Here is a 72,089-nt window from a genome sequence, read left to right as displayed (position 1 = left end):
ACCATACTATGGACTCCTCGCCCAATAGTAGTTGACGGGAACATCACAGTTCCTTGCCCATCGTGCGCCCGACACATGCAATCACCATACTAAGGACTCCTCGCCCATTAGTAGCCGACGGGAACTCAACCAGTTCCATGCCCATCATGTGTCCAACCACCGAGCACATCCCAAACCCCTAATGGATTTAATCCTTCAAGCCCACACACCACACACATGCATATACATACCTACCTTGGTATAAACATCCAAAACCCACTCACAAGCACATAAAAACACAATAATTCACATAAACTCGCTTAGGCTAGGGACCTCTCGCCCATGCTAAGCCCACTGCTTCGCTTAGGCTAGTTCGCCTCGCCTGGGCGAGCTTTAAACAACCACAATTTCACGTTATCTCGCTTAGGCGAGATTCCCTCGCCTGGGCGAGTTATACCATCGCTCAAAGTAACACCCTCCCCTCACCTAGACGAGGAACCACTTAACCATGTCATTTCACATCGCGACCTCGCTCAGGCGAATGTCTCTCGCCTAAGCGAGACAGAGTCGCTCAAAACACCAATAATTCTCGCCTGGGCGAGATATCGCGCTCAAAAGCGCTCAAGTTTCCTTGCGACCTCGCTTAGGTGAGCTTTTCCTCGCTTGAGCGAGACTGAGTCGCTCAACATCAAACCAAGGTCGCCTGGGCGAGCAGCGCGACCCCGCATCAGACCTGAGGTTCTGCAACTCTCGCCTAGACGAGATAGACTCGCTTGGGCGAGACTTGCAGAGTTCCCTCACTGTCACATACGAATTTTACCCAAAACAGTGTCAAACCATACCCAAAAACATACCACAAAACATGCAATTGATACCAATGTTATTGTAATGGCAATTAGCACCCAAAACCATACTTTCCACACAAAATTGGCAACCACACCCGAACATACAATCACCAACAACCTGAAAGGTCAAAACCCTCCTCCCACAACACATTACCCACACATGATCAGGCATCTAAACTCAAATACCCCAATTCCCAATCACAATACATCATATACGAATTTTTCCCAATCAAACAGGACCCAATTGGAAACTCAAAGTCATACCACATAACAGATTATTGACACACGCAAAGTACAGCTCCTCTAACCTGGAATTAGTGACCAAAAATCAAAAAAGTAGAAGCCTTGATTTGCAGTCCCTGCTTGGTCCAGCCCTTACACACTCACAACTCCACTCACTCTCTCTCAAATTCGTTCTCCTCTCTGTAGGCACAATAACCAATTGCAGAAACCCTATTCTCTCTTCAATTTAGCCTTTTATAAGTGGCTCATGGTAGGTTAATGCAAAAAAAAAAAAACGAATTAGACTTAAGTGTGGGCTTAATAGCTATTCAAGTCACTTAGTGGAAATATTTTTTCCAACACCTAATGGTTATCCTTCTGCTAGGTTTTCTTTACCCCTTCACATTCATACCACCACTAATAGTTAGCAAAAATAAAGCCTACTTTATGCCCAACAAGGTTTGAACCCGTGACCTTCCCCTCATAAGGCCAAAACACAACCACTATACCAAACCACATTTGGTGATACTCACAAATCAACAATATCTTATGATACTAATCACATACTCATACATATCCTTAAAAATCAATAACAAAAACAATCACATATAATTGGCATACATAGGACTCGAACCCAAGTCCTCTCACACAATCAAAGTACTCTCAACCACTTGAGCTAGTACTTTTCCACGTCACATTAATCAACAATTAATGCCATAAAGGCAGCTTCTACCCGTATTTATTAATTAATTAATTATTTAATTAATTAATTTTCCCGGGTCTTACACACCAACTTGAAATCATAACTCAAACCATCTCCTACTTCTCTTGCACAACTTTCTCTGAGTAACTCCATAATTCCAACTTTAAACGATCCCTGAACATCCTTAATTGATACTCATAAGAACAACACTTTTGCTGTTTAAAAAGAACTGGTTGTCGTAGTAATCCTCTAGGTCGTGACTAAAATAGTTCTTTTCACGCACCTCTTACCCTTCCTAATTATCACTTGTCATCATCCCGCTGCACTACTCTGATCAACACAAAAAGTCACTTATTTGTTTACTCAAAATGATGCTCCTTTCATGTTTACCGTGACAAGGAATCAATCATCGTTGAGAAACCTTCCTCCAAAACTTCTATGAAACTTGCAAAACTCTTTGGACTCCCTTGCTTATACCCTTAACATCCTATTTTCTCAGCATCGCATCCACCCTTTTTTTAAAACCATATGTCTTACTAGTTACTCCAACCTTTGTCAATACTCCTCTTGAACATTCTAAAGACTCTCTTCATATTTGGAAAACTCGCCGCTAAACCTTGATGATACTGCTAACCTGTTTGAAACTCCTTACCTTCATCATGTTCCCACCCTTTAAAACCATAGGCCAAAAAAAGTCTATCCTCCCACTACCTCTCCTTTAAGATTCACCAAACTTGCAGTCATCCTTGTGGTTATACTTAGTATAAGCCATTACTTCTCCAACCTCTCCCCCACTTCCGTATTTACTTCTAATTCTCAGTAGGAACCATCCAATTAGGAACTATTGGCACAAGTCTTCCTTCAGACACCAATGCAAAAGTGAACTCCACCACACCAAGGTTTAAATTCTAATACTTGCTTTAGAACATGTCTACAAACTCTTCTACTACCAAGATCCTTTGCGTTTATTATTCACTTTCCTTTGTGGGCCACTTTACTTCGAACATCCATTCTCCTCCTAACTTGGGTAACTGCTACCGCTGAGAAGACCCGACTACTCCTTACTGAATTGATCTGGTATATAACTCCTAATATACTTCCTTCTCCTATAACATCATTATACTTGGCTGATCTTCAAAGCTCTACCTCCCATAAGCTTCCAACTACACGTCTGCTTTCCCCATACACTTCATGGACTCTGTAAGACCCGTGAAATTTAATTAAATAATAAATCTAGGTCGTAGAAGCCTTTATGGCATTAAATGTTAACTCTCATGACGTGGAAAAGTGCTAGCTCAAGCGGTTGAGAGTACTTTAATTGTGTGAGAGGACTTGGGTTCGAGTCCTATGTATGCCAATTATGTGTTATTTATGTGATTTTATAGTTTAATATATATATATATATATATATATATATATATATAATCATTTTGGGGAATGATATAGTAATTAAATTATATTAGTTAGCATGAAACATGAATTGGCATGATGGTTTGGTATTGACTTGGCATTTCAGGGTTGTGGGTTCAAGCCTTAGGGAACCCAAATTGAGCTTCATTTTTGGCTATTTTGGCTTTGGATTAGAATTTGAAGGGTTAAAGGAAAACTCTAATGGACATGGCAGCCAAGAGTGGCTGAAAAACAGAAGTTAAATAGGATATTGAATGGTAATTAACTTAGGATTAATGCCATTTTCGTTTTCTCACATTAAACCCACTTTAAGACCACTTTAAAAGGGTATTTTGAGGTAGGAGAGAAGGTTTTGGTTGGGCTATAATTGGGGTTGCAGAAGAGAGCACGAAATTGTGAGTTTTTGGTGAGTGTTGCGTAAGGTTGGGGGCTGAGTTGGAAGAAGGGCAAGAAGGCTAGTGGCGATCAAGGAGGAAATAGAGAACTTATCAAATTAAGCAATGAATACATGTTAGGGGAGTTCTCACTGCTTGTTTTTATTCTGTTATCGATTGATTATATGATCTGAACCATAATGAAAGAGTAAAACCTGTGTATTCTCGTTTTCTTCGCGTTTCTGGATTTTTCCAGAAACCGCCTGGCGGCAGTTCATGCGCCGCCAGGCGACCCATGTGTGTAAGCCCTATTTCTCTGGGTTTCCTTGAACCGCCTGGCGGTTGTGCGTGGTCCGCCAGGTGACGCTTCCTGTTTTGGTCAGTTCTGGTTCGTGGTGAGTTTTGTGATATTTGTGATGTTGAAAATAATTATGTAAGCATGCGCAGATGCATTTAAGGGAGAAAACCCGCTTGTGAATTGAATGGTGTGTGTAAAATTGGTATGAATGGGAATTCCATGTGGGGTTGGGGTCTATGGGGTGAGAGATGATGAAATGTTGTGTTGAGTTTGATCTATTGGATTGCTTGTATGATAATGGTATGAACGTAAACTGACATAGACTCGGATGATGGAACCACTTATATTTTGACTAAAAATGCGGATTGGTTTTGGTAGTATAAATGGGGTGTGGGGAAGCCACGAAGAGTGCAAACAGACCTGGGAAAACCCAATTTTTCACGCACCGCCTGGCGGCGCTAAGGCTGCCGCCAGGCGCCCCATGAGACTAGCAGAAAGGTTGTTTTGGGTATGTTCGCATGATGGGAGTGGTTGAGTGGGGAATTAAATGCGTCGTGGTATGTGATAGATTGGAATTAGTAAGCATGATAAGATTAACTGGCTAAGTTGTAATGTGTAATGTGAAGTAGAAGGGCATTCATAGTTAATTAAATTGTATGTTAAGAACTGAGAAAATGATAGGTGCAAAGTGTGTAAAAATGCTTATCAGATTTATACTCACGAATGGACTATGGAGAGTAATGTTTCGAAGTGATGGAGATTATATGCATCCTTACTTGTGTATTCCAAAAGTACATGTATATTATTGACAATCTGGATGGCATGTTATATTTAATTGTTGGTTTGCATTGATAAAATTTTTGGAATATATTGAGTGGAATAGGATAAAGTTCAATTCAGTACATAAAAGAAATCATGGTGTGTATAAATGAGAATAATTGTCTTATTGACTTGATTAAGAGGTGTGCATTGTGATCGAGTCATTTTAGCATAAATGGATAATTGTACATGTGATGTGAGTTATGAAATGTGTGATTTGAGGTCCCTTAGGACCTGTTTAATATGCCAAGAAACCAGTAACATAGCGCTACTGGTATGGCGCCTAGCGGCGAGAGTGAGCTGCCAGGCGGACAGAACACAAATTAGTGGCAGTGGCCACTGTTGACGCTTGGCGCCTGGCGGTAGGGGGAGTTCTGCGAAGCGGTATTGTATAGCAAAGATTCTGAAGGAGCAGTGGCGCCTGGCGGCGCGAGACAGGTGCGCCAGGCGGTGGCGGCGAGTGGCGCCCGACGACGTGGTGGAGTCCGCCTAGCGGTGATGGTGCAGTGATGATGCTGCAGGCGCGTGGCGCCTGGCGGTGTGTGATGCCCGCCAGGCGGTCTGGACCCAGTGTTTGCCTGGCGATGTGAGATGCGCGCCAAGCAGTTTTGGTTCAGTGATGGTGCGCGAGGAAAGGTTTCTACACAACTTTAGGTGAGGTTCATGATGCGAGGCTTTGGCTAAGGGTCCAGTTACGAGTATAACCCGTATTGGAGTAACACGTGACCACTCTAGGTTGTAGCCTGGTGGTTTAGGAAGTCCAGTGGAGTGTGTGAGTTGTGGCTCGTACGGCGAGGTTCGGGTGATTGCCCTCTTCAGAGTATTCTGATAGAGTTTTGGTAGTCTAGAACAACTACAAACTTTATGTTTGTTTCGGGGAGCTCCACTCGGTGTCACGGTGAGATGTTGTGACAAGGTTATTCCCACGTGTGGACTATCAGGTGGTGGCCTGTAGTCGGAGGGGCGAGTAGACACTCGTGTAGCAAAGATCGATCATCGTTCTCACCTAAAGGGTATAAAAATGATAGACATCTAATGGAAGTAGAGAAGTACGAAAAAAGGGAGAATAATACTAACCCGGGTTTAAAATGTTTTGATGTTGTATTTAATATTTTATTGGTTGGTTTTATTTAAATGAGCTCACCCTATCTGTGTGTGTGGCGATGATCATGTAACTTGTTACATGGGAGCATATGTTGATGCAGGTGAGCGGACAGGTACATAGAGACAGAGTGGGGATCTCTTGGGGATTTTCTCACTAGTTTATTTTATTGGACTATGGAGTTATTGTAATAATTTTATAGACCATTTTAATTGTATTACAGTATTAATGCGAATTACTTTATCTGTTTTGGCGCATTGAACTTAAGGTTTTAAATATTTCACGCGTTTTGGGAAATGGTTGAATAATAAATGAGGTTGTTTTATTGAATTTTATTTTTGTTTTATTTTAATAAGTAATTTCCGGCTAGGACGTTACAGACTCCACCCTTAACCTTAAACCTCCCACACTGTTCCACTTTGAATCTTAGACATTGATGAAGGATTATCTTGTTCCTTTTTAAGATTATTGAATATGGTGTGAGTTGATTAAGAAAGCTAAGTGAAATCCCCACTGGACATTAAGATAGCAAGCTATCTAGATGTGAAGGTTCCTTTCACAAAGCCCAAGAGAAGAAGATGATGGATTAATTCAAAACAAAGAGGAAATGGAAAGTGTAAGACCCGTAGAATTTAATTAATTAAATAAATAATTAATTAATAAATACGGGAGGGGTAATAATTATGACATTAAATTATGGTTGGTATGACGTGGAAAAGTGCTAGCTCATATGGTTGAGAGCACTTTGATTGTGTGAGAGGACTTGGGTTCGAGTCCTATGCATGATACTTTTGTGTTATTATTATTATTTCAATCTATGAAAGCATGTTCTGTTATGATATGATGCTTGAATTGTGATGGTTAGCATGAAACATGATTGGTTGAAATGGTTATGCACTTGAGTGGTAACAAATGGGTCATGGGTTCAAACCTTTGAAATTCTAAATGGAAATTATGCTTGTTTTTATTTTGCTAATGGTGACTTTAGAGGGAAATGGGAAAGGTTAACAAAAACCATGGGAAGCCAAGGGAGGGCTGCATTCACCATTCATGATGAGAGATGGATGGTTATTAAAAAGTAAATGAACATAAATTCGTTTTAATGTTTTAAGTAACCTAAAGTACTAGTTTAAAAGGAAAAAGTTGGAGTTTAGGCAAGGTTTTGGCAAGGCTGAACTTAGACTTAGAAAAACAGAGGCAAGGGTGAGTGAGAGGGGTCTGACGTGAGGGAGTTGAAGGCAAAATTGAGAGAAACCAAGGTTGGCTATTGGTGATCATGGGAGAGCTTCATCAATTGTTCAAATTTAAGCTAAGGATCCAGGTTAGGGGAGCTGGTCTCTGATTTTATTATTCGTAATTATAATTGCGTGATTAGCATGATAATTGGATGTGTGATTCTGTTAAATTCTGCGTTTTCTGGTTTCTGGGAATTTTCCAGAAACCGCCTGGCGGACTACACATAGCCGCCAAGCGGCTCATGTTATATTAGAGGGTTTCTGGGTTACCACGAGGGACCGCCTGGCGGTGATGCCTTATACCGTCAGGCGACGCAAACTGATAATGATTTTTGGGTTTTTCCTGATGAACTGCCTGGCGGTGATGAATACCCGCCAGGCGACGCGAATGGAATGGGCTCGGTTTTGGTGTTCTCTGTGTTCTGGAGTAATTCTGATCGGGAGAAAATGTAGTTACAACAAAGGAACGAGGAATTGAGTCATTATATTGTAAGAATCCATAGGGTAGAATGCCAATATGATAAAGTGCTATGAAATCCTTGTTTGATCGAACACTGTGATATCCTGTGGTATGATGGAACGCAGAGTGTTATGAACTGTCGTAGAAACTGATGATTAATGGGACTAGATTTTGGTTACTCTGAATGTGGTTGGAACCTGAATGGAGAATGAAGAGAATTATCAAAGTAGGGTAATTGGCAGGGGCACGGGTTCTGGAAAAGAACCTGGAGTTGGCAGATGGAGTGTACCGCCTGGCGGCACGAACCTTGCCGCCAGGCGCTGACGCGGAAGTTTCCACACCGCGTTGACGAGAAGAATGCTGAGGGGTTGGAAAATTGGTCTGGGAAGAATTAGTTCATTAAGAGGAAATTGGGGTCGAGAAACTAAGAGGTCATGAGTTGTTTTATTATGTTGCGGTCAAGTATGTTTGGCTAGGTCATATGAATAATCGAACACAAGAGTTGTCAATAACCAGAAGAAAGCTTAAGTCGGGGTTAATCAGATGGTTTGATTATTGATAGGTGAGTGGATTGGGATAGCGAGTATAAGGATTTAAAATGTTAGGGGCATGGGAGGAAGCGTTGGATTAACATATAAGCAAGCCTTGAAGAAGGAACCGTGAGCAAGTTACTAAGTAGTACATTGTTAGGGCTTAGAGTATTGAACATAATACTTAAATTGGCATTAGTCACTCTGTTAAGTCTAAGGTTTCAGGCACGACTCATAATCACGTTTTAGAATAGGGATTGTTGGGATTGAGGACATAGATGGTTGGAGTACATTATTACTGACTGAGTTATTGAGACACAATATGGTAAGGTAATATGGTAAGTTTTACATTTAGTGCCTAAAACTCATTGGTATTGAGATAAATCTGAGATAGAGAACCTAAACCAGTAGAGGTCACTGTACTGATACAGCGCCTGGCGGGAGGTAGCGACTCCGCCAGGCGGTAGAGGAGAAATCAGAGAGAGTCTGATGGAACAGCGCTTAGCGGTCGAACCTGTGGCGCCAGGCGATAACGGTGCAACAGTGAGCCATGTTACATAGGCGCCGGGCGGTCAGAATAATACCGCCAGGCGGTACCTGCTGCGAGATGAATTTTGAGGCGCTGTGAGGCTGGCGGTACGCGACACCCACCAGGCGGTCTGGGAGCTGGCAGCGCCTGGCGGCACGTGTCCCCCGCCAGGCGACTTATATTGCTGCAGCTTTGAGTTTTAATTATGAATTCGTGATCTACAGTGCGTTTAGTGATGCTTTAAGGGTGAGATTGCTGGTGTTCCTGGAGTTGTGGCTCGGAACGTATCCCTTGAGTTGTGGCTCGGGATAGGGGTTAAGCACGTGGTATTCCTTGAGTAGTGGCTCGGAATAGCATCTCTAGAGTTGTGGCTCGGGATGGCGGATGAACACGAGAAACCCTTGAGTTGTGGCTCAGGTTGTCGAGTGTTGCCGGTGTGAGTGTGCTGGTTGTGGCCAGTACGGATGGGTCCGGATAGATTGCCCTCCTCAGTTGTTGGCTGACGAGTTTGGTAGTCTTGGGACGATACAGACTATGTTCGTATATGGGAACTCTACCTGGCGTTGCGGTGTATGATTCGTAGTATGTTTTCCCGCACGTGCTCTATCGGTTGTGGCCGATAGGTATGGCAGCAAGTCACCTTGAAGAAATCCTTAGACGTTGTAGAACACGAATAATCTGATTGGGGGTCAGATGGTAGAAATTAAAGAACTGGGTAATGTGATATGTTTATGTTATGTACGATATCTTGTGTTGATATGCTTATGTTTCTGCAACTTTATTCATGTGATTTAATTGTTAAGCTCACCCTATCTGCGTGTGTGTGGCGATGATCGTGTACGCGGTACACGGGAGCAGATTCTGTTAATGCAGGTGGCTCAGGTGCAGCTTGGTCGCGGAGAGGGGTTAGATGTGGGGAAAATGCTTATGTTTCTTTAATTGCCTTTGAAAACAGTTGTAAACCCTGATGGGTAATTTTATGACGTGTTGTTTTGGTATTCATAGACTTTATGTGATGTTTTAATAAAGTTTCTAAATTTTCCCGCCGTTTTGGGAAAATGAAGTATTATTAAAAGCACGTGGTTTTATTTATTTCAATTATTTATTTATAAATCAGTAATATCCTGGCGGGATGTTACATTTGATATCAGAGCAATGGTTTTCAAAATGATTTTTTGGGGTCTATGGGGAGTGAGCATACTGTGTTACGTTTGCTTGACTAATTGTCTGTGTTATTAGTTTATTTCTGGATATGAAATCCTCATATGGGCTGTGTGTGTGAACCAGCTGTAATATGTGGCGTGCACGAGCTATGGCTAATAGGAGGAGGAGGAACACCGCTGGAGCTGATGACATAGCCCAGGCGATCCATCGTATGGTGGACGCGATGCAGCCCATAGCGGTGCCACCCAGAGCTGTAGTGGCACCTACCCGGCCAGTAGCTATGGAAGATTTCATGAAACACCGGCCGGCCAAGTTCTCTGGCAAGGCCACTCCTGATTAGGCAGATGCTTGGATGCGGGAATGTGAGAAGACCTGTAGAGTGCTGGGATGCACAGATGAGCAGAGGCTGTTGTTTGTCACGTTTCTTCTGGTGGCAGACGCAGAGTATTGGTGGCAGGCGATGCAGTAGTTGATGCAGACCCGTGGGGAGCAGGTGACGTGGACTGCCTTCAGGATGAGGTTCCTGGAGAAGTACTTTCCCGACAGTGCGAGGCACGAACGGGAGGCTGAGTTCCTTACTCTTCAGTAGGGGACCATGACTGTGGCGGCCTACATAGAGAGGTTCGAATATATGGTGCGTTTCTACACTCCAGTAGTCACCGAGGAGTGGAGGTGTAGGAGGTTCGAGGGCGGATTAAAACATGAGATACGCCGCTTCATTGTGCCGCTTCGGATTAGAGAGTTTCCAATTTTGGTCGAGCAGGCCAAAACTGTGGAGTAGTTGGAGACCGGGTCGAGTAGTGGAGGGAAACAGCAGAGGACTACCCCAGATGTCAGACCTCAGAGGAAACCTTATAGCAGACCGCCGACTACCTGGGGAAGATTACGGTGTTATAACTGTGGCGGGGAACACTTGAGGAGGGATTGTACTAAACCTGCCAGCAGTACAGGTGGAGGCAGTAGTACTGGTAGGTGCTACGTATGCCAGCAGACAGGGCACTTTGCACGTCAGTGTCCTAACAAAAGACAAGCTGGTGGTGCGCCAGCTACGAGACCAGTAGGAGACCGACCCAGAGCACCGGGGCGTGTGTTCGCCTTGACGACTACAGAGGCGAAACAGTCAGGTAACCTTTTGTAGTTTCTATGTTTGTTGTGTGACCACGAGGTAGTAGTGTTGTTCGACTCAAGAGCCACTCATTCGTTTGTGTCTAATGAATGTGTGAGGAGGCTCAGGCTCACGATGCGAGAGCTGGGGTGCGAGCTTTTAGTTGCGACGCCAGCGTTTGGAGAGGTATCCACCACTTCTATGTGCGTGGGGTGTCCTATGGAGGTGGCAGGCCGTAGGTTCAGGCTGAATCTCATATGCTTGCCGATGCAGGGTTTAGATGTGATTCTGGGCATGGATTGGTTGTCGAGTAACCATGTCGTCATTGATTGCGGGCAACGCAAGATAGTGTTTCCTGATACGGTGGGGTTAGAACTTATCTCGTCTAATCAGGCGGTGAGGGAGATTGAGGCTGGAGCTACATGTTACATGATTGTGGCTCAGGCAGAGAAGATGAGCACGGCCGAGCAGATCAGTAGGATCCCGGTAGTGGATGAATATGCAGATGTATTTCCGGATGAGATTCCAGAACTATCGCCTAGTAGGGATGCAGATTTCTCCATTGATCTCATCCCTGGCGCTGGGCCAGTTTCTATGGCACCGTACAGAATGGCGCCTGCTGAGTTAGTTGAGCTAAAGAAACAGATTGAGGATCTGCTTGAGAAGAAGTTCATCTGACCGAGTGCATCACCGTGGGGAGCACCAGTTCTGTTAGTGAAAAAGAAAGATGGTAGCTCCCGGTTGTGTGTTGATTACCGGCAGCTGAATTAAGAAACCTTTTGTCTGTCACCCTTCCTTCCCCAAACCTTTTGAATTAAGAAAGGAAAAACAACCTTTGATCTAGTCATGAGTGTGCACCCCCATCACTTTATCAAGACGTTTTCTGTTCTTAAAACCTTTGGTTTCATTGACAAACTCGACTAGACTTGACAACTTACGCCCGCAAGGCATGACAAACCCACAACCTCAGGTCATCCTAAGGACGAACTACTCTGATACCATTAATGTAACACCCTATTTAATTAATAATGCTAATTAAAGGAATGCCATGCAGAATAGTATTAGAAACAAAGTTCTAAAGTATAGACACTACTCCTCAAAATTATCCAAGAGAAACTCAAATAGGAAAAGGGCACACCACGATGTCAATAACAAAGTAAAAAATAAATAAATTAACAGTATTTAGAATTAAAGCCTAAAGACAACGAGTACATGGGCCATAGCCCTAAGGAAAAGCCCAGCCAACAAAATCCAGCTCAGACAAGCTATGCAACGAAACCTCACATCTGCTCACATCAATAAATTGATGACATCACAAAAAGAGAAAACCACACATACAAAATATACAACAAACAACAGAAGGGTAAGCCAAAGCCGAAAAATAACTTATCATGCAGTTACATACAATTTCACATTCCAAAATAGTATGCGTCTACCGAACATGTTATGACTTTTCAAACAATACACTAAGACTCAGACTCGACTCATTCAGATACATATAATTAGTCGGATTCAGCGGATGCTTGCACTTGTGGTGGATTTCCCTGCTCACCCCCGAGCCAAGTGTTACAATGTCTCAATCCCCCACACACAAGGTTAGCCCTTAATGAGTTTCAGGCCTCATGCTACTCTCACCACAAGAGTCAGTCCGCTCTATGTGAGACTAACTGACTCCTTAGAGCGTCAGGATGCAACCTTACCTTGAATCCTTACTAAATTACATAGATGGGGCACCACCATGAACTCCCACTAATAGGGGTCATGGAATTACGTCCCGACCAACTAAGGCACCACCATAAAGTCTCACCTAGAGACCCATGGAATTACATCCTAACCACATACCAATCATATTCCACCAACCAAGTAATACTTCTCATGCATATAAATCTCATGCCAACCTTTTAACCAATCCTCATGCATATTCCATGTTAAAATTTGCACCAACTCATCATTCTCAAACCATGAAATATTGAATTGTATTTCATACCGATACCATCCCACTTTAATTACCAACCATCTCATTTGTTTTACATACTAAGATCACCCTAATACATCAATCCAATTCATAACCACAAATATTTCATGCATTTCACAAGCCTCATGCTTTAAATAGAGTAAATCAATCAATCAAACAATCAATCACAACCCAGTGAAGAATACAGCGTGGCCAACAGTGGATCTCGCTCAATCCAAGAGCCCTCGCTCAAGCGAGAGGGGTGCCCTCGCTTAAGCGGTAGACTCTCGCTTAGGCGAGGTCGCGACAGAGGGCCTAGGAAGTTTCGTGAATGCTCGCTTAGGCGAGGCCATCTCGCCTGAGCGAGATGGTCTTTCACTCAAAACACAACTCGCTCGCCTGAGCGAGTATTCGAGCAAAACTCCTAGGCGAGGTACTGCTACTCTCGCTTGGGCGAAAGTAACAGTTCCCTCCCACTATTCTACGCCTACCAACCAGAAAAACAGCCGAGCACTCCCATGCAAATCATTCATACACAAATACAATCACTTTCCATATTATTTTACACACGAAAACAGATGGAAACAAACCACATACTTCAAACACAAAAATGGTCTAGCTTCCCTTACCTGAAATTAAGCTAATAACAGATTGTGACCCTTAAGCCAATAAACCCAACAACTCCAAGAGCAGGTTTACGAACTGGAACATCGACATAGAGATAATAACATGGTTACTACTGTGAACCCTAATAGAAACCACGAAAACAAACTTAGAAAGGGGGGAGTGTGGTTCAAGGACCAACTTACGTGAGGCGAGGTGAGCTTTTGAGCTAGCACGAACAAGAGGGAACCAAACCCTAGCAAAGCTTCTATTGAGAGGGAAATGGGAGAGAGTAAGGTACTATTTTCGCAAGAATGGCAGAAATGAAAGGGGTTAGGCTGCCTTTGGGGCTTTGGATACCCTATGGGCCAGTCCTTAGGCCCAACAAATGAGGCTAGGCCCCTTTAAATTTTTAGGGCAGAAAATAGGGTTTTACAGGTCTCATTTAATCGAGGCATATAATATTTTATTCCTCGGCTTTCATTTAACCAAAGGCAATAAGCCTTCCAAGGGTTAAAAACCCAAATTGCGCCAGTCTTCAGCATCTTCATTTGGTTCGCGATGGTTGTTGCTGTTAGTGGTGATGCTTTGCAAGTTTGCAAGGGCCGCCACGGTGGGTTGCAACTGCGATATGTTTTTTGTAAGTCTGTAGTTGCAATATACGATATGTGTCTACTCTATGGTGGCTTGCGAATAGGAGCATTGTTGGCGTTCTCGACGTTGCTGGATTTGGAGCATCGTTGTCACTAATGCGATGGCAACATTGGTGACACTGATTTTTTTTTAAGTTGTCTTAGGCCTTGATTGACTTTGAAACCGAGGCAGTAAGAGCTAAATATGTCTCGGTTCATAACCGAGGCAAAATGGTCACCCCTTTTTTCCTTGACTAAATATGTCTCGGGCCTTAAATCGCGGCCAAATGGTCAAAATAACCGTGGTGGAAAACCTTGCATGAACTAGTGAGTGAATTTGAAGATGAATTTTGTGGAAGTTTGTTAATTATTTGAATGATATGATGAATAAAATAAAAAGTTATATGAAAATTACTATATTACCTTGATGATAAAAACAATATTGAATGACTTTTAGATCAATTAAAATATTAAATATGAATAAAATTTATTTAATAAATTTCAATTAAAAATAAAAAAAATAAATCAATGATGACAATTTAATTTTTATGTAAAGTATATAAATTTTTAAATCATTTTTAATTATTTTTATTTTTTTAAAATTAAATAATAATATATTCAAAATTAATAAAATTTAACTTAAGTATTTTTTTTATTTTATAAAGTATAATAATAAAGAATAAAATATAAAATTAAATATATATAAAGAAATAAAATTATTAAGATATTTTTTTTATTTTCTCTCTCATTGTCTTTTGAGTTTTTAATATGTTTATTCTTCTCTCATGCTTATTTATTTTCTTTTGTTACTAAAAAAAAATTAGACATAAACTTAGTATTTCTATCCTCGTTTTATTTCATATTTTCTCTTCCATTATTAAATATTCCTGCAGAGAACAAATAAGATATGTGAGACACAAGTATTACCTTACCCTGGTCCGCCATCTCCTTAGTAGGCTTCTTCCCGGTTGATATATATCGCTTATGGGTATCTCGGAGTGGTCGGTTTGGACCCGGGAGGGGTTACCTGCAGAAGGGACTCTGAAACTCAGGTCAGCGAAATCTCTCAAAAAGTCAAATCTGGTGATTAGGGAAGTAATGAATGCGTACCTTTAATTCATGGGGTCTATGCGTATTTATAGATTATTAATTATATCTGGCCACGTCATGGACTGGGCCCTGTTAGGGCTGTAGGTGGGCTTGGGCCCTAGCGCAGGCCCTTAGTTCGATTATTGTGGGCTGGTGAATCTTATTGAAACGTTCTATTTTTTGCCAAGTCCTTGGTTATTTTCGTGGAGTTGTCGGCCTAGGCCGGTTACCCTTTAACGGCTTAGGCTGCTATTGTTGTTTTGGCTTGTTTTATCAATGTCGCTTCTTAGTGGTTTAGTCTGGGTACCTTAGCAGGTGTATGGTAATTTCTATTATTCGGCTTAGGCCGACTAGGTGTGGTACATTAAATAAATAAATAAGGTAACTTTTTCTTATCTCGCTTAATAGTGAACTATTTATTTAACATTTAGCATTATTTTTTATCTCATGACCTTTTTGTATATTCATTTTTTATTAATATAGAAGAAGAAACAATGTACTATGTGATTTTTCATAGTTGATTTTTAATTGTAACTTGATTATCATAGTTTTTTTAGTAATTGTGTCTCTCAACTTTTGATTAGATTATGATAAATTATTTTTTAGTCTTAAACTTATTTTTTAAATAGGTATATTAATGAAAAATAAAAGAATAAATTTATTTGTTAAAATTGATAGAGAAACTACTGGTGAAGATGAAAACATGATAATATGGTTATTTATCGCATAACAATGAAATGAAAGCTTGTGAATATTTCTTGAATCAAATGCATGTCATAAAATGGAAGACGAATATTTTGCAGATAATATGATTATTTGCATCAAAAAAAGTTAACTAAAAAAATTTAATTATAATTCAATTACCATGAGTTCAAAAATATGAAGAAACGATAGACATTCCTTTAGATATGTGTAAGATAATTATAAATGTACTAGATTATGTATTCATTTTTATTGAATTAGTCACAATAATATTAAATATATAAATTTTGAGTATATTATTTTGGCTCCTCCAAAAATTTTGGTGAAGATCCGCCACTGTCTTTGACTGAAAGCAAAACAAAACAAATGAAAATATCAACGTCTGATGATAAGGTTATAAATGTCAAATTACCATGAATTCTTCCAAATATGTTCTCTTATGAGGAGATGAGATTTGAAATGTTCATAAATCCATCTTTGAGAATACGTGTACGTCCTCTAAAAAGAATACAATTTTTTGAACATCCATCTTAGTAATCCTTCTATATGAAGACACTCTTAATGATAAAGAACTTTGGTTTAATGGTTATATATATATATATATATATATATATATATATATATATATATATATATATATATATATATATATAGTCTTACAATCTACAATTATATAGAAATTTGGTTTTATTTTTACATTTGTTACTTTTATATCATACCGGTAAATAATGGCATTATTTTTCTGAGTGTCCAATTTTTCTTACGTTGTATTATTTGCTTTGTTTTATATTTTCTTTATTTGAAAAGTACTTTCAAATAATAAATGTTCTTAACTTTTCCATTTGTTGCAACTAATGATGTAAAAAAGATTCACAGATGAAACCCACAACGGTAGTGGTGGATTTTGATCATTAATCTTGGGAAGCAAAAATAACATACTAAAAAATTTATATATTTTATCATTATCGCTAATATAACAATTTGAATATGTAATTTAATGTGTATATATAAAATAAATCACAAACTACAAGATAATTCCTAAATAATGACAAATTTTAATGACTAAAAATAAGTAGTCATTGTAGTAATCAATTTAGATACTAATTTTAAAACTAAAAATTATTGGTAACTAAAATAATTTCTATTATGAATAAAAAGTTATAATTAATCTCTACATTGGTAACTAAATAGTTTTTATTATGAATTGGTCAATAACATTAGTTACTAAGGTTTTGGCTACCAAAGAAATTAGTCTCTAAATTGATCTTTACACATAATTTGTGTCATTAAAATTGTTGATTATTTAGGATAAAAATCTCTTTAAAAAGATTACCAAACTTTTAGCAACCAACTTGACTCTTTCTCTTGTTTGTCCTCATAATAACTGAGAAGTTGAGTGGTGACAAGCCATTCTTCGCGCGGAACTTCATTCACGGTCTCTGTGTATTTACCTGAAAATAAATTTCTACTAAAGCTATCATTATATCTACCCACAATGTCGACATCTCTATTTGGTTTTTGCAGTGGATTAAAGTGGTGAAATGATGCACATGGAGATGGTGAACATGCAAGCAATGGTACAAAGGGAGTTTCTTTGAAAGAAACATTATCAAGTCTAAAAAATTGTACTAACATTAAATCCAAACTTTTACTTTAATAAGTAAATTAAACCATAATCACCCATGGTATCTATAGTACATAAGTTCAAATATAAAAAAAATGGTAAAATGTTTCTAAAATTAAGATTCCTTTCAATATAGTATATTTGCATATGGCTTTTTTATATGTAGTTTACTAATAAGAACTAAATTAAAAATGTTGGGAATTATTGTCATCAAATGTTTTACTAAATATGTATTATTTTTATAGAAAAGTAATCTAAGCATAATTTGTTACATTTCAATTTATTTCATAAAGATTAGGCCTCAAAAGTTTATACTTCTCCACAACAAATGTTATGTTATGGAAAATCCATAAAAATTCAGTACAAGATTATCTTCAAACACAAATGTAATAATTGTAGAAAATGGGTAAAATTCAACAAGGGAGAGTTGAATAATCTTTTTAAAACTTTTTGTAAATATTTTGTGATGATACGTTGTCATATGATAGTCTTACACTTGACAGGTAATCTGTCATAGACTTTCAAATAACTTAGCTTGAAAAGATTTGTAATATAAACAAGACAAGGGAATAATGATTACTTATTATTTTATCCTAGTTTGTTTGTTAGGACATACTATATTTAGTTATTCACCAACTTGTCAAGTTTTACTAGGTAAATTATTGTTGCAAAGTACAAATGAGTATTCTTTCGAATTGTAGTTACTCGTTGCTAATTCAGATAAGTATTTTTTTTTTTTGACACTTAGCCACTTCTTGCTAAATTTTTTGAGTATTATTTCAAATAATGGTCACTCCTACCTAACCTCGTCAAATATTCTTTCAACCATAGGTCACTTTTGGCTTAATAGGAGTATTCTTTTGACAACAAGCCACTCTTGACTTAATACAACTATTTTTTAAACAAAAATCCACTTTTATCTTAAGATAGAGAAAATGTCTTTATGGTTAACATATCATAGGTTTCACTCACCAAAAAGGATTACATCTTTTTGACATTTTCAAGGTTAAGTTTTCTCTATTAATTTGCTAAAGTGAACACAAACAATGTTCTTTCCAAAACTTTTTAAGCACAAAAGCTTTTGGCAACATTTCAATACTTTTTCAAATCTTGCTTTCTTTTTCTTCTTCAAGAAATATGACTTTAGGTAGGCATGACGAATAAGAGTCATTGCAAATCTTTTTCCTGTCCATTGAGTCAACTTCATAATCACTTGAGAGTCTTCCTTGCTTTTAATGAGCTTTATAGTGAATATGCATTAAATGCACTTATCTTCTTCAAACAACATCCTAATAGCTAGTTGGACTTATTAAGTCTTAATTAAATAGCCTTTACTTGAAATTACGCAAAGGGAATATCTATATTAAACATATAGTCCTTTTCAACTTTAATAATATAAGCAATAAGGAGTTGAAGAAGCAAAGTAACTTTAACTTGAGTTCAAAGATATTATTGACGTGATAGAAGCTTTAAATGGACCCTCTTTCCCTATACATATAATAAAATAAAGGGTTAATTCTTAAACTATAACGTAAAATTGGATTTTGTGTCTGTTTCAAATTTTGATAGTGTTTGATCCCAAACTTTAAGAATGAATGAATACAATCCTTGTTACAAAATGACATTATGGATTTGTTAATGTGACTAATAATGTTGGCATGCGTAAGTCCACATGTTGACCATGTTAGCATGTGGATACATACGTGTCAACATCATTTGTCACATTAATAAATCTTGAACGTTGTTCGGTGACGAGAACTACAACTATTTCTTTATAAAGTTTTGACACCATACACTATTAAAACTTCACATAGTTTAAAAACTAGAAACACATTTAATCCTAAAATAAAACTGTTCCTGCGGAGAACAAACAAGATAAGTTAGGCACAAGCGTCACCTTACCCATGTAGTCCACTATCTCCTCAGTTGGTCTCTTCCCGGTTGGCATATGTCGGCTTGGACCCAGGAGGGGTTACCTACAGAAGGAACTCTGAAGCTCAAGTAAGTCAAAGCTCTCAGAAGGTCAAATCAGTGATTAATGGAGTAATGAATGCATACCTTTAATTATTGGGGTCCACGTCTATTTATAAAGCATTAATTATGTTTAGTCATTCTATGGGTCGGGCCTTGGCTTGGGTTTTGGCTGTAAGTGGGCCTGGGCCCTAGCCCAGGCCCTTATGACCTATTGAATGCTGGAGGGTTTTCATTATACTGAGTTTATTGGAGTAGTCGGCCCAGGCTTTAATCTTACCGGTTCTGCTGGAGTAGTCGGTCTAGACCGGCTACTTACCTTGACGACTCATGTTGGTTATCTGAGGTGCAGGTTGTTCTTCTAGATGTTTAGGTTAGAACTGGTAAAACTTAGGCTAACTCGGCCTAGGCTGAATACTTGACTGCCTTGGTGTATATATATTGTTTACTTATTTGGTCGAGTTTGGCTAGGTGTGGTACAAAAACAATTATCGCAAAAAATAAACACTCATTTTACCTGTTCAAAAACTTTGTAAAATTGTTTCCTCGAACCGATAATACAAGTAATACTCAAGGTAATATTAACTAAAGAAGTGAGAATTTTCTTTTATTACTTATATGTTTCAAGATTCTTCATCATTAAGATTCTTCATCATTAATATAGTACATCTTCCATAACAAAAAAAAGTACTTATCAAATATGAATGTATTGATATGGAAGAGTTATCTAATTTTTTGAAAAAATATCTAAAATAAAGAAATCTTAAGAAACATCTACAAAATCAAACCTATTCATCGATTATAAAATTCGTCAACCCTTTTCAATAATCCTTTAAAAAATTGGTAAAAAATATATGTTTAATGATTTAAAAAGAATTCACCAATCATGATTTTTTACAAAAGATATGTTAATTAAAAAAATGAGTGTTGACATGTAAAAGCACATATTATTACGTTAGTCAATTTTGTTTTATTCAAAATTAATATTTAAAGATTTTTTATTTCTTGACTAATTTGTTCTGGATCGTAAATAGTGTTTATTTAGTTTATAAAAAAAGGTTAAAACATGAGAGGAAAAGAAATATAACATATGTTAATATATTTTTTTAATTATCCATAAAGTCTTACTTGTCTCGAATAAAATTGTTTTTAGTAAAAGATATAGTTGTAGTGTAAATTAAAATGAAAATCTTACAACTAAATTAGTGGAAGCTTACTTAAAAGAATAGGAGTTTAATATCGATTTTAATAAAAACGGAAAAAGCTCCCGGCGAGGATCGAACTCGCGACCTTTCACTTACGAAGCGAACGCACTACCACTATGCTACGGAAGCTATTACTAAGATTATTAAATACTTTTGGTATTAATATTATTGATTATTAGAGTCAAAGAAGACTGAGTCAAAGCCCTACGTAAAACCACCCTCACTCCGTGCTGCTGCCAGAATAGAGAAGACATGTGTGGAATAGCATTGATAGTCTCAGGCATTCGTATTGACACCTCATGGTTGCCCTTCGATTCAACAAGTTCAACTCGGAAAACCGAGAAAGTAAGAGCAACTCTCATACTTTGAATCCAACGAAGAACTCTAAAGTAATTGGTTATAAGAATTCGTACCATTTCCTTTTATCTGCCACAGTTGTTGTTCTCTTTGGATGATCTCAAAGCAGCTCTGCGGAGAAGAGGTCCCGATAGCGTGTGCGCCAAGAAACTTCTTCTCCAATCCGAGGAAAACCTAATTTCATCTTTCACAGATGATGGCGTGTCATCTTCCGAACGCGACAACGCCGATGGCATCCACACCGCGAAGCTTCATTTCTTCGGTGCAACCTTGCAGCTCAGGGGAATTAATCCGCTTGTTCAGCCACTGGTGGATGCGTCAGGGAATTTTCTCGTGTATAACGGTATTCTGTGCTACTTTCTGACCCTCGGTTTTTTCTTCTTCTTCGAGTCATTCTAGGTTTTAATTTCTACTTTGCTTTTTAGGTGAGATTTTCGGTGGATTTGACCTGGAAAGTAATTGCAACGATACTGAGTTTCTCATGCGGACTCTAGGGGAATGTTGTTCCTGTGGTTCTTGTTCAGCTGGTCACTGTGTTGAATGTGGAAAAAGTTCCGTTGTGGGTGTTCTTTGCACAATTAAAGGGCCTTGGGCTATCATTTATTGGCAGGTAACACCCAGTGGTAAGTTTCTTTGTGTTTGAATCTTTTGCGACATGATTTTCGTGGACATTGTGTCAGAGGTGGTGCTTTCTTTGTTCGCTATAGGATAGCTCTAGGACTCTTTGGTTTGGTCGGGATGGGTTCGGTCGGCGGAGCCTTCTCGTTCACTGGCCCACGGAAGATGACTCAACCTTTCTGCTTTCTTCCGTTTCACCTGTTTCGCCAGTTCAGTTGGCCACTGGTAAGACTATCCGAAACAGTTATAGTTATCTTGCTTCTGAATAGTCTATTGTCGGTTAGTTAAGCATTGGCCACTTTTGTAATTTAGTGATGGTGGGAAGGTATGTAAACTACGCACTCAGTCTGGTCTTGTTATAATAGAGGGATGTGTCATCATGAAAGGCTTGCAGGAAAGAGTATGGCTGATTTTAGGAGATTTTGTGCTCTTTATTCCTTGTTCAGCACAATTAAATCTACTGGCCCGGTTTAGGTTTTGAAACTATTGCTAGTTATGTCAGTTCCTGAATTTGTAAACTGAATTTTGGAAGAATGAGTTTGTGACTTAAAATTATTTATTTGCTTCAGAGGATGAAACTCTAAATAGGATAGGATGTTTTGGTTACTGGGAAGAGCTACCATGTGGAATATATAGTTTGCATGTGGATGTTTCAAAATCAAGCGGCTATCTGGTTGCTCAAGTCAAAATGCATGAATATGCAAATTCAATGTTAACTGAACTTATCAAGTGGGATAGAATTTCTGTTGAACCAAGCTCTGAAGACCTGAAAACATGCTCTCATAAGTTATCCAAGGGCCAACTTTCTATGCATCTGGCTTCTTCAGAGTCAGTTCCAAATGAAACAGGTGATTAATGTATAATTATAATAGTGCGCGAAAGTTCTATTTATCTATTCAGTACTTTAATTTCTTTGTCATACATTCTAGTTTTTAACTTCCTTTAGCATTGTTTGGGAACTCTGCTCTAGCATCTTTGTCTTACTAGTTTTAGGCACATGTCTTCATTATGAAGGTTCAGTTCAATCTTCAATTCCGGGTCCGGCTCATATTTTGCTTGATGCTTTAAAGGAATCTGTGTTACGACGTACTTCGTTGTATACTGTTTATCAGGTATGTAACCTAACTTGAACTGGTAGTGAGTTTTGTCACTCATATTGTGTATTCTATAATTGTTGACTACATCAAGGATAAATGTTCTTGTCTGTTTGTACATTGTCAAGACTTTGAAGACAGTTTCAGCTGTAGGGATTTCTCTTACATTTTGGATCAATGAATTACATTTTGGATCAATGAATTTGAGTCTTAAATTATATTCTTATTAACTTCAACGTGGGGCTGTCTCCATAACTAAACATTGGCTTGCCTGGTAACAATTTTTGGCTCTGAGTTAATGCAGACCTGTGGGAATTTATATTTGCTTCCTAAATGGTTTCTCATATAGAAATTCCAATGGAAAGATTACACTGCATATTTCTGTCAAAGTAAAAGTACTTTTCTGAAAAGTACTAGAATAAAGAGCAACTGTATTGTATTATTGAAAAACTAAAGGCCAAATTAAAAGAGAGTGAAGTCTGCCATATATAGCTGATTTAGAGATACTAGCAACTTGTAACAGAATGTAACTAACTGAGATGAATATCTTACAGACACAGTTGTCAAGAGTCTTAACAGAAAAAGAAAAGGTATATTTACAATAGGGTTCTTTTAAACATTACTCCAATAAGCAGGAGGACTGATAGCCTTGGACAGGAATTCATAATTAATCTTATACAATTGAATGACTTCATGTATGATGTTTTTCTCGCAAAATCCAGTTTTAGATAATGTTAAGTTCCCATCCCATGGATAATATCTGCAAAATTTGTTAATCCAAAATTATTTTATACATTTACAAAATTCCAAGTGTGTGGATAAACTAATTGAGTCGAATAAAAATAAAAGTAATCATACTGTTAAATAACTTTTTTATCGTGTGCTTTTCTCTTAAAATCTATCAGGGTATAGAATATTCTCATCATGTAGGTCTTACCAAAAATGTTATTCAATGCCATGGTACAGGAATTGGTTAACATACATTACACAACATATGTACGTATCCTTGTGTTATGGAGAACTTAATGCATTATCTCCTTGTGTTATTGTTGACCAAAATCATGCATACTAACTAAAGTGTATGTATGTGTATATTTGTATAAAAATTAATAATTGGATTTAAGAAAAAGATATGAAAGGTGAATGATAGAAATGAATACTAAAAGAAGAAAGTGGGTTCATGAAGGGAGATGAAAGGGGAAAGTGGAGATGAAAAAGCTGAACTTATATTGTCTAGCTAAGCAATATTTTTTGTTCCCTTACCTTTATGACCAATCTTATTCAGTCATTTATTGGACATATTTTAACGAATAAGTTTTGTAGGGAATTCAAACCACAAAAAAGTGAATATTACAAAAGTTTTAGAATTTCTTAACTAACAAAATAGGTAATGCTTATTCTAGGATGCTTAACCAAATTATTGAAAATCTGTTGCAATGCTGTGTTCTGAAACTAACTGTGATTACTTTAATGTGTTTCCCAAATGCAAGTTGGAACTACTCAATGTCTCCACTGATATCTTTAGATATTTTGTGACCGAAATGTACTCAAGTAATCAATGGATTCTATTGTATGTTTTGTTACCTTTAGGATATCTATTTGCTTTTGGATCTCTTCTGTAGCTTTTATAGCCAAAGAATTTGAGCTCTTGGATGCCCTTTGAATTTGTTTGAACTGTTCTTGTTTGTATACCCACTTTTGTATTATAAATTTGACTTCTCAGTTTTGAAGGAGATTGTATTTAGGAACTATTTCCAATTTCCTTCCCCATATTAATCTGCATGTGTTTTCAACATTGAGTATTTAATCTATTTTCGTATGACAATTTTTATTTCTGTTAAATACTATTTCTTAAGATTAATTTCAATTTTAAATTTGAATGTTGAAATATTATTGTATCAAATTGAAATTCTTTCATTTTATTGATAAATTGAAGTTTACTATTATTGTAATCTTCTCAAAATTAGAAGAAAATAATTTCTATCTGATAGAACTACGAATTACAACTGGAAACAAGACTCTGTCTTGTAAATCTTTATTGCTTATTTCCAATTCTGCACCTACCAATGTAATAAATATAGATATAGAAATGGTATAAAATGTTACAAAATGTTTCCCCCACTGAGGTTGTTCGAGAGAACCTCACTCCCCACAATTCTCTTAAACTTTTTCCTTTCTAAAAAACCTCCCCACCCTATTTATAATAGTCCATTACAGCTGGCACATTCCCTTTGTATAAGTAATTAATATATCTAGGCAATCATGATTGTAAGCTAGGAGGTTGAGTGTTGGATAACCTCTAACCTAGCACTTAGTTGCAACCTTTAATGTTTCAACTTCTTTGTATCTCCTTCATCATATATATAAATATCAGGAACAGTAGAGGGGATAAATTAAGCCCTCAAACATATTTTGTCTGTTTTAATCTTAGCTTGGTATCAGAGCGGGTCGATCCCACTCTGGTTTCCGTCTGGTCTGTCCATCGACACTTGTTGCCATCGTCCGCGGCTGTCCGTCGCCATCCGTCACTGTTAATCACTGTCTGCAGCTGTTCACTGCCATAAAACACTATCCAAAGCTACCCACTGTCACTCTTCACAAAACCGTCACTGTCTGCCACTATTCTGCCGCCGTTCGCCACTGTTCGCCGTTGGCCGCCGTCTCCGGCCACCTCAGTTTTCGCCGGCGACCACTGGATTTGGAGCGCCTCTCCGAGCGACAGCCACCCCCACCAGTGCCGGAACCAGCCTCCCGTCCACGTGCCGCCACGCGCCGCAACGCGCCGCGTCTTTCTCCGCTGCGAACATTCGCGTGCAGCCCACGCGCTGCCTTCTGCTGATCGGAACGTCACGGCGCCACCTCCGTAGCTCTCGCCGAAGTCTTCTGCTGCTGTTCTAACCCTTAAAACTCCGATTCAGTGAGGTCCAGACGTCACCCTTGCGGACATCTCCCTCGGTCGTTTAAAAATCTCCACTATTTTTTGCGTTTCTGCGTTTCTGCTCTCTGTTTTTGTTCCCTTGATCAGAAATGGCCTTTGGAAGTGTTATTTCATTCTCTGGAAGTCCTTCCATTACTTCCGAGAAGCTAGATGGACAAAATTACCTCCCCTGGTCCGCTGCCGTCGAGATGTGGTTCCTTGGTCAAGGACATCATGACCACCTTTAGAAAGACGGAAGCCATGTGCCTCAAGAAAAAGCCGAAGAGTGGAAGCAAGCAGATTTTCAATTGTGTGCCTTGTTGTGGCAATCCGTGGAGTTGAGACTGTTAATGTCTCTTAGGGCATTCAAAACATGTCACTCGTTTTGGAAGAGGACTCAAAATATCTATGCCAACGATATCCAACGCCTATATGATTCGGCGGACAAGTTGGCATCTCTGAAAATGACCAATCATGACATGATCTCCTTCATGAATGAAGCACAATCAGCCGTGGAAGACCTGCGGATGTTTCTCGAAGTCGACGCTTCAAATGAAATGAAGAAGTTGGACAAATACTATATGGTGATGATTCTTCGCGCCATTCATCCAGACTTCAATCACATTAGAGATCAACTTTTGACCTCTCATGAGGTCCCTTCCATGGACACCCTGATCCAGCGTATGATTTGTGTCCCGAAAGTCCCAACACTGGAAATTCAAGAATCTCATGCTCGAGTAGAATCATCTGTTATGGCCGCAAGTCGAGGAAGAGGAGGATGTGGACCTAGAGGAGGTGGACGTGGAGGCCGTGGACGTCCTCAATGCACGTATTGCAAGAGGATGGGTCACACTCAGGAAAACTATTACTCCTTACATGGTTTTCCTTCTAAGACTGCCAATGTCTCTCAGGCTGACACTACTGAGTCCAAGTTCACTGAGGACGAGTATCAAGAGTACCTACGTCTCAAGTCCAGCAGCCTGACACAATCATCTCAAGCCCCGAGTACTTCAACAGCTTGCATTTCTCAATCCATTGAAAGTCACAATTCGTGGGTAATTGATTCCGATGCTTCTGACCACATCTCTGGTAATACCTCTTTGTTTTCAACCATTTCATTTCAAGACAAACCTCATTTTATAACCCTTGCCAATGGCTCTAAAACTTCCTCAAAGGGAGTCGGTCGAGTCATCCTGTCTATGTTAGTATTATGGTGCTTGATTTAGTCTCATATCGCTTAGAATAGTGAGATGTGGTTCTCTATTTTACTATATAAGAGACTCTATGTATGAGAATCTAGTCAGGATTACCCAAGGTATTTTGGGCAGATGCAATAAGCACAACAGCCTATCTCATAAACAGAGGACCATCAGTTCCTTTAGGCTATCAATTACCTGAAGAAGTATGGTCTGGAAATGAGGTAAACCTTTCACATCTTAAAGTTTTTAGTTGTGCTTCATATATTTTGTTGAACTCTAATAGTGGAGATAAATTGGACCCTAAGGCAAAGCGATGCTATGTCATTGGCTATGGATCTGACATGTATGGCTACAGGTTTTGGGATGACCAAAACAAGAAAATTATCAGAAGTAGAAATGTTACTTTTAATGAAAACATGTTCTATAAGGACAGAACTACAGAATTTGCAAATAAAAAGCCAGAGCAGGTATCATTAGAAGAAATTTCAGAAAGTGATGTAGCCAACAGAAGGCAGAATGCAGAAGTAGAGCCTGAGTCAGAGCCCGAGTCAGAGTTTGGGTCAGAACCTGAACAGATAGTAGAGTCAATAACTCTTGAATTACCGATTAGAAGGTCTAGCAGAACAATTGTAGCACCACAAAGTTACTCCCCTTCATTGCATTACTTGTTGTTGACTGATGCTGGTGAGCCAGAGCATTTTGCTGAGGCTATGCAGGGAGGTGAATCTATTAAGTGGGAGCTAGCAATGGAAGATGAGATAAAGTCTCTTCAGAAGAATAAGACATGGTCTTTAACCAAGCTTCCAGAAGGAAAGAAGGTTTTGCAAAACAGGTGGGTCTATCGGTTAAAAGAACCAGATGACAGCAAATGATATAAGGCCAGACTCGTAGTGAAAGGGTTCCAACAGAGACAAGGAATTGACTTCACAGAAATTTTCTCTCCTGTTGTCAAGATGACTACCATCAGAGTTATCTTGAGTATAGTAGCTGCAGAAAATCTTCATCTGGAGCAGTTAGATGTGAAAACTGCATTCCTACATGGAGATCTTGAGGAAGAAATCTTTATGGCACAACCAAAAGGTTTTGAAGTACAAGGCAAAGAGAATCTTGTATGCAAGCTTCATAAAAGTTTGTATGGGTTGAAACAAGCACCGCGACAATGGTATAAGAAGTTTAATGAGTTTATGAGAAACTCAAGATTTCACAGATGTGAAGAAGATCATTGTTGTTACGTGAAGAAATATGTTGATAGTTATATCATTCTTGTCTTGTATGTTGATGACATGTTAATTGCTGGTGCTAATATGGCAGAAATTGACAGGTTGAAGAAACAATTGTCAGAAAATTTTGAAATGAAGGATCTTGGTCCAGCCAAGCAAATTCTTGGTATGAGAATTTCCAGGGATAGATCTAAAGGTACTCTAAATTTATCTCAGGAAAAATATATAGAAAAATTGCTTAGCAGGTTCAATGTTGGAAATGCTAAAACCAGGAATACACCTTTGGGAACTCACTTAAAGTTCTAAAAAAGGCAATCTTCTCAAACAGAGGAAGAAGAAAATCACATGTCTAAAAAGTGCAATATGCATCTGCAGTAGGGAGCTTGATGTATGCTATGGTTTGCACCAGACCTGATATAGCACATGCAGTGGGAGTTGTGAGTAGGTTTCTATCCAATTCCGGAAAGGAGCATTGGGAAGGCGTGAAGTGGATATTGAGATATTTGAAGAGCACTTCAAAGATGCATTTGTCCTTTAAAAGAAGTAATCTCACTTTACAGGGGTTTTCTGATGCAGATTTGGGAGGTGATTTGGATGGTAGAAAGAGCACAAGTTATATTTTTACGTTGGATGGCACAACTATCAGTTGGAAGTCCAAACTTCACAGAAGAGTTTCCCTTTCAACCACTGAAGCTGAATATATAGCTATCTCAGAAGCAGCAAAAGAGATGATATGGTTGAAGAATCTTCTAAAAGAATTAGGAAAAAGGCAAGATGAACCTTCATTGTTCAGTGACAATCAAAGTGCCATTTGTCTTGCTAAAAATCCAATTCTTCACTCTAGATGCAAACACATTGAATTGAAGTATCATTTTATCGGAAACTTGATAAATGATGGAGATTTGATTTTGTTCAAGATTCCAGGTGCAGAGAATCCAGCTGATATGCTGACCAAGACTGTCATAACAACTAAGTTGAGGCTTTGCATTGCCTCAACTGGCCTTCGAGAAAATTGATGATGAAGGCACTACACTAGGTGGTAATGTAAATCAAACCCCAAGTGGGAGAATTGTTAGTATTATGGTGCTTGATTTAGTCCCACATCGCTTAGAATATGAGATGTGATTCTCTATTTTACTATATAAGAGACTCTATGTAAAACTTTAAGATACACCAGAAATACAAATACTTCCTAGTGTAGTCGTGGACGTAGGCATACACATTGTACGCCGAACCACGTTAAATTCTCCGTGTCTATTTTTCTCTCCTTTATTCTTTCCTTTATTGCCTTGTTCCTAACAGTCTCCCTCCCTAACTCTAAAATCTGTCCTTTTTGTCCCTAATTGTCCCTTTAATTTAATTTCCTTAAGCCAGTTAACCAAATTGTTCAACTGTTCAGTAACCTTTGATCACAAATCTTTTGTTATACAGGAGCGTGGTTCGGGGAGACATATTGGAGAAGGATATGAAGCCGACGGTTTATATCATTTTGGATCTCGTCCACGAGTGTCATGTGTTGCAGCTCCTAGTCCTAAAGTGTTACATGATCGACTTGGTCACCCTCATCTGTCCAAGTTAAAAAAATGTGTCCTGAACTTAGTGGTCTCCAAACCTTAGAATGTGAATCATGTCAACTAGGCAAACATGTTAGATCTGCTTTTCCTAAAAAGTCTCTATCACAATGTAATTCTAGTTTCTCCATCATTCATTCCGATATTTGGGGACCTAGTCGTATTTCGTCTTTTGGTTTTAGGTATTTTGTTACTTTCATTGATGAATTTTCATGATGTACTTGGGTTTATCTTATGAAAGATCGTTCTGAATTGTTATCCATCGTCACATCTTTTTTACACGAAATCAAGAATCAATTCGGTCGAGTAATCAAAATCTTAAGAAGTGACAATGCCAAAGAGTACTTCTCATCTGCTTTGTCTGCAGTTTTAAGTTCACATGGTATCTTGGATCAGTCCACTTGTCCACACACACCACAACAAAACAGTATAGCAGAAAGGAAAAATCGACACTTGGTTGAAACTGCTCGTACACTTTTGCTTGGTGCTCATATCCCTGTCCATCATTGGGGAGATGCCCTCTTAACTGCATGTAACCGGATGCCCTCTTCCTCTCTCAATCATAAAGTCCCTGTCTCCATCTTGTTTCCAGATAACCCTCTTTTTCACATTCCTCCTCGGGTTTTTGGTTGTGTATGTTTTGTTCACGACCTGTCTCCAGGTCTAGATAAGCTTTCTGCTCGTGCTCTCGAATGTGTCTTCTTGGGCTATTCTCGTCTTCAAAAAGGGTATCGGTGTTACTCTCCTAAAACCAAGAAATACTACATGTCTGCCAATGTCACATTCTTTGAACAAACCCCTTATTACTCTTCCTCTGTTCAAGACACTCATGTCATACAACAAGTCCTCCCTCTTCCTGTGGTTGAGTCCCCTATCTCAGATGTCTCTGTCAACCCGAGTCCTACTCCACCTCCTCCCGAGCCCCATCCCCACCTACTGATACCTTCCCGAGTCCCGACCTCCAAGACAGGACTCTGACGGATAGTCCAATTATCCAAGAATATGGTGAATCCTCGACTTCAGATCCTTCTCCTTCGTCTCTTGCTCCCATGCCTCCTGATGAAGGTAATTCTGGTTGGCCCATTGCTCTCAGAAAAGGTATTCGTTCCAATCGGAACCCCCATCCCATTTATAATTTTCTTAGTTATCACAGATTGTCGCCTTTCTATTGTTCTCTTTTATCTTCAGTGTCTTCTGTTCCTATTCCCAAAAATGTGAAGGAAGCACTTGATCATCCTGGATGGCGACAAGCCATGATTGCAGAAATGCAAGCTCTTGAACACAACCATACTTGGGAGCTCATGCCCCTCCCATCGGGCAAGAAGGCGGTTGGTTGTCGATGGGTATATGCAGTTAAGGTTGGCTCTGACGGTCAGGTTAATAGGCTCAAAGCCCGATTAGTTGCCAAAGGGTACACTCAGATTTATGGCCTTGACTATTGTGACACTTTCTCTCCTGTGGCGAAAATGACTGCTATTCGACTCTTCTTTGCAATGGCCGCCATTCGTCATTGGCCACTTCGTCAATTGGATATCAAGAATGCTTTCCTTCATGGTGATCTTGAGGAGGAAGTCTACATGGAGCAACCTCCTGGATTTGTTGCTCAGGGGGAGTCTGGTATGGTGTGCAAATTGCATTGCTCTTTATACGGCCTCAAACAATCACCACATGCCTGGTTTGGAAAATTCAGCTCCATTGTTCAAAGTTTTGGGTTAAGAGGCATTGAGGCAGATCACTCGGTCTTTTACTCGCATACTTCTCCTGGGAAATGTATCTACCTAATAGTATATGTTGATGATATAGTCATTACAGGAAATGATATTGTTGGCATATCTCAATTAAAGGAGCACTTGTGTAGGCATTTTCAAACCAAGGATTTGGGAAGCCTCAAATACTTCTTGGGCATTGAAGTGGCACAGTCTAAACATGGCATTGTAATCTCTCAAAGGAAGTATGCTCTTGATATCCTACAAGAAACTGGTATGATTGATTGTAAACCAGTAGAGTCCTATGGACCCAAATCAAAAGTTAACAACTGAAGAAGGTGAATTATTCTCTGACCTTGAAAGATACAGGAGGCTGGTTGGAAAACTAATTTACCTCACCATTACAAGGCCAGATCTATCCTTTGCAGTTGGAGTGGTTAGTCAGTTTATGCAGTCTCCATGTGTTGGCCATTGGAATTCTATCATCCGCATTCTAAGGTACCTAAAAAAGGCTCCCGGGCAAGGGTTGTTATATGAAGATCGAGGAAGCTTTCATGTCTCTGGATATTGTGATGCAGATTGGGCAGGATCTCCTATGGACAGACGATCTACTACTGGATACTAGGTATTCCTTGGAGGTAATATTATTTCATGGAAAAGTAAGAAGCAGAGTGTAGTAGCTAGATCGACAGCTGAAGCTGAATATAGAGCCATGGCATCACTAACATGTGAACTTATATGGGTGAAGCAATTTCTTCAAGAACTTAAGTTTTGTGACATCAAGACTATGAAGATGTATTGCGATAATCAAGTTGCTCTCCACATTGCTTCAAATCCAGTGTTTCACGAGAGAACAAAACATATAGAAATAGACTGTCATTTTGTTCGTGAAAAGTTATTGGCAAAGGAAATATGTACTGAGTTTGTGGGATCGAATGACCAACTCCCAGACATGTTGACCAAGTCATTAAGAGGACCTCGAATTGAGTTTATTTGTTCCAAGTTGGGTACATACAATTTGTATGCTCCAGCTTGAGGGGGAGTGTAGAAGTAATTAATATATTTAGGCAATCATGATGTGTAAGCTAGGAGGTTGAGTGTTGGATAACCTCTAACCTAGCACCTAGTTGCAGCCTTTAATGTTTCAATTTCTTTGTATCTCCTTCATCATATATATAAATATCAGGAACAGTAGAGGGGATAAATTAAGCCCTCAAACATATTTTGTCTGTTTTAATCTCAACTCCCTTATTTATTTCTTCTCTTATATACTATACCAAACCTATCACTCTTATTGAGTCTCATGACTTATGATATATACACATATATTGAATGGAAAATTTAAGAAACGAGCATAGGTTGTTCTAGGAAACAAATCCCTGAGATTGTGGGATTGATATGCTAGTAATAAAACCAAGATCCAACCAATATACGGAATTAAAACCAATAGGAATAAAATCAGAAACTTCTTAAAATATTTTTACAGAATAAACTCTAAAACTTCCTAAAATATCTCAACAAATCCTAATCTAATTTGAATTTTGTTAGATATCTTATCTTTTATCTATTATATTTTGTTTCTATGTTATTATTTCTTTTCTATCATTATTTGTATTTTGGGTGTAGCCCATATTTTTTTTTATTATAAATACAATATCCTATGTGTATCTTCTAACGAAGGGAGATTAATCCTATACCTAGTTTTTCATTATATTCAAGCCTGGTTAGAGCCTATCATAGCGAAATTTGATATTGTTGGGTATATTGTTCTATCCGTTATCGGGTCGCTATAGACTACCCATTAATGTATAGTCTCATGCACAAGATGTATATACTTCGACATGAGGGGGTGTGTTGGAAGTCCCATATTCATTAGAGATAAGGCCAATTCACAATATATAAGTGGGTGCGAACCTCATCTTACAAGCCGGTTTTGTGGGTTGAGTTAAGTTTAAAGTCCACTTAACAAATTTGATTTTTAAAAATTTTGCACTTCATATAAAAAATTATGTTTGTTAAATGGTTTATTTTTATAGTTTCCTCTTGAATTCGAAAATTTTTCTCTTTTTAATTTATTCATATCTAATAGTGAAAACATATAGCTTTCTCTTTGAATTTCTTATTTATAATATTTAATTAAATTTAATGTGCTTGCGCAATGTGTGGGAAACTTGATAGTGTTATTCGTACACATGATAGGACTCTTTGGATTTGTTTGCATAGGCAGTGACATCTGGTATCAGACAAGAGGAATTTGTTCCGGTTGCAATTCTTTTCTCAGGTGGCCTGGACTCCATGATACTTGCAGCATTATTGGATAAATGCCTGGATCCCAATTGTGAGTGCTTCTAAATTGACTTAATTTGCCAACTCTAATGTTGATTATAATTTATATGATACAAACTTTATTAGTTTCTTTTTTGGTTTTTAGATGTATAAAGTAAGAGACTTGGTTGAGTTGACATGTTCCAATTTGAGAGCCTTCTGTTAATCTGTTTTTTAATATATTTTGGATTGACAGATGAAATCGATCTACTTAATGTAAGTTTTGATGGTCATTTAGCTCCTGATAGACAATCTGCAAAAGCAGGGTTGAGTGAACTAAGAAGAGTTGCACCTTCCAGGAAGTATGCTATCTACTGTTTTTCTATCTGTTTATCTTTTTGTTCCTTTGTTTATTTATTTGTTTTTTGTTTGAATGCATAAATTCCTTTTTCTCTCTCTCTCCTTTTCAATGCTAAATTGTTATCTAAATTAGTCTGTTCTTCAAGTATATGTTGAGTAATATTAAGTTTAGGCTTATAGTGTTGACTTTACCAATTTAGTTGGTATGAAAATTTTGAAAAAATAGAGGAAACTTTACTTAATATCAGATTAAATATTTCAGCAGGAAACTATTTCCTGTTAAATGGTCTGAAACATATTTCTATTGTTATGTGGGGCAAAGAAAATGGTCTGGAATATCTTTCTGCTGTTAGAAAGATATTTCACTAAGGATAATGTATTTTCCATTGTAGTGGGGGTATTAAATATGATCTGAAATATCTTTTTAGTGAGATAATGATAGAAGTGGTTAAATCTATACAAAAAGATTGCTGTAAATCCTAGGAAATGTTCCCAAACAGAGATGAAAAGGAAAAAGAGACATCGTTACAGAAAGAGAGACCACAAGCTCACTAGGAGTTCAAGAGCCTAATCTCTCCCAACTAATTACCCACTGATTGACTCCTCCCCAGCACCCCTTGTCCTTCTTGTCCACTAAATGGGAGGCCTTTGACGAACAGAGTAGGGATGTAAGTGAGACAAATAGTATTGATACTTAATTGAACCTTAAATTAATTATATTTTATTATACAACAATCCTTGAATGAGAAAATTTCAATTTTTTATGAAAATAAGTATGCAAAAGGATGACGTTGATTACTATCTGAACTAGGTTGATACTCTAATCAACAGCAATGAGTTTTTGCATACCTCAAATTTGTATTGAAAATAAGAAAACAATACAAATGAGGGGACCTTGCTCAAACCCATAGAAAAGCTATTAGAATCTAAAGTAAGACCAATTAAGTCTGTGTTCAGAAAAATCAACACCAGTAGTAATGACCACCTTTTTTGAAGTCTCCACTGAATAAGGTTTTGTAGAAATAGCTGTTACTACATTAGTAGAATTGTTCTCAATCCAAAGGTTAAACCAATTTTCTGACAAGCAATCTCAGTAGCATGCATGATCCCTAGTAATTCAGGTTCAGAGAATTATGATGAGGTTACATGTGACCCAATAACGAGAAATCCAAGGCCCAAGAGGATGGTCAATAGGCCTGTTGGTTGGTTTGATTTCATTCACTGATATGCTTTTAGGACTCATTTTCCTTCTAGAAGAAGTTTGTTAAGTTTTCCAGTGTTGTTATTTGGCCTGTGTGCCACGTAGCATAGAGAATCTTTCAATAGCAATTGTCTTATATATTCTGTACTGTGCATTGAATGGAGGCAGAGAAAAGTTTTCCCATTCCTTTTTTCATCTCTTCTTAGGAGGTAGCCTGACCTCAAATTTGGGCATCCCTTTTATTTGTTATCAATTGGTGCTCTCGTTGAGAGACTCGGTCCATCCCATGGCTGACAGCACCCACCTCAAAAATCTCTCTGATAAACTAGATGACCTGCTCAACCAAATGTCCCTTTATTCTACACAAATGATCGACATGAACAATCATCTTTCTCTCTTGGAATCCCCATCCTCCCCTCCGTCTTCCCCCACCCACAATCCCAGTCAACGTCATTTTCTTAAACTAGATGTGCCGCGTTTCGATGGTATTGATCCCCTGGGATGGATTTTTAAAATAAACCAGTTTTTTGACTACCATCACACCCTAGAGTAGGAGCGCATTACTGTTGCGTCATTTTATCTTGATGGACCTGCATTGGCTTGGTTTCAGTGGATGTATCGTAATGGGCAGCTCTGCTCATGGCAGCATATGTTGGACGCATTGGAAACCCGCTTTGCACCCACCGCCTTCGATGAGCCCCATGGGAAACTTTTCAAGCTCACCGAAACGACTTCTGTTTCAGCCTTCCTCACTGATTTCGAGGCCGTGAATCGTGTGACCGGATTACCATCATCCTTTCTGTTAAGCTGCTTCATCTCAGGTCTCAAGGCCGACATTCGTCATGAGGTGGTCGCGCAACAACCCTCGACTCTATCCCAAGCGGTTGGTTTGGCTCGCTTACAGGAAGAAAAACTTTGGGATTCCTCTTGCATTCAGCGTGCTAAGCCTGTTTACTCATCTCCAGGCCCTCTCCATCACTCACTCGTATAGTTAAACCTCTTCTCCCTCCTCAACCACCAAAACCTCTTTCCCCTCTCTTACCTACGCCATCTACAAAACCACGTTACAGACAGTTAACCAAAGCTGAGATGGCAGATCGATGTGAGAAGGGCCTTTGCTTCAACTGTCACCAAAAATATTCTCGTTCACATCGTTGCCCAGCTCGTTTTCTCCTCCTCATTGCTGATGTCGATGACACCACTGCTGAGGCTAATCCAACTTTCCATGAATGGGTTCTTGATGCAGGGATTGTTCCCCAGCCTGTTGACAATTCAGAAAATCAGGCTCAGATTAGCCTACATGCCTTGTCGGGAACCAGAGCTTCGGAAACCCTCCGTCTTAGAGGTTATATTGCCACCCACCCAATCTGTGTGTTGGTTGATGGAGGTAGCACTCATAATTTCATCCAGAAACAGGTGGCCCATGCCTTGGGTTTGGCCAATCTCCTACCACACCTCTCAAAGTTTTGGTCGATAGTGGTGAAGAGTTACATCCAGCGGTGGATTTATCTATTCAGAGGCATTCCTTCCACGTGCATTTGTATGTCCTTGATATGGGAGGTTCAGATGTGGTTCTTAGGGCCCAATGGTTAAAACAATTAGGGCCCATGTTGATGGACTATCAGGCTCTCACCATGAAGTTTGTTCACCATCAAACTGTCATTGAATTTAAAGGGGAATTGGGTCCCCAACCTGCCTGTATTTCCCTTCATCAGCTTAAACGGGTGGCTCGCACAGACAATACAACTCAAATATTTTCCCTCACTGTTTTTCCTAACTCTGTATCGTCTTCTCCACCGACACATCCCAATCCTGAAGTGCAAAACCTGCTCACATCTTATTCTTCCCTGTTTACATAACCTTCCTCCTTGTCTCCCCAACGACGAATTGATCATGCCATTTCTCTTTTTCCCAATTCTCATCCGGTCAATGTTCGTCCTTATCGATATCCACATGCTCAAAAACTCGAAATTGAACAACAGGTTCGCAAAATGCTTGAATTTGAATGGATTCAACCGAGCACTAGCCCCTTCTCTTTGCCTGTGCTCTTACTGAAAAAGAAAGATGGTACTTGGCGCATGTGTGTTGATTACCGTGCTTTGAACGCCCTCACCATCAAGGATCGTTTTCCTCTCCTCACCGTGGATGAGTTACTGGATGAGTTGGGTTCTGCTCGTTGTTTTTCCAAGTTGGATCTCACTTCTGGGTTCCATCAGATTCGCCTCCAACCCTCTGACGTGCATAGAACTGCCTTTCGCACGCATGACGGTCACTATGAGTATTGTGTCATGCCCTTTGGCTTGTGTAACGCCCCTGCCACCTTCCAATCAACAATGAACGATATGTTCCGGCCTCTATTGCGGAAGTCGGTAATCGTTTTTTTTTATGATATATTGGTGTTCAACAGCGACAAATGTTCTTTTTTTCAATCCCAAATTGCCTACTTGGGACATATCATTACTAATGGGGTGTGTCACCTGACCCTGCAAAGATCCAAGCGATGATACAATGGCCTACCCCAACATGTATCAAAGGGTTGCGTGGGTTTTTGGGTCTCATAGCGTTTTATCGGAAGTTTGTCCCCAGTTATGCCGCCATTGCCTTGCCTTTGACTGACCTACTTAAAAAGGGAAGTTTTCATTGGTCTCCTGTTGCTCAAACGACTTTTGAAGCACTGAAAACAGCCATGACTAGTGTTTCTGTCCTTGCATTGCCTGATTTTTCTAAAACATTCATTGTGCAGACTAATGCTTCTAGATCCGCAATGGGAGCCGTATTGATTCAAGATAATCACCCTCTTACTTATTTCAGCAAGGTTTTTTGCCCTTGTCTGTCAAAACTATCGGCCTATATACGTGAGTTACATGCCATCACCAGCGTTGTGAAGAGGTGGCGTCAATATCTATTGGGACATTTTTTTATCATTCAAACTGATCAAAAGATTTTGAAGGAATTGCTCACTCAGGTTATTCAAACACCTGAACAACAACACTACCTCGTTAAGTTACTTGGGTATGACAATGATATTCAATATAAGCCAAGCAAATTGAACATTGTGGTCGATGCCCTTTCCAGGTCCCCATGTCCAGCTCAGGGTCAATTGTAAATGCTTACCATTCCCCAATTTGTGTTCTTAAGAGATTTGAAGGACTCTCTACTTCTGGATCCAGACTTCATTCTTATGCGTGATAAGTGCCTTTCTGATCCTTCTTCCCATCCTTAATTCAAATTGCAAGATGGGCTACTCTTGTATCGTGGTAAAATTTGGCTTAGCAACAAGTCCACATTTGTTCCACTCTTATTGAGAGAGTTCCACGAGACTCCTATTGGGGGGCATGCAGGTGTCAACAAAACCTTGAAACGCATTTGTGCTAATTTCTATTGGGAATCTATGGCAAAGGATGTTAAATCTTTTGTTGCTCAATGCATCGTTTGTCAACAGACTAAATACAATACCAAGCAACCTAGCGGTCTTCTCCAGGCCTTACCCCTTCTGATAGGTGTTTGGGAGGACATCTCCCTTGATTTTGTCTCTGGTCTTCCTTCCTCCAATGGGTATACGGTCTTGTTAGTTATGGTCCACTGCTTCTCCAAAGCTGTTCATCTTGGTGCACTGCACTCTAATTTCACGGCTTACAAAGTTGCCGAGTTGTTCGTCTCGATTGTTTGCAAGCATCATGGGCTCCCAAAGAGTATTGTTTCGGACAGAGACGCCATCTTTATCAGTCGTTTCTAGTCGGACTTGTTTAAATTCAGTGGCACATTACTCCGAATGAGTTCTTCTTACCACCCCCAAACAGATGGTCAAACGGAAGTCATGAACCATACTATTGAGCAATACCTTCGTGCTTTTGTTCATCACAAACCCAGCCAGTGGTTCAAATATCTTCCTTGGGCTGGGTATCATTATAACACATCTATTCATTCAGGATCGGGTCTGTCTCCGTTTGAAGTGATGTATGGTAAGCCACCGCCATTCCTATGTATATTGGGGCACTTCCTCTAATGATGGGTGTGATTCTGTCCTTTCAACTAGAGAAGAAATTTTGTCTCTTTTAAGGAACAATTTGACTAAGGCATAGGCACGCATGAAGAAATATGCAGATCTGAAATGTTGAGAGTTGAATTTTCCAATAGGCTCTTGGGTATATGTTAAACTTCAACCATACAAGCAGACTTCTTTGTCAGGAAGCAAGTATCACAAATTGGCAAAGCGTTTCTACGGGCCTTATCAAACTTTAGAGAAAATTGGTCCTGTGGCTTACAAAGTTGAGCTTCTTTCGCAGTCCAAAATTCACAACGTATTCCACTGCTCTTGGCTGAAGTTCCATGAGGGTCCCCCACCAACGCACGTTGATCAACTTCCCCCAGACTCTGTTGACAACAATCCCCTCCTTACTCCTTTGGCAATCTTGGATTTTAAAACTATTGTGGTTGATGGGTCTCCTATGCGTTTTGCATTGGTCCAGTGGAACGGGTTGCCTCCCGATGACACATCTTGGGAGAACTGGAGTGAGCTCAAGTCCTTATATGACCTTGAGGACAAGGTCCTTGCCGAAGGGGATGGTATTGTTACATGTGACCCAATAACGAGAAATACAAGGCCCAAGAGGATGGTCAATAGGCCTGCTGGTTGGTTTGATTTCATTCACTGATATGCTTTTAGGACTCATTTTCCTTCTAGAAGAAGTTTGTTAAGTTTTCCAGTGTTGTTATTTGGCCTATGTGCCACGTAGCATAGAGAATCTTTCAATAGCAATTGTCTTATATATTCTGTACTGTGCATTGAATGGAGGTAGAGAAAAGTTTTCCCATTCCTTCTTTCATCTCTTCTTAGGAGGTAGCCTGACCTCAAATTTGGGCATCCCTTTTATTTGTTATCAAAGAAAAATTGAAAAACAACATATAATCGCAGCCCTATATTGAAAATTCCTCCGCACCTTGCTATAGAAGGATAGTTAATGACCGCTCCATCTGAGTTACACTTTACCCAATAACAAGGTGGGGGTAGTAAATTTACATGAGTGATCTTTGGAGCAAGTTTCAACTTGATTACCAAGTTATTCTTAATTATTGGTGTTGGAGATCCCACATCTACTAGAAGACCAATGACCAAATTGTAATATATAAGTGGATGTAAACCTTACATTACAAGTCAGTTTTGTAGGTTGAGTTGGGTTTAAAGTCCACTTTCTAGTATGGCATGAGAGTCATTCAGGGCCTATCCTAACCAAATTGCAGTTTATAAGGTGGTGCAAACTTTAGTTTATAAGTGAGTTTTGTAGGGTTTTAGTTAGACTTTAAGTCCACTTTTTAATATGGTAAAAAATCGATTTAGAGTTTATCCTAACAAAGTTTGTTGGACCTATCGTGCTACTCCGCTATCGGGTCTCTCCTTCTCATCCTTAAGATTTCCAATCCTTAGTATGATAGGGTGTGTTAGAAATTCTACATCAACTAGTTATATGATGAACTTATAGTATATAAGTACCTCATCTTATAAGTTGGTTTTGTTGGGTTGAGTTAAGCTTTAGGCCCATTCTATAATAATTGGAAAAATCAAATGACCTAATTCAATAAAGTTGTCCTAACAACCCCAAAATACTAAAAGTTTGAAAAATTAAAAAATTTTCATCCTCTTTGATATTATATAACTAATAATCTTACCATCCAATTTCCATTCCTCATTCTTCACTCCATTAGTTAGTCTCATGAATTCATGATGCTTATGTTAAGCGTAAATTGTATATCAAAATTTATTGTGTTAGTTTTTAGTTTCATGTGTAGGCTTGAGCATATGCTAGGTATGTTTACTACAAAAACAAATTCAGTGTCAATTGCACAAATTAAGTGATAACATTGGGCTGTATTAAGGAGAATAAAAAAGGGTATCCTTTTCTTGGCTTCATGAACATTCCATTTCGCACTTACTCGGTTAGGATGAATCTCTTATTCTGTTATTTTACTTATTATATATATATATATTCTGTCATTAGACTGGATTCTTATGTAGTTAGGTTATTGTGATCATGCACCTATTTACTATATTCTTTATGTCGAAATATCTATTTTTAGCATCTATCATATTCAGGTGAAAGGGTGCTATAATTTCTAATTGCAGGTGGAGACTGGTGGAAATTGATGCTGACTTGTCAGACTTGGTGTTCGAAACTAGTCATGTTGTGTCACTCATAAATCCTGCCAACACCTACATGGTAATACTTAATCTTCTGGATCTGAAATTTACTATTTTTATTCTGTCATGTATATACATTTCTAGTTATTTTAGGTTGATTTGAGTGATATGCATATCATCAAGGTAGTCAATAGCATATGTCTATGATACAGGAAGCATTTCCCAATTTAGTTATTTGGAGATAAATGATTATGGGAAAACGAGATCCATTGGAAGAGAGAGAGAGAAAGAGAGAGACAGAATTGACAAAAACATTCAGATGTTGACAAGTCATAATAACAGAAATTTACTATGCCAGTTTCTAGGGATTTAGGTACTGAACATTAAAATTGTTGGAACCTTCTTAAAAGTTTTTGAACTATATGAACTTAACTTAAAACTAGGTGAAGTTATAGGGATACTTGGTTTTCATGCTGAATGAAATCTTTTTTTTTATTTTTTTATTTTTTTTATTTTAAAGTCACTGAAACATTTGAGAGGTGAAATGGAAATTTTAGACTGAAAACCATGCTGATGAGTTTTTTAACATCTTAAGTATTTCTATTTAATGATTGGTCTGCACTTACTTTTTCAGGACCTTAATATTGGAATGGCTTTATGGCTTGCTTCTGGTGGCAATGGATGGGTATCTGATGCAAATATATCTGATAATGATCATGCACGAATTAAGTACAAGTCGAATGCAAAGATTCTTCTAGTTGGTTCTGGTGCTGATGAGCAGTGTGCTGGGTATGGGAGACACAGGACAAGTTATAGACGTGGAAGGTACTAATATGAAAACGGTAAATTGTGTTTTTGTGCTATTCTTGTCCTTATGTTTATGATAAACAATGATAAGATCAATTTTTATTCTTTCATCTTTGTTTAATAAATAAAACGTTTCCTTGTCCATTTTAGTTTTAGTTAGGATCTTATAGTATTCAGCTCAATTGTTGATTCTTGTATCTTTGCATTATTCAATGAAAATTTAAGAAATTTACTCAGATTTAAAATTTTGTTCTGCAAACTTTGTTTCCAAAAATAATGAAACCCCCTCTAATTTCTTCTCCTAAGATACGAGCATTAGCAATTTTCTTTCTCTAAAAATATTTGTCCTTGATATGGTTTCTCAATTTTCAAAGTGCCATCAAATTGCTATTTTTTAAGTTGAGAGAATTAAATGTTATTTTAATCCTAATTTTGGGACAACTTTGACAACATTGTGCATGATTGGGGAACTAAATTGATGTCACTTTACATTATTGAAGGACTAAATCGTTGACATAATATTTCAAGGACCTCATGACCCTTGTATCTCTAGATGATGAAAACATGTTTGACCTAAAGAATTAATTGAGCTGACAGTGCTTGATGGATAATTTATTTAGAAGATTTGTCTTTTTTAATGTGGTAGTTTAATGCCTTTCTACTAAGAGAAGCAATGTTATTGAAATTCTTAGTTAACTGATTGTTAATAGTACCGATTAACTGGAATATATGTGCATTATCGTCTAATGTATTGATGGCATACTATGCTTTGATCAGTTGGCTGGGGCTCCACGAGGAAATGAGACTCGATATGCAAAGAATTTGGAGAAGAAATTTAGGGAGAGATGATAGGTGTATTGCTGATAATGGGAAGGAGGTAATAATCAAAGTCTATAAAAAATCAATATGGACCTACCAGTTATTTATCTTTCCCCCCATTTTTACTCCTGTTTCCTTTAGGCTAGATTTCCATTCTTGGATGAAGATGTTATAAGGCTGCTGCTCAATATGCCGTTGTGGGAGGTTGCCAACCTTGATCAACCTATCGGCGTTGGTGATAAAAAGATCTTAAGAGAGGTATTACTATTTCTTTTTGAGTTTGGATGATTTGCTTACTTTTCTCCTTTTCAACTGTTTTATTGTTGGGCATTTAATGGCTGGCTGAACCGACACTTGCACAAGATCTTTTCGTATAACTTTGACTGAGCAGAATCTAGTGATACGAGTGTTCAGTAACGTAATAGGAGCAAAATTATATGCCTTGAGATAATTGCTGTTGCCTAAACTGAATCCACAATCCATACTCGAGAAAAGAAAAGCTTCTGCTGTAGATCCGACTGGAAATTTGTTTTCCCTTAATATGTTTTACATCAGTGTCAGTATACCGGTGGAATGTATTTGACACCCCCCAATCCTGCTTATATTTTATAAGATAAAGTAGTGATCTGTTCTTGTTTCTGGTGATTACACGGATTTGATTTTCAAATTTACCAAGTTAATTCCTTTTTTATTTGAAGTGGCCCCCAAAAATGAATTCCCGAACTTGAATCTCATAGTTGATATATTTCTTGAAGGTTGCCAAATTGCTTGGTTTATATGAAGCAGCAGTTCTGCCAAAACGAGCAATTCAGGTGTGTTATGAATCTTTACACTTGAATTTACTTGATGTAGAACACAGTGAATTCCTAAAACTACGTAAAACTATCAAAGGACAGAAAATTTATTTGACGAGTTACAATTTTTAAATATAAATCTTGTAGGTTAATTCTAATTTTAATCCACTGCATAGGATATAGTTGTTCCATTCTTAGGACACTTTTAGGGGCACGTTCGCATGAATCCTTCCAATGCACTGAATTGCGAAGACGGATTACAAAAATATATGTATGATGATAATAATAATTATAATTATTAATAATAATATTTATATATAATATATATAATATTGATATATTAAATAATATATATATATATATATATATATATATATTAATTAATAGTAATAATATTAATAATAGTTTTAAGTGATAGTAATTATTAAAAAAATAATAATAATAATTTAATATAATTTATTTTTATTAAAATTTATTTAATAATAATTTTTAAAATATAATAATTTTTATTAATTTAAGAATTATTTGATATAATTTTATTATAGAGGGTATTTTAGTAATTTTCATATTTTATTTATTATAATTTTTTATTTAATCTATTACAATCATTCAAATCATTCACTAATTTTCACAAAATTTATCTTTAAATTCACTCACTTTACCTTTTATATCCTTTAAAAAAATATACATATTCATCCACTCAAATCTACACAAATCAATCTTCACACTTTTTTCAAAATTCATCTTTTCAAGCGAACACAACCTTAGTCTTTGCTTAGATTTAACGGTGGAAAATGATAAAATAAAGAAGAAATAGAGGGGTAACTCAAATTGTTTGGATTATGAGGGAAATATACTAGAAAGTGAAAAGAACGACATTGCCTTTTCACTAGATTTCTTGTTAGATGTCAAGTTGTCAATAGAGCTTATGCATTGTAAAACGTTGATATGAGTATAGTGGAAACTTTTTATTTATTTATTTTTATTTCATATGCATTTCTATTAGAAAGTAGCGTATCAGGAAATAATAGCCAAACCAGAGGAGAGGGTGCAGCTTCACTAGATGAGTGAATGACTATATATGTTGGTAGTGATTGATTTGTGTTTGTATTATATATGTTTGTTGTAGTTTGGTTCAAGAATTGCAAGGGAATCAAATCGGAAGAATTTTGGAAGCAATCGAGCAGCAAATCAGGCATCAGCTGGCAGCGTGAGGATTAATAATAGGAAATCCAGTTTTTGTTGATTTCTTTTTGCACGCGGAACGCGTATTATTTTCTATTCAAAATCATTAATATATCGAGTTGTTTGAAATTACTTGCCTATATATTTGATTAAGAAATTGGATTGGGAAACAAGGAAGTTGAAATTATATATTTAATAAAATTATACACAAATTTAGTGACCCAATACTACTGAAGTTTAAATGAGGTAAAGTTTTATATTTTAAGATAGATAAATTGAACAGTTTATAAAATGGAAATGAACATAGATTTGTTTTGGATTTAATGCAGTCTCATTATTGTAGTTGGCTTGTGATTCGGTAATGAGTATTTATATGATGTTTTTCCTTTTGAAAATTTTTATATTATTTATTTGGTAATTTTTTACTATAAAATGTCCAACTTTTTTTATGTTTAAAAATTTCATAATAATAAAAATGAATTTAAATAAAACTGGTTTTGCTTTTATATTAAACTAGTAAAAACACATGTTCTATGTGCATGTCTATTTTTTTTTATGATAATAAAAAATAATAAAATTATTATTATTATTATAATTATAAATATAAATATAAATATTCTTTACAATTTTATTATAGATAATTATTTTAATTTTAAAAAATGGTAAAATAAAAAATATCAATTTTATAAAACGGTTATGTGAAGAATAAAATTGATAAAGTAATTATATTAATTTAAAAAATAATCATTAAATAGGTAAAAATGAAAAATAAATATGTATACCATAATGAAAAATCTCCTTTACACATGTTGCAATTTAAATTACGATGGGATGCGACAATGAGCAATTTAAATTATGGAAAAATCTTTAAACTAAAATGCAAAGTCCACAAAGATCAATTTTGTTGGATTCAAGAGTTGATTGTGTGTAAGGAAGTTATTATCATCTTACGATATTCTTACTATATTTTTAATTAATTTTGAAAAAAAATGTGTTTATTTTACAATATTATTTTTCTTAAAAATAAGAAATTATTGAACAAAAATATTTTTGAATGAAAAGAATCCCATAAGGTTATCCTTGCTCTATATATTCTTGTTCAAATTGAGAAATCAATCAGTGGTTACATACACAGTTCTTTGAAAAGCGTAGTTGGAATGTTAATTTAGACTTTTTAGTTTTTGAAAGTTTTCTTTTTACATTTTTACATATTTTTGATATTTCATAAAAAACCAATATGCATAGATCCTTCTACATTTAAGATTCTCCTATTAAAAACATGCCTTACTAGTAAGAGGATATCCTAAAAATATTGTTTCATCAACTTTAGAGTCAATTTTTTCAAATTCTCTTTTCCATTATAACACAAAACATTTACATCCAAAAATTATTAAATGTTCCATTATAACACAAAACATTTTCTTCCTTTTGAAATTGGCCTAATGAGCATTCTATTTGATGAAGGCTTATCTTGTTTTCTTTTAAAGTTATGAATATGGTGAAGTTGTTTAAGTTGAAAATTCCCATTGGACATTAAGATAGCATGCTATCTAGATGTGAAGTTTCATTTCTCAAGCTCTTGGATTCAAGTTAACACACACACATGAATTCAACAACACTAATGGAGAAATGAAAAGAAGAAACATTAAAAATGGAAAGCATAGAAGATGGAGTATGAAAGAAGCACGCCACTCATAGGGAGGGATCTAAGCCAACCAAGCCCTAGAGATGAGTGATGGTGCCGCCACTTGCAAGCAAGATAAGGCAAAGGTGAGTTCACTTCAAGGAAGGAGAGCTCACGAAAAAACAAAGGTTGAAACACAATAGTTTAGCAACAAAATGATCAACCCTTTTACAAGACAAGGAGCACCCTTTAAATAGGAGTTCATATGGGTCCTTAAGCAAATACACAAACATGAAATGGGACTAACAAGCAAACCCTAGAAACCTAAAGCTAATGGAGTTCTCGCCAAATGATTGAACATGATTGGTGGATGCATTTCCTTGAGGATTCTAGGCCAAAAGAGGAAGGAGACCAAGTAGCCTTCTAAGGAATAAACCAAAAAGGCAAAAGGAGACAAGGTACATGTCTACTTTTACTTTTGCTTTATGCTTTTTGCTTTCCTCTCTCTTCCACATCATCCAAGTGCTCCAATCATCATGTGCCACCTAGCCATGCTCTACTTTTTCTTAAATACATACAAAAATAAGACAAACAAGGATTAGCATGTTGGTTTAAGTTAATCTAATATTGGTCAAAAGGTCAACTTGGGTCAAAGTCAACAAGTCAACCAAAACAAGTCAACTCTAAACCAACTTAGGGAATTCAAACTAAAGAAATGCAAAACAAAGATAAAGATGATGGAATAGAAGACTCCCCTCTAGATATGCTTCTAGTGATCCTTCTTGAGGGAGCTTCTAAGGAGGTGGTGGTGGTGGTCACGCCTTCATCACTATTCAAGACATAACAAGCAATACTTATAACATCAGTCCAAAAGTATTTAGGAATATTTGATTCATTTAACATAGTCCTAATAAGTTCCTCTAAAGATATATTTTTCCTTTCTATAACTCTATTTTGTTGAGGAGTCCTAGTTGTAGAAAACTTGTGTAATGCCATGTTATTCACAAATTTTTTCAAAAGATTCATTTTGAAATTACCCTTTTGACATGCTGGACAAATTTTATCTTCTTCAAAATTCATTTTTGGCAAGCAATTACTAGATCCTTATATATCAATTTATTCAAATGTTACATATGAATATGAGTAACTCTATTATGCCATAACGATGGATTTTCCTCTTCAACAACTAAAGATGTAATATTCCTAGGTGATGCATGATCAAGATCAATTAAATAAATGTTATTGTGCCTTGTACCTTTTAGAGCAATTTCCTTTGAATCTTTGTGATAAATGGTGCAATAGTCACTTTCAAATACTGTAAGACCTAAGAAAAATAATTATTATTTAAAAGAGTGGTGATGGATGTGAGGAGTGTTATTTAAATTAATAAATAACAAATTTTTATAATTTATTTTGAATGCATTAATTGTGTGAATATTATTGTAATGTTTGTTGTGCGTATGGTTAATAAGATAAATGTGATAGTCTATATGGTTAGGAGTGTTTTCTTGAGCCTTAGGGGTTGTGTGTTTGAACCTTGGCTAGAGTAAAAGGTAAAAATATTAGTTTTATTGGTATTTTGTTTGTCCTCGTTGGAAGGTGAAAAATTGAAGGTAGGTTGGTTGATTTTGGTCATAGGCACAAAAAAATAATACTTATTAAGGTGTCCAAAGTGCAAATTAATATTAAGTTTAATTTTAATTTTTTTATTAATATAAAGTTTAATTTTAATTTTTTTTATGAAACATAAAAAGAGAAAGGTTAGTTAGAATATTTGTTAGTGCCACCAAAATTAGTTAACGTTGGTTGGGGGAGATAGAAGGTTTTTAGCTAAGTTAATTTTTGGATGGTGAGGCAACGTAGGTTTGAGAGAGAGTGATCAAAAACATTTTGCTAAAGCAAAGAACGGAAGAAGGAGAGTTTCTTTGGAGCTGTGGAAATTTTCAGTTGAGAAGAAGAGAACTCTTGTTTTAGGAATTCCAGGTAAGGGATGCTAAGCTTTATTGCTATTATTTTGTGGCTAACTGTGTAGAAATATTTTGAAGGGAAAATATGGAATTTGTATAGGAAACTATGTTTTTTTTTTCTATAAAATGGTTGAAGTTAGGATGATAAGATGTATCTTCCGGATGATTATAATATTTTTTGTCTCTTTTATTGTATGGATGAGTTGATGATGAGACAATGATGCAATGTTGTTGATGTGATTTGTTGGGGTTAGAGACATATTGATGCAAGAGAAAATTGGGAATTTCCTTGTTTGGTGGAATTATGTATGCATAGGAAAATTTAGGTTTAGGTAGAATTTCCATCTTTTAGGGTGTTCATGTTGTATTGATAAATTTTACTTTGTGGTTGAGTAGAAATTTTGTTATTCCTACGTTGATATGGTGAGGAGTTCATGGTTTTAGAATATCATTGTATGAAAGAGAAATTTGCTTGATATTATGAGTTTTGGGCCTTTGGAGTAATGTTTAATTCGGTAGAAGCAAAATGTGTTGGATGGAAGAATTTGCATGGGAGGTAAGTTGATTAATAATTGATCATGTTCATGTATGTCATAGGTTGTGATCATGGTAATTTTTGGTATGTAATATTTGCAGTACTATTGATGCTTGAGGATTTGGTATTTTGGTGTTGTGAATGTGAATAGGAAATAATTAGTGGTGGAATTATGTGCCAATTGGTCAGTGCTTAGTATTAGAGTGAAGTGTGAGTATAGGTTGTGTAAGTTTTTGGTAAGTTTTGTTAACATGCATGAAGATAAATATGTGCAACATTGTACCTTTTGAGTTTTTCTAAGAATTGGTAAATGTGTGTAATTTTGAAGCATGCAAATATTGGTATAAGAGTTTTCCTTGATGTGTATTTGACTTTAGGTTAATAGGAATGATATGGGATGGTTGGTATTTCTTTTTATGCATGTTTTGGATGTTTAGTATGTTGAATCGGTACTTTATCCACGAAAATATGTATTTTTATGCTGTTTTTAACATTCAAGTAGGTGTGTTTTTTCTAATCTGTGCAATTTTTGAAAAGTTGATTTTCCAGTTCATTAACTATTAGATTGAGTCGCAATTTTGACAATTGATTGATAATATGTTATTCTTCAGTTTGACCATTGTGATATTCGTTTGGAGGTCTATAGTTTAAGAAATGTGTCACAAACTATTGTAGGACATTAATTTTCGTATTCTTGTGAGTGTGTATTTTTTTGGTCTACGTAGTTTTGGTAAAATTGAGTTTTCTAATTCATTAACAGTTGAATTGAGTTGAAAATTTTTATTGCTGATCCATAGCATGCTACTCTTTGGTTTGACCGTTGGGATCGTCAATGAGAGGTCTGTAGTAGGAGAAATATGTCATGCACTATTGTAGTGTTTTTGGTTGTGATGATTATTTTTGCTTTAAAATTTTGGTGCATAATTATGGTTGTTGTTTCTGTGAAATTTTGTGCAGAATATCTAGTGTATTATATGTTAAAATCATTAGGTGCAAAAAAATAATGCTTGTGTCATTATATGATTATATGTATATGTGTACATATGCGATGAGATAGTATGAATTCTCCGATAACCGTAAAGGAAGAATGATTCTTTTACCCAAAGGACTTTGTTGAGTCAGGGTAAAAAGGGTTTCTTTCAGCAATAAGGCTTTGGTATGAGCTTAGCAAGAGTGCTCTTATCCAAGGCTTTGTTGAGTGGGGAGAGTTGTTGCTTGTAAGTCTATGGAAAGTAGAGGAAAGGATTTTTCCAGGAGGTGTTGTTGGTTATGAGAGAATGTCATACCGTTTGATATTACTTGGTGGTAATATGTTAAAGGTTTGGGAACATGTGATGGGTTCTTATCATGGTTGAAGTTATGCATATATTGTGATAATGCAAGGTGAGTTGTATGTTGGCAAAATAATGTGGTATTATGTTTTATGTGGTTAGCTCACCCTTGTTTTGTGTATTGTTTGTGTTTATGTGATGATCGTATAACATGTGTTATACGGGAGCAGAGGTTGATGTAGATGCTAGTGGAGATACATAACTGTGAGGAGCTCGTGGGAAAGCCTTTTGGGGAGTTTTTATTATGAAGCATTTCGAAGCATTTTCTTTTGAATAAGGTAAATGTAATAGTTTGACTAGTTTTAAGTTTTGAACTTGGAAGAAATTTGTATTAAGTTTTGTTTTGATGTCTTAAATCGGTTTGGTTTATTTTGTTAATGCTTTATTTTGGATGATAAAGTTTCATTAGGATGAAAATTTTGGCAAGTGGTTTTGAGACAAAATATTTGTGAAGTTTCCTATTTTATAGGATGGTATCAGAGTTTTTATGTTGACGTTTTGGCAAATTATAAAATTACATCTGACATGTCAAAATGGGTGTTACAAATATTACTTTGAGTCCTTATCACATAATTGACTAATACTTAGAAGATTGTGCTTTAATCCTTCAACAAGTAACACATCCTTGATCTCCAATGTATCTACCCCACTAATATCACTAGTTCCAAGGATCTTGCCTTTGTTGTTGTCTCCATAAGTAACAAAGCCTTGTTCCTTTCTTTTTAAATTTACAAATTTCTTCTTATCTACAATCATGTCTCTTGAGCACCATTGTCAAGATACAACATAGACTTTCTAGATTTTGAAGGTTCCTACAAAAATAAAAAGAACAAACTTTTTAGGTCCTTGATAAATTGTTTGGGTCCTTAGGGTAAGAGATACAACAAAATCATTTAACAATAGGCACCGAAGCATACTTTCCAGTTGGAACACCACAATGTTTAATGTTACACATATTTGAGGTATGATCCCTTTTTCATGCAATAAAAACATGTAACAACATTAAGGTTCCTAGAATAAGTTGTTCCTTTCTCTACCCATACCCTATGGTTTCTTTTACTTTTAATCTTGTTTTTAGAAGCATACATGTTTTTATTAAGAGCCTTTTTCTCAAATGTTGAATTTTCAAAACTTTTATTACTTGTTGTTTCTTCAATTAGTTTCTCAAGAATGTCAATATCAAACATACGAGTCTCACAAGATGCACACTCAACATTTGTAATTTCTTTATTTTCGAAAATTGAAATTTTATTTTTCAAAATTTCTTCTTCTTCAAGAGACTTCAAATTTATTTTTTAGATCTTTAAAATCAAATTTTAATTGTTTATGAGCAACATCTAATGTACTATATTCATGATTTTTGAAATGCGTCATACAATTATCATAATGATTATCATAGCCAGAGACACTTACTTGGCTTCCAAAAGATTCATTGTTGGTGATCAAACAGAAATGTGCTTGTTCATCTAAATTATTTGAGTTTGAGGAGCTTAAGTCATTATCTTCCTAAGCAATATAGGTATTTTTCTTGAAAATTTTTCTTCCTTTCTTTTCCTCATTCTTTTTAGCATTTGGACAGTCAGCTTTGACATGCATTGATTCTCCACATCCATAGCACTTGAAATTTGAGGAGGATCCTTGATTCTCCTTTCTACTTCTCTTGAGCGGACCTTTACCTTTGGCCTTCATGACATTTGTGAACTTCTTTATTATAAGACTTAAGTTTTCATCGTTGGAGACATAATCTTCTTTGTGGTTTTTGCATTTGAGAACCTTGGTTTTGAAGGCAATATTTTTCTTCCTTCCTTGATCTTCTTCTTCATTTAACCTTCGAAGTTCAAGCTCATGCTTTCTTAACTTCCAAAGAGAGCCACCATTGACATGGTTGAAATATTTTTGTGACTCTATAATGGCTGTGACCTTTGGCTGCCACGTCTAGTTCAAAGATTTAAGAATTTTAATATTTAATCCATCATTATCAATATTTTACCTAAACCAGAGAGATGATCGATGATGTGTGTGAAATTCTTCTTCACATCGTAGATGGTTTTCCCTTGTTACATTTTGAGATCTCGTATTCTTGTATTAACGAGTTCTTTCTAGCACACTTCATATCATCTGTTCATTAGTTAGAGCTCTGGCACAAACAAATATTCTGCATAAATCATCAAGGGTTCAAGTAGATAAAATTATGTTTCTAGCCCTAACATCATATTGAGTTCTCTTGTTTTCATCTGCAGTCCTCTAGGCAAAAGGTTTAGCTTCTTGAACATTATTAATAGTGATAAGAGGAATAAAAGGACCATTCAAAATTACATCCCAAACAACTCTATCAACATATTCCAAAAAGATTATATTCCAAAAAGATTTGCATTCTTACTTTCCAAAAAGAATAATTTTCACCAGGAAAAAGTGGAGGTTTGTTAATAGAAGCATCCTCGAGAAATGTTTGCTTTTTTCCTACTATATTCAGAAAAGTTTGAATAACTATCAAAACAAGCTTTGTTACCAATTGATAGAATCGCGCAATGAAATGTTTGCGTTGGACAAAAACCAGGTGAGGGAGGGGGTGAATTGGTTTGTTTAATTAAAATTAATACTTCAAAATTTTTTCTAAAATGTATCGTTCAATTAAAAAAAAATTCCTTTAATATAACAATAGATAATTAAAGAGAGTACGGAAAAAGAGATTTGCATAAGATATTTATACTGGTTTTGATGAAAAGACTCTAGGTCAAGTTGTTAATGTCTCTAAAGAGGGATTAACTCAATTATTAAAATAAACTACACTTACAATGACATATGAGAAAGTTTAGGGTTTAGAGAACACCTCTCTTGAAGACCAAGAGATGAGAAAAACTTTCGTTGAGTCACACAAAGGATGAAAAACTTTTCCTAGCAACAATAGCAACACTTAGCCCTCAAGAACCCACTTGGTGAAAGTTATCGCTCTACCCGCACTAGGTTTTTCAAAGTCCCCTTTGAAAAGAACGAAGTTTTTTTTTTTGCAAACACAATGTTAAACTTTTGATTATCAAAAAGTTGTTTTTGAAATAGGTTTAACACAACATATATAGCATTTCAAAAATTAGTATTAAAATAAATGTGGTGAAACCTTGCATAACTAAGAGGGGGGAAAAAAGGTTTAATTATAATCAAAATTTTGGTTGTTTTTAAGTTTCAAAACCAATTTTCAGAAAATAGGAAATCAATTGATGAAGAATATGTGATGCTTATTAATCTTGATCTTTATACAATAGAAGATGTGCAAAAGATAATCAAAGAGAATACAAAACACATAAAGTTTTTCTACTTTTTTGATTCTTTAAGAAACTACATATAGTTTCTATCAACCTTAGCTAGAGTTTTTCACTACATTATCAAAAGAAGTATTACAAGAATTCTCCTATGCAAAATCCACACACATGATACACTAGAGATTTGAATGCACTTCAAGATTTTGTATACAAGACAATGCTACACATAATTTTCTGTGATAAGAACACACTATAAAAGAAAGTATACAAAGAAAATTAGAACAAATACACCTAATCTGTATTGGTGTTACAATTTCAACCTAAGCCAAGTCAAGATGCACTTAAATCAACATGATCTTGATTGATCTTGGTACTTTCCAGAAATGATGTAAGAATTGCTCCAAAGAGCTCCAATCACTCTTGCATAGACTTTTGTAAAATGAGTTGTCTTTTTGAAACCAGAATATTTTGGGTTTTAAAGTCAAAACTAGTATTTGAATAATTTAATCGATTACGTTAATGAGGTAATCAATTAAATTTTGATTTCAAAAAATAAAAAATAAAACTTTCTGTAATAATAGATTTTATTAATGTTGTAATCGATTAATTTATAGAACATAACACTTTCTTAGTTAACACTTCAATTAGTTTACTTGCTAATTGATTATTTTTTCTATTAAGTGAGTTATCATTTAAAAATACATCTATTTCGAGCCATTTTGATTCATAAACTATCAAACATTGATTATTTTGATTCTAATGACATTTTGACTCGGCTTTACAACCTTTCTAGACTCTACTCCAAACCCAATACTCTAACACACACCTTAGGCATCCTTTTCACCTTGATTTATATGGACATCATAAGAAAAAAGCTTTAAGCCAATGGTCCTTGTGTGTTAGGGCCAACAATTGGGTCAAGAATATAAAAAGTCAAGTTACAACTACCATTGATAATCCATTATCAAAAGCGATAAGCGATTATTCCATAAGCTTTTCTGAAAAACAATTTCTCGTCATGATAATCAATTATCAGCAAGGAATAATCGATTATCACAAAATCCTTTTTGAAAAATTGGAATTCATTTGGATAATTGATTATCATTAGTGATAATCAATTATCACATATCTTTTATGAAAAAAGAAAACTTCCCTAAGTTGATCTTGTGGATGTTGCTTTTGTGACTTAGTAAACTTAGTCCTATACACAAAGTTTCACTCTTATGAACTTATCACAAAGGCTTAATCAACTACAAAATATAGAGTACAAATTTCCAATATTATTTGATATATTTTAAAGTCCCTTAGCTAGCTTTTATCATCATAAAAAATATTGCAACTAAACTTCATCTTTTTGTTTTGCCAACAATGAGCCTCTTTTCTCAATTGGCAGTTCTCTCTGTAACACCCTAGATGGATATTACATGATAAAATAAAATTTTATTGAAATTCAAGATAGTAAATAAGATTCCCAAATAGGGAAAAATTTAAAACTTTATCGCTACATTTATAATGCACTGTGACATCCTTATTACAAACTCATAGTAGAGAAAGGATTCATAAAGTTTATTACAATGTATGAAATTAAAATATAAAGTAAATCATCCCCCAGTCTGCCCTGTTCAGTCCCTACGCATCAGCACATTCACTTGGATTCACATATGCTCCCATGTGACAAATCACGTGATCATCGCCAAACACAAACAGAAAGGGTGAGATGAGAAAGAAAAATAACACAATCAATGAAATAATAATAATTAACCCTCACCCAATCTATCTTAGCCAATTTTAATTTATTGACTCCTTTATAACATCATACCCCAATCCTATAACTTTTATGAGAGAGATCCATTCACAAACTTGGTCCTTAGGGATTATCATACTCCCACGAACCTACCCGCTCGTGGTCCAACTCTACGGACCTCCCTGCCCGTAGTCCAACTCAACGAACCTGCCCGCTCGTAGTCCAACATGTGTGAACACCTACTATGAACCTCCCCACTCATAGTAGCCTCAAGTGTAAGCACGAAACATACGAACCTCCTTGCTCGTATCCCAACATAACAGTACAAAAAGATACGAACCTCCCCTCCCGCATCAATCACGCATCTCAAATCTCCGTTACGACACTAGTGCAGTTTTGGCCTTTTAACTCGCACTATAGGTCTCGGTTGTCGCTTAACCGAAGCATAAAATGGCATGGTGGCAATTTTGCAATTTTTTTCAACTTTTATGCCTCAGTTCATTAAAAAATCGGTGCCAAAAGGTCTAATATGCCTCGGTTTTGAAGACTCGAAGCTTAAAAGTTGGCTAATATTTCAAAAATGCCATTATAGCAGTGACATTTGGCCTCGGTTGGAATTAAACCGCTACCAAAAACTATTTTTTTGCCTCGGTTAAAATTGAACCGAGGCCAAAAAGTATTTTCTGCCTCGGGTGGAATTGAACCGCTGCCAAAAACCAGTTTTCTGCCTCGGTTAAAAATTGAACCGAGGCCAAAAGGTTCATTAGGGTTCAAAAATCACAAATCACTTTTTTTCCTCTTCTTCCTCGCGTGCGCGTTCTCTCTCTCAGCCACCTACCTCCACTGCTGCTGTTGCACTCCGACCACTCACAACTACTAGACGTTTGGCTCATTCGTGTTCTGGCTTGGCGAAGTGCGATTTGGGGCTCGCGAAGTGGGTATCCGTTCATTGTGTTACAGGTGCGTGGTAGATTGGTGTTGTGCGTGGATGGAGATTTGTCGTTGAAGGTGGCGAGACGTGTAGGTGGCGGCAGCGTGAAGAAACTTGTCATTACGAAGGAGGTGGTTTAGCGATTTGGAGGAGGAGACGCGATTTAGGGTTTGTGATTTGCTGCAGATGGTTGATTTTTGTTTGCATTTATGCAAGTGTGATGTTTACATTTTTGTGTATGAAGAACATGGAGGTTCCATGGTGGTTGCATGATTCAAAAATTGCTCTTACGATGAAAGAGAAGACTGCAGTGGCTACGGATCTTTCGTTTTGAGTTTCAGATCTGGCGGTGGTTGACGGAGTTGTGGTGTAACCATGGTGACTACCTAGGGTTTCTAGTGGAGAAGATGGGCAGCGAAGCACATATGGCCTTGGTTCTCATCAGAACCGAGGCAGAATATGGGGCTTCTGCTTCGGTTGAGACCCAAGGCAAAAAGCTAACCTTTTTGGCCTCGTCCTAATATGCCCCGGTTCTAGAACCGGGGCAAAATGACAAAAATAACCGCTGCCAAAAGCCCTTCTTGCACTAGTGTGAACCTCCCCGCTTGTAACTAATCCAACATATCCCTGACCAAGACATCAAACCCATCCATGCAAATCCATCTGCAATGGACCCATGCCTCTACACTATCACCTAACGCTTCCTAAGCAAAATGGTGCTCCAGACCCTTGGCAGTAATCCCATATTGCCAAATGCCACACGCTAGTGGCCCATTTGTTTGTGGTTTATCACCTGGTGGAAGCATATCCGCCGTCAGGCACCACACCAGTAAAATGAATTCTATTGGTTTAAGAACTATATAATTGATTCTAACATATTAAGCAATCATATCTACACATCCAAAACACCAAGTGCGTATATTTACAATAAAATAATTTATAAAATATTCAACTTTTGTAACCTATTTATTAAATCATAACACTTATGGTTTCTTTTAAATTTGAAAACACCAAATGACTTGATCCATTGCCGATGTCACTCAAAATCGATCCACTTCGAGCCTTAATAATCAAACCCCGAAATAATACATATTATCCATTAAACTAGAATGCAAATGTGATCCCAAAAATTCTTCAACCTATATATATATATATATATATATATATATATATATATATATATATATATATATATATATATATATATTAACTGGGCTATGCTACGTACCACATGCTATTTCATTAGTAACATATATTCAGTAATATGTATGTAACTGTCACACGAATACTTACTTTTTGGTGTCAACAAAGTTATATTTAAAAAAACTAAGACCAATTTACTAAACCAAAACCTGAAGTTTAACATACCTAATAAATTATAATAACTCAACTGGAAATGTCTAACCAGAAACCATAACATTTTAACTTTTACAAAATACATATTATATTAATAATACAAGAAAACATATATCACTTAAAATAAAAGGATTTCTAACATTTTACTACCAAAACGTAACTAATAGAGAGTAAAATTGCAATTGAATTTATCTATCCCAGTACACATAATAAACGACCAATAATATGCATATGTAATAATCTTTATAAAATATTATAAACTACATCTGATACATTCAATTACCAATTTATAAGTGATAGTAGAAATAACTAGATATGTGAAAACTCCTTTTTAGCTCCATCATAGGCAAAATGTAATAACAAAACCCACACCCGCCAATTGCATTTTCTACCGACACAATAATACACTGAATGTTTACACATAATAAAACATCAACTTCAAATATACTAATTTCATAACAAAACACCAAAACCTCTTATTCACCTTAACTTAAAATCATAATAGAATGAACTAAAAAGATTTCCAACGTAAAGATTTTTACCATTTTATAAGAATACAACCCATAATTACCAACCCCACCAAAATATTACAACTCCGTGAAGTATTATGAAAAACCAATTCACGACTCTACAATGATCAAATCAATGTCATAGATTCATTGCCTACACCCAACAGAGTTCACTGTAATTGCCAAAATCCTCCAAAAGCTTAAATCAATATATTTCATATCTCGTTGCTACTGCACAACAACTTTGATCCACAGAAAATGATACCTTTTCATAGCATATAATATCTTAAACTCAATATACCAAATTTTTCATTATAACAACAACATATTTCTCATAATAACAATACCAAAAATAGTAATAGTTTTAGGATTGCACAAGATAATTTGGAGATAAACAATTAAGAAAAATTAATCAACTCCCCTTACCTGGTTTCCTAGATTCAACCAATTTTCAATGGATTCTTCCTTGCGTCCACTCCAATTCCTTCTCATCTATCATTGTCCCACTTTTCACATTCACTTATTGTTGGAGCTTTTTTATTTGGGTTTGCATATAACCTAGGGTATGACTCCTAAGTGTTCTATCCCTTATCCATTTGTTTGCCCAAAACAAAATCCTAGTTCCCGAACTTAATTTCCAACTCAAATTATCTTCTAACCATAATTTATCCTCACTAGATCCACAAATGTTTCTTAAGTCTTTCCACCATCTATATTCTTTATGGGTGGGCTTTCTAACATCCAAGCTTCTCCAAGATCCATATATAGACTCTAATACTTCTTGCCATATCCCCTTATCTTCTTTACCTAATATTAATTTCTGTTTAGCTAAGAATGCTTCGTTAAACAACTTTACATTTTTTATACCTAGTCCACATTCCCCTTTAGTTTACATAGTGTTGCCCACTTCACCCATGCTATTTTTCTCCCTTCTACACCCTAACCCCATAAGAATGTTCTTTGTATCTTTAGTATCTCCTTACTAACTGAGGTGGACATTTTGAACAAAGACATGTAGTACACTGATACATATGTCAAAACAGATTTAAGTAAGCATACTCTCCCAACAAAACATAAGAACCTCCCATTCAATAGAGTTAATTTGTTCTTAATTTGCTTCACTAGAGGGTCCCAAAATGACTTCCTTCTAGGATTTTCCCCCACATAAATACCTACATAAATAGGACGTTCATCAATCCATAGTTGAAGAGGTTTGAGCTTTGTCTGGAAAAATCACTTTTGCACCCCATACATTACTTATACACTCCCTTATTTCCAAATGGGCCTTACAAAACCTACTTCTACACCCATGCCTTTGTCTATTTTCACGCCTTAAACTAGACGCACTCAAATGCTGCCATGTGGCAATCACCAACTTTTAAATATGTCCAATTAAAACATTCCACGTGATATCAGTCCTTGCACTCAAAAGATGTCCAACCATGTGTTCCAACGTGTCATTATCCTATCACACTAAGTTGAACCAATGGAAGGGTGCCACGCCATCGTCTTCAACTTAATTTTTGTCAAATTTCCAATTTTGTCCCTCTTGTTTGATTATTTGACCAGCTTTGTCTAGAATTTGCAATGTTCGACCAACCTTTTAATGCTTGACCAGATTTGACCATAACTCTCTCCACAGAACTCCAAATGCGTTAATTCTTTTTTTGTTGAAAACTAGACTCACAGAGCTTTCTTTTGATATAAAGAACCTAACTTTTGGACCACTGAGCTAGCTGCAGTATTTTTTTCAAAAATGCACACGTTGCTGCCAGCACTGTTTTTATGTGGACCATTCAAAGATAGCTACACAAGACAAGGTTAGAACATGAAAACACCATATTCAAGGACAACCAAAGCTCTAGATACCAAATGATGAAGGATTATCTTGTTCCTTTTTAAGATTATTGAATATGGTGTGAGTTGATTAAGAAAGCTAAGTGAAATCCCCACTGGACATTAAGATAGCAAGCTATCTAGATGTGAAGGTTCCTTTCACAAAGCTCAAGAGAAGAAGATGATGGATTGATTCAAAAAAAAAAGGAAGAAGAAAACATAAAATGGAAAGGAAAGAAATGGTAAAAATGTGAGAAGCACGCCACTACAAGGCTAGGCTAGAAGCCATGACAACCTTGAAGATGAATGGATGTGTGTCGCCACTTGCTATGCAAGATAAGGCTTAAAAGTATTCACTCCCAAGGGAGGAAACTCTCTCAAATGGTTGAGACACAAGAGTATTTTTACTTCAAAATGTTCAACCCTTTTACATGTCTAGGACCACCCCTTATATAGAAGAGTTTAGGGACCTCTAAGCAAATAAAAGATACATAAGGATGTCTCTACAAAAACCTAACCCTAGCTTCTACAAACTAGGTCAAATAAGGTTACAAAAAATGAGAGACAAAAGAGCTAACTATGGTGTGTGCAAGGCTAATTTCGTTCTAGCACAAAAGGAGACAAAGAATATGTCTCATATGTCTCCAAAAAGTGGCCAAAGTGTGCTAAAAACAAAGGAGACCAAAGGTACATAAGTACACTTGCTTCATGCCTTTTACTTTATGCTTTATGCCTTTGCTTTACTCTCTCCTCCACATCATTTATGCTCCCCAATCACCATGCACCACTTAGCATTGCTTTCTTACTCATAATTAACCTACAAAGCAAATAAAAATAGATTAGCATGTTGGCTTAAGTAAAGTCAACTATAGTCAACAAGTCAAACTTAGTCAAAGGTCAACAAGTCAACTAAAGTTGATTCAACTAAGTCAACTTAGGGAATCAAAAATAACAAACACAAATGAAAGGGATGAAGGATTAGTGAACTTCCTTTCTAAACATGCTTAGTCTTCTTAAGCATGTGCCTCCATCCTTGGTTGGGGTCAATCCTTCATCACATGATCTATGACATCATCATCAAAACCATAACAATAGCAATACACTCACACCTATTTCACTAAAATGCAATGCATATGTAAGATGAAATGAAACCACATAGCAGCAGAGGTATGATTTGTGACAACAACAAATTATTCAATTCTTTTCACAATAAATGGATTCAATGCAGTAAAGTTCATCAGTTAACTCTAACTACAAGATGTTATGTGTGTACATGTAATTCAAGGTTGAAAAGTGTTGGACAAGGTGAGAATGTTGCTAATAAGCTCAAAACACAACTGTGACACAATGACCATTCCAACTATTCTTTCCAATTATGCAACCATGAATGGAAAAACTTCCCATACATTTAAAGTGCTGGTTGTAGTCATACCAATTGTCCACATGAGAATAAATCAACAGACCCAAAGTGAATAATTATGACAGAGTCATTAATCTATGCAAGATCCAACGTACTTTCACAAAATCTGGTTACAATGCTTAAGATTCTCATTCTAGCCTCAAATCAGTTGAACTCATGAATGTAGAATGGGTGTAGAGTTGAAAACTAATGCAGAGTGGTGAAATCATGATTCACACAATGATAAGCAACCAAATTGATTATGTAGCAACATAGATGCTAGATGCAGGTGCATAAATTAAACATGCATGAGATAAAAGTCCCTACCACTACTACTAATAGAGACCATGATCCTATAGACTTAAATTGATGAAGGATTATCTTGTTTTCTTCTAGAGTTATGAATATGGTGAAGTTGTTTAAGAAAGATTTTTGAAAATTCCCACTGGACATTAAGATAGCTTGCTATCTAGATGTGAAGGTTCATTTCTCAAGCTCATGAGAGGAAGAAGAGAGTAGGATTCAAGTTAACACACACACGGATTCAACAACACTTAAAGAACAAAATGAAAGAAGAAACATTAAAAATGGAAAGCATAGAAGATGAACAATGGAAGAAGCATGCCACTCATAGGGGGGGATCTAAGCCAACCAAACCCTAGAGACGAGTGATGGTGCTGCCACTTGCAAGCAAGATAAGGCAAAGGTGAGTTCACTTCTAGGAAGGAGAGCTCACGACAAAGAGATGGTTGAAACAAAAAGTTTATAGCAACAAATGATCAACCCTTTTACAAGACAAGGAGCACCCTTTAAATAGGAGTTCATAGGGGTCCTTTAGCAAATACAAAAACATGAAAAAGATTAACTAGCAAACCCTAAACCTAAAGAGTGATTCTCGGCCAAGTGAAGGGATGTGATTGGTGGATGCATTCCCATGTGGATTCTAGGCCAAAATAGGAAGGAGACTAAGTATCCTTCTAAGGAATAAACCAAAAAGGCAAAAGGAGACAAGGTACATGTCTACTTTTGCTTTTACTTTATGCTTTTTGCTTTCCTCTCTCTTCCACATCATCCATGTGCTCCAATCACCATGTGCCACCTAGCCATGCTCTACTTTTTCTTAATTACCTACAAAACAAGACAAACAAGGATTGGCATGTTGGTTTAAGTTAATCTAATCTTGGTCAAAGGTCAACTTTGGGTCAAAGTCAACAAGTCAACCAAAATAAGTCAACTAGAAACCAACTTAGGGAATTCAAACTAAAGTGATGCAAAACAAAGATAAAGGTGATGGAATAAAAGACTCCCCTCTAGACATTCTTATAGTGATCCTATACGGGAGCATATGATATTGCAGATAATCTTGGCATGGAGTAGATTGACGAGAGGCTGGGGTGGACTTGGGAGTTTTTCTAATATATTTAGTTGTTTTAAATCAGATACTATAAATTATGTAATTTTCTTTTATTCCAAATGTTATTGGAAGTTTTTGACAAAGTGACGTTTTGAATTATGTAATTTAAATTAAATTAAAAGTTTTTATTAATACATTTTTAATGATAATACTTTTTTCGCCAAACATGTTCATTTTCTAACTATCTGTGACATCCAAAATTTGGGGTGTTACACATTCCCATGAGGATTCTCAGCAAAAAGAGGAAGGAGACCAAGTAGCCTTCTAAGGAATAAACCAAAAAGGCAAAAAGAGACAAGGTACATGTCTACTTTTGCTTTTTCTTTATGCTTTTTGCTTTCCTCTCTCTTCCACATCATCCATGTGCTCCAATCACCATGTGCCACCTAGCCATGCTCTACTTCTCCTTAATTACCTACAAAACAAGACAAACAAGGATTAGCATGTTCGTTTAAGTTAATCTAATCTTGGTCAAAGGTCAACTTTGGGTCAAAGTCAACAAGTCAACCAAAATAAGTCAACTAGAAACCAACTTAGGGAATCCAAACTAAAGTGATGCAAAATAAAGATAAAGTTGATGGAATAGAAGACTCCCATCTAGACATGCTTCTAGTGATCCTTCTTGAGGGAGCTTCTAAGGAGGTGGTCACGCCTTCATCACAAAGTATAGGGAAATTAACTCGGGATCGAATCCAAGGAAATGGTGCATGGTGAAGTATAAACTAAAAGAAGATAAAGGGGGAAAATCAAAATTAAACATAGAAGCTAAGAAAAGAAAATATTACAGATAAAGTAAATGCATGATTGCAAGCAATTAAAGGTATGCATTAAAATGATGCAGATGCAAAATTTAAATTTATGCCTAATTGCTGCAGAATCAGTGCATGAATGGATGCAAGGTGTGTTAGTACTTGTGGTAGCAGAGTTGGATCTGTAACAGCAGAAAAATGTGAAATCATGACCACTTTACAAATGTGAATGCATATGTAAATCTTAGACCAAGTTAAGAATGATTCAAGATCATGAACACAGTTGCAGCCCAATGCAAAATTTTCTTGACACTAGGATAGGATAATATGTATGAATGAGTGGAGCTTATACTTTAATAGATACAAAATGATCACTTAAAATAGGCAATGACTGCATAATCTTGGACTGCAATAGAAACAACAGATTGAGATGTAATAGGAAATGCATAACATCAGTGGTTCAAAGCTTTACACCAGAATCAAGCTAGAATTCAAATCTGTATAAGGAAAAAGAGATGAATGCAAAGTTTCTTCAGATATAATGCAATGACAAGATGCATTAGTCAACTTTGACATGATTAAATCTATGCAGAATTGATGCAAAATCTAAAATATGCAAGGTGTGCTTCACATAGAGACAAGTTGATATGCGTGAATGAATGGATCTTTAGGCTGTCACAAGTTAAAATAAATGATCAATGGAAAATGGAAGCAAAAATTACTACAACAGTGTGCATGCTGAAACTAGAATTGAATTGTGTACATGAATGCAATGCAGATGGCAGATATATCATGTGAGAAGCCATGCTAATTTCTAGTAATAAAAAAAACCAAACACAACTAGATTCAATTTATTAAGGTTTATCAGTGAAATCTAATTGTGAGGGATGTTATGCAATTTAGATCCTTTTCAATTTCAGATGTACTGACAATTTTTGCTTATGACAGTAGAATCAGATTGGCATAAGGTCACTCTAGGATACAAAAAAAAAAGAACTGCTGACATGAATGCTTAACATGTGATAAAGGATTGATCCCTACCAAGGATGATGGCCCATGGCACATGCTTAGAAGAAAAGGGAGTTCCTTGATCCCTTCCTTTGCTTTTATTTTCTTTAGTTTAAAATTCCATTAAGTTGGCTTGGTTGACTATTTTTAAGTTGAATTGTTGACCTTGACTTTGGGTTGACTTGTTGACTCAAAGGATTAGCTTAACCTAAAGCGAACATGCTAATTACAAATTAACTTGTTTTGTAGGTTCATGAAGAGGTGGGACAAGGAAGGGCAAGTGGCCCATTTAGATGGCTTTTGGTGAGCATGTGTGGAGGAAAGGGAAGGAGCAAAACTTTCTAGAAACATCTACAAAGGATGACCACATGCCTTGGCCTCCAAGAAGTCTAGAAACATCTAGATGGAGCATCACCTTGCCTTGGCCAAGAAGGCTTCTAGAATGTGTCCATGTGCTCCTTTGTTAACCTACTTTCTAGACTCTAGGTTTTGTTATTTGCATTGTAATCCTTTTTAACTTACTTGTTTTTGCTAAGAGGCCCCTAGACACTTCTATTTAAGGCGACCTCTAACACTTGTACAAGGGTTGAACATTTTGGAGAAATTAAACACCTTTGGGTATCAACCATTGTGAGAGTCTTCCTCCCTAGGGAGTGAATGCTTTTAAGCCTTATCTTGAATCATGATTCAAGTGGCGGCACACATCTACTCATCTTCAAGGTTTCCATGGCTTCTTCTAGCCTAGTCTTGTAGTGGCGTGCTTCTCACATTTTTATCATTCCTTTCCTTTTAATTTTATGCTTTCTTCTTCCTTTGTATGTATGACTTGAGTTTTACTCTTTTTATGTGTTGTCCACTCTTATTTGTTATGAATCAATTCATCTTTCTCTTCTCTAGAACCTTGGAAAGGAACCTTCACATCTAGATAGCTTGCTATCTTAATGTCCAGTGCGTATTTCCTTGGTTTTGTTAACCAATCATCACCATATTCATTAATCTTCTAAAAGGAACAAGATAATTCTACATCATTTGGTATCTAGAGCTTTGGTTCTCCTTGAATATGGTGTTTTTCTTGTTATAACCTTGTCTTGTGTAGCTATCTTTGAATGGTCCACATAAAAGCAGTGCTCGCAACAATGTGTGTGTTTTTGAAAAACATATTGCAGCTAGCTCAGTGGTCCAAAAGTAATGTTCTTTATATCAAAAGAAAGCCCTGTGAGTCTAGTTTCCTACAAAAAAAAAAGAATGACCGCATTTGGAGTTTTGTGGAGAGAGTTATGATCAAATGAGTGAGCAAAGGTCAAAGCTGCCAAGAATACGAAAAACAACATTTTCAGGTTATGCTGTGGCAATTTTGGCTTCGGTTTTGTGACTCTTTTTGCTCCCAAATGTGGTTGGATAACATGTCTTTGGATGCTTAGTCATTGAGCTTCAAATCCATGAGTTTAAATGCATCATAGCTACATGTTTATGTTTTTTTTTTGTATGTCATGTTGAGTCTTTAAATGTGCCTAGCTGTTGCTTGAGTCATATGTCATATGTAACTTGAAGTTTTCTTGTTCTTGTTATTCCATGTATTTGAATATGGCATTCACTTTATGTCTTGCTTGATGTATGCTCCTTGAAATTGATTTTTGCCCAAAATTTGAGGAACTAAGTGTCCAAGTCACCTAAAAACATTGTCTTTCTATCTTATGAAACTTGTGAAAGAAGAAAAATCTTAACACCTTTTTACTCATTTTCCAAGCGCAAACTTGCTCTTTGGTGAACCAAAAGTGTAATTTTGATTAGGTGTTATGCTACTAGTTTTCATATTAAAATTGTGGGTGATATTGGCTAATTAGTTTCATTCTTAACTTGGTTATTATCTTTCTTAGTGTATGCATGATTTAAGACTTGGTGTGACATGTTCAAGTACTTTCCATAGAGTCTTTAAATGTGCTTTTCTTGTTTGGTTTGGTAAAAGTTTTGTCACATAATTTCCTTTCTTTAGAGTTTAACTTCCTTGGCTTTGTGCTTTTCTTGCTTGTCCTTAAGTAATCTTTGTTTTGTCTTAGTGGTTTTCTTCCTTTGTTCTCTTTTAAGTTTGGTGGCCGACCCACTTGAGTTTGTGTTTGAGAAGGTTTCAAAAACTTAAAAAGTATTTCACTCCTTTTGGTGGATTTGAGTGTAGCCTTGCCTTGTTGCTTTGGGGGAGAGTGATCTAAACACTTGGGTAAAATTATTTGGACCGTACTTAGTCTCGGGTTTGGTTACCAATTGTCACTAATATCTTCTTTTTTTCTCGAATTTTGAGTTTTGTGGTAGGAAAGTGAGATGGTGACTCTCGTGGCCACTCAAGTTGCATTGGGGGACCTTGGTAAAATCTTGTAACAAATGGAGCTAAATAGAAGAGAAGATAGAACTCATCATGAAAGAGTCCTCCAAGCACACATTCAAATGCAAATGCAACAAATTCAACAAATGCAACAATTCCAACAACAAATAAAGGCTAGGAAAATAGAGCATTCTAGGCGCCAACTGATGAAGGATTGACCCCAACCAAGGATGAAGGCACATGCTTAAGAAGACTAAGCATGTTTAGAAAGGAAGTTCACTAATCCTTCATCCCTTTCATTTGTGTTTGTTATTTTTGATTCCCTAAGTTGACTTAGTTGAATCAACTTTAGTTGACTTGTTGACCTTTGACTAGGTTTGACTTGTTGACTATAGTTGACTTGACTTAAGCCAACATGCTAATCTATGTTTATTTGCTTTGTAGGTTAATTAGGAGTAAGAAAGCAATGCTAGGTGGCGCATGATGATTGGGGAGCATAAATGATGTGGATGAGAGAGTAAAGCAAAGGCATAAAGCATAAAGTAAAAGGCATAAAACAAGTGTACCTATGTACCTTTGGTCTCCTTTGTTTTTAGCACACTTTGGCCACTTTTTGGAGACATATGAGACACATTCTTTGTCTCCTTTTGTGCTAGAACGAAATTAGCCTTGCACACACCATAGTTGGCTCTTTTGTCTCTCATTTTTGTAACCTTATTTGACCTAGTTTCTAGAAGCTAGGGTTAGGTTTTTGTAGAGACATCCTTTGGTATCTTTTATTTGCTTAGAGGCCCCTAAACTCTTCTATATAAGGGGTGCTCCTAGACATGTAAAAGGGTTGAACATTTTGAAGTAAAAACACTCTTGTGTCTCAACCATTTGTGAGAGTTTCCTCCCTTGGGAGTGAATACTTTTAAGCCTTATCTTGCATAGCAAGTGGCGGCACACATCCACTCATCTTCAAGGTTGTCATGGCTTCTAGCCTAGCCTTGTAGTGGCGTGCTTCTCACATTTTTACCATTTCTTTCCTTTCCATTTTATGTTTTCTTCTTCCTTTAATTGTTCTTGGTTTTCTATGGTTTATGTGCTTTCCATTTCCTTTTTGTTTTGAATCAATCCATCATCTTCTTCTCTTGAGCTTTGTGAAAGGAACCTTCACATCTAGATAGCTTGCTATCTTAATGTCCAGTGGGGATTTCGCTTAGCTTTCTTAATTAACTCACACCATATTCAATAATCTTAAAAAAAAATTTTAATTAATAAATTATATATAAAAAAATATAAATTGGCACCCCTAAATTTTTGGTTCAAGTTCCGCCACTGCTCCCTCCTATAGGAAGGAACTTCTTTTGAAGCTCCAAAGGCTTCACCAAGGTTCTATGTGTGTGAGTGAGTACTTTAAAGAATTAGAGTCTTAAATGTTTAGGGTTGGAATAAAAGAAACTAACAAAGAAAAAATGAAAAGGTTTTTGAATGGTCTTAGGAGAGAGATACAAGACCAAGTAGAGTTGTATGAGTACTCCACTCTTCAAAATGTTTTCACACTTGGCCTTAGAATTGAAACTCATTTGAAAAGAAAGAATAGGGCAAGGAAGCGTTACTCACCCAACCACTACTATAGTCTGATGTGATCGCAACAAGGCTGATAGCTTGGGTCAACGCCTAGGCCCAAATCATGCTCAAGGCCCAATACATGGCCCACATGCACCTTCAAGCCCAAGCCCATCAAGAGGCCCAATAACAAGGAGCATGCTAAAAAAGATCCAATTGGGCTTCATTCAAGATGGCCCAAACCCATATGGGCTTCTCATACTCTTCACATGGGCCAAAGAATATGTGAAGATTTGAAGAGGTGTCTCAAAGAGCAATAGAATAGCAATAATATTGGCCCATTGTTTAGGCTTTGCTTTCTAGAATAATAAGTCAAACAATGAGTAGTTCAATTGATAAAATTATGCTTCACTAAGCCCAATAGGAGATTTGGCCATGAGCTATCAAAAGAGCCAAGGTGGACTAAGTGGAAGTCAACACTTCTTCCTACACCTCATGGATCCAAAGCATCCAAGGGTTAGGAATGCTTCCTCCTTTTCCAAGGCATCATCCAATGGTCAAGATCAAGCCTCCTTCTCCAAGCTTGATCTAAGGGCCAAGATCAAGGCCCACTCCATCCAAGGGCTCACTTTTCTCATGTGTAAATGGCTTCATATAAAAGCCAAATGTTCACTCATTTGTAGAAACTCTTGAAATTTTATGCAATAGATGCAACTTGAGTTGAGAACACTCCTCCCTCTATTGCCTTTGAGAGTCACCACTTTCTAGAGATTTCCTCTCTCTACCTCTAGCCACCTTCCTAAGGCTAGCATAGATTAGGAAATCCTATCACCTCTTTCACCTTCCATTGCTTGCAAGTGCCTTCCAACTTGCCTCCATTCCTTCATCCATTTCCGCTGCACGTGGAGCTCTTCATGCACCTTTGGAGCTCCACCATAATGGTATCAAGAGCCATCAAACCATGGTCTCTCAAGGTTTGGTAAGGTTCTTTCCTAGTCTTGTGTTTCCTTCATTTTCCGTCTTGTTCTCATCTTCTTCTTCTTCTTTTTTGTTTTTCTTTCACATTTACCGTTCATTGTCTATTATATTGTGTTTCTCCATTGATTCCATGCAACTATGAGACTACAAGAGTGTTCTACACTCTATTTGTAGATTTCCTTGCTTGCTATGGCTCACATATTTTAATAGCTTTCCTTTACATTTCAGCACCATTTTTTTGCTTCCATTGTGTTTCTTGTCATTTTTATTCGGTGATTCTTTTCTCTTTTCAATTTCCACCGTTCAAGTTGTGTTCTATGTCTTGTTCAGGCTTTCCTTTACATGTTTCTTCAATTTTCCACTGTTTACATTCATTTTCTGCACTTGCTTGAGTGAAACCGTGCCAAACTCCACTCCAAAACGCAATGAAGCTTCATGCTATGCGTGTGGTTGTTTGAGTCAGCTTTCCTCACTGTTTTAATGCCATCTCACTGATTGGTTTGTGCCTTAGAGTGTCCTAAGATGTTCATCTTCATCTATGCTTTATTCTAGATCATAATCAAGCTCCAAATCGAATTGATTTGTCTATTGAACATCTTCCCCTTTCACTCTGCTTTTGCTTCTGTTTTCAACTTTTTTCCATTGCACACCTTCTGTTTGAGAAGTGTCACGAGTGACTTAGTGCACCAAATTTTAAGCTGATTAATGCTTCGAAAAGCTAAGTCATAGACGAAAATTCTCCAACAAGAATCATTCAATTATGTTGAGAATTGAATTCTATACAATTTTTTGAAGTAGAGGCAACTTTCTGCGTTTTTCAGTGCCAGTTTGCTGCTGTTTTCACTTGTGTCTTGACGCACACTTTTCTTGTGTGATTTAACTGTAACGATTCATAACACCGAATCACCTTCTGATTTTTGCCTAATTTTCTTAACATCGGGACGAAAAAGTAGCAAAAAGAATCATTCAAATATGTCCAGTACAAAAAATATGAAAAATCTTCAAAGTTAGGCATCTGTCAACGTTTTCTGGTACTGTGTTTTCGGGAAAATCACTGTTTAGTGCGTTTTTGGTGTGTTTTGCTTCAGAATTTCAGTGCTCTTGGTCTATACATTTGCTTGTTTATGTGTGTATTCCATATTGCCATCAATTGCTTTCATTTGGAGTGGATTACTTCCCTCACATTGGCATACCATAAGCATTTTATGAGCACTGCAGTTTTTGTTTTTGGTTTTTACTCTATTCTAGTTCCGTTCTAGGATTCTTTTTGTTGTGCTTTCCTTTCTTTCAAGCCTTAATTTCTTGTTTGTCCTTGTTTTTGGCTATTCAATTCAGTCTTGTCAAATCATATTCAATGTGGTTTAGCTTTCTTAATTAGTTTTTCTTGTGTTATACATTTCAATTGGCAAGTAATGTAGGCTTCAATGCTCTTGATTGTGAATTAAGTGATTTTGTTTTCCAAATTGGTTGCTAGTCTAAGGTAGCATTTTAGGTGGTGGTTGAGAAGTAAAACTCTAGAGAGTGTGCTTGAATTCTTCCTCTCACCTTCACCATATTTTGGAAAGTTTTGAGCCATCAATTTCTTGCTTGAGTGAGAGCTAACCAATGCCTTTGGCATAGTTTGTTTGCTGTTTTTGTTCATTATTTTGACTAGGTTCTTGTTGCTGTTTGGTGTTGCATTTTGCATCCACAAGGGGTCCAAATATACCTCCAATTGGTGTATACTTCAAAGCCATCAACTAAGGCTTCATTTGGCACCAAAGTGCTCTTGGGAGTCCATCACTTTGCTGTCCAAAATTGTGGTGTTCAAGTTGGCCTCGGGAGTAACTTCCAACACCAATTTGAAGCATTTTTGTTGGCCATTGTGGCTTGTAATTGTTGCATCTTTTAGTTTACTAGTTTTTCTACAATTTGGTCACTTCTTTTGGTCAATTTGGAGCATCCTTTGTGCCTTATTTTCTACTCAAAGTTCTCTAAAAGTTTAGTGCTCTTAGGTTGCTCCTCTTTGCCTAAATTTTGTGTACCAATTTTAACTCTCTCTTGTATTTTGGCCTACTTAGGTGTCTTGGGGAATTACAAGGTGTTCAATCCCATCTCCTAAGTAGAACCTTTATCATCCATTAGTAATTCGCTTTTAGTTGTAAGTGTGTTGAAAGTTCTAAGTGCTTTCTCACCTTACATTAGGCCGTATAGCTTATATTCAAGTTTCCACATTGTTTGCTTGTTTTGTGCTTAGTGACTCAAGTGATTATATTTACTTAGCACTTAGACAATTGTGTGATCTTTGAAACCTTTTGCAAGTGTATCTTGGCAAGGATTGGCCTTGGTATTTAAGAAGTCTTAAAGACTCACCTCGCCTAACCTGGAGGTCCACTTGTGATTGATTTCCTCTAGCACACTTTGTTCAAGTTGCATAAGTTCATTCAATCACCATGAGTACATATTCTACATATAGTCCTAGGTTGCATAAGCATGGTAGTCATGAGTTGCATCATACATTTCATAGTGATATTCCATTCTTTGGGGAGGATATAGGACCAATATCATTTAGAGATTGGATGTGGGATACCGAGAAAATGGTGCAACCATTGTTTAGTACATATAGTCAATTTGACATTCTTAGGCATGTTACTTCTAGGTTTATAGGACGTGCATTCGAGTGGTGGCAAGAGAGACAATATAGAGTGAAAAAGGGGAGAAAATCATGCATTAATACATTTTATGAATTGAAAGCATGCATGTGGAAACATTTTATTCCCCCTTCATTTAGGATAACTAA

The 72,089-nt window shown here is 36.7% G+C and overlaps 2 protein-coding genes and 1 non-coding gene across 3 annotated transcripts; 2 read left to right on the top strand and 1 right to left on the bottom strand.

Moving 5' to 3' along the window:
- Window positions 1-10,910: 10,910 nt before the first annotated feature.
- On the top strand, window positions 10,911-11,453 carry LOC114175332. Its single transcript, XM_028060112.1, has one exon. It carries the CDS (start codon window positions 10,911-10,913, stop codon window positions 11,451-11,453), a length of 543 nt encoding a protein of 180 aa, XP_027915913.1.
- A 9,159-nt stretch (window positions 11,454-20,612) lies between these two features.
- On the bottom strand, window positions 20,613-20,684 carry TRNAT-CGU. The gene has a single exon. It is a non-coding gene; the product is annotated as a tRNA-Thr (tRNA).
- A 112-nt stretch (window positions 20,685-20,796) lies between these two features.
- On the top strand, window positions 20,797-45,031 carry LOC114179866 (asparagine synthetase domain-containing protein 1). The gene is made up of 14 exons (XM_028066346.1): window positions 20,797-20,900; window positions 20,991-21,255; window positions 21,338-21,522; window positions 21,620-21,755; window positions 22,100-22,378; window positions 22,545-22,642; window positions 33,461-33,575; window positions 33,759-33,864; window positions 41,185-41,278; window positions 41,834-42,024; window positions 42,784-42,883; window positions 42,967-43,083; window positions 43,581-43,637; window positions 44,749-45,031. Exons 1-14 carry the CDS (start codon window positions 20,808-20,810, stop codon window positions 44,863-44,865), a joined length of 1,953 nt encoding a protein of 650 aa, XP_027922147.1. The 5' UTR covers window positions 20,797-20,807; the 3' UTR covers window positions 44,866-45,031.
- Window positions 45,032-72,089: the final 27,058 nt, after the last annotated feature.

Source organism: Vigna unguiculata, chromosome 3, assembly GCF_004118075.2.
Source record: "Vigna unguiculata cultivar IT97K-499-35 chromosome 3, ASM411807v1, whole genome shotgun sequence".
Classification (NCBI taxonomy): Eukaryota; Viridiplantae; Streptophyta; class Magnoliopsida; order Fabales; family Fabaceae; genus Vigna; species Vigna unguiculata.
The sequence above is the reverse complement of the archived record's forward strand: the minus strand, read 5'-3'. Positions and strand labels throughout refer to the sequence as shown.

Coding starts and splice junctions, on each gene's coding strand:
- LOC114175332 (XM_028060112.1), top strand. CDS start 10,911: ATGCGAGAGCTGGGGTGCGAGCTTTTAGTTGCGACGCCAGCGTTTGGA.
- LOC114179866 (XM_028066346.1), top strand. CDS start 20,808: ATGTGTGGAATAGCATTGATAGTCTCAGGCATTCGTATTGACACCTCA. Junction 21,756..22,099: donor GCCAGTTCAGTTGGCCACTG/GTAAGACTATCC, acceptor TATTTGCTTCAG/AGGATGAAACTCTAAATAGG. Junction 41,279..41,833: donor ATCCTGCCAACACCTACATG/GTAATACTTAAT, acceptor TTACTTTTTCAG/GACCTTAATATTGGAATGGC.